This window comes from Borostomias antarcticus (genome assembly GCF_949987555.1).
Source record: "Borostomias antarcticus genome assembly, chromosome: 11".
Taxonomy (NCBI): Eukaryota; Metazoa; Chordata; class Actinopteri; order Stomiiformes; family Stomiidae; genus Borostomias; species Borostomias antarcticus.
In genome coordinates, this window is record NC_140244.1 from 1,037,541 (window position 1) to 1,107,540 (window position 70,000).

Genomic DNA, 70,000 nt, shown 5'->3' on the forward strand with positions numbered 1-70,000 from the left:
TCGGCTCCGTTGAGGTCGGTGCGATGGTCCGTGTTGTTGAACTCGCATTCCAAGTCCCAGCGGGCAATGTCCAAAGCTACGGGAAGAAGAGAATGGATGAATGGATGAATGGATGAATGGATGAATGGATGAATGAATGAATGAATGGATGGATGGATGGATGGATGGATGGATGGATGGATGGATGAATGAATGAATGAATGAATGAATGAATGAATGAATGTCTTTATTGTCATTGTACATGGACAACAAGAGAGTGGTGAATTTAATGACGTTAGGGCTTCGGTTTAAAAAAGGGCCTTTAAAAAAAGATGGTCGCATGCGAAGAACCAAACTCCTAAGTGTGCCCTTGACCCTTGACCTCCCCCCCCCCCCCAGACACACACACACACACACACACACACACACACACACACACACACACACACACACAACCTAAATATATCTTTCCTAGCCCTTCCCAACTCTATTAACTCTATTGTTACATTACAATGTTTTCTTCTGTTTACTTCTGTAGGACTTGTCTGGGACGCATGTTTTTATGTTATTCAACTCCTAGACTCTGAGCTACTATACTGTCCGCTTGATTCATAAAATCTATTTAACGTGTTACTTGTGGAACCACATCACAGTGAATGTAAGAGTAAAACCTAGCCATGTACAGCATACAGTATCACTGGAGCGTGTGAGCAAACGACTGGCCATGCACAATAACTTTGCTTGCGACAAACCCGTGGTAAATATGCCACAACGTTGCAGGATGGATCCTGAAAACCGGTAACAGAGCTGCTTTGGATCTATTTGCAAGTTGTGGCTTTATCTCTGCCAAAGAAGGACATTCACCACTACGGATGATGCGTTTGCTTTTGAATTATCTTTCCTATAAGTAGAAATAGAACCTTTGAATGTTAACTGGAATATAATGACATATCACAACAAAAGTGTGACAGAAAATACAACACACTGCATCATCGTCATCATCATCGTCATCATCAGGTCATCCACAGACAGGCCTCCCATCTTTGTCTCCACACACACACACGCGCACACACACACACACACACACACACACGCATACTGAAAATGTTAATATATGAGCATATACAGCGTACGGGCGTGAGTAACATCACATCTTGAGACACAGACCCAAACTCATTCATTCATTCATGAATAGATTTCACAAGAAGTTGTGTTTAGTCACTCCTGTAGTACAGTACAGGACTCAGCGTACAGTTCTACGCTCTGATTTCCTGTTTCTTCTGAAAAACTAGTCACTCTACTTCCTTAAGAGAGGTCCTCGAATTTCCAGGAAGGTCAAACATCTCGGTCAAACCTTGTGGGGAAGAGGCAGACCTGAGGTGTCAAGTGTTAAGGCAGGTGTAGCGCTGGCGGACCGATGCAAATGTGTTGTTTAAATGTTTTCCGGTATAATTGTGCGTATTAATAAAGCGTGCGTTTGAACCCTGGCCTACGGGGGATGGAGATCCAACATGCTTGGTCGCTTTGTATTTTGCAGCAACATCAACTCTGAGTTTCAACCTGCATGTCTACCTCTGATGTCACAGCCCAGATAGCAAGCGGATGTGTAATGATTCTGGGCCATATATGGGCCGGAACTAAGCCACAAGGGCCAGATCTGGCCTGTATATGGCCCAGATCCGCCTGCTACATGTGACAGCCTATAAGGCATTTCAATTAAGATTGTGATGTGAACCAGGTAGCCTATCTAGACTCTCTCTCTCTCCATGGCTGAAAACGTTCGGTGTAATGTCAAGGTTCTGCTGTGGACTGATGTCCAGTTTCTGTTACAGTATGTACAGTGATAGTGTGTGTTGCTCAACAGCCATGGGGTTTTACGGACCACAAAGGTCTTCTGTGCAACCATCTGGACAATACATCCTTTGCACTGAGAAACTAAACTAGTCAGTTGTGTATACGCTTGGCCTCTTCCCTCTGACAAGAGGTGGCTTTTAAATGAGCTTTGGGGAGACTGGTGCATTATCTTTCGGAAGGGAGAAATAATTTGGCAGAAGGAACATTTTAGTGAGCCATTAAGCTGCATGGGAGCTTTTGTTCTTGCACATCTTCAGGCAACAAAGCTATAAAATCGATCTTTCAGTGTCAGAGTCTGGAGACCATTAGGCAGGCTGGAAGAATATGAGGCAGTGAACCAAAACCTTTCAACAAGCAAGGCCAAGCAACCCAAGTTAAAGCTCAAAATATATACCTTTAAAAGTGTATTTCTAGTAATTGCTGTGATGACATTGCATACTTTGGTATCGAATAAAATGTACTTTAATTTGATTTCACATGTGGAGGTAGGTTAGTTCTGTGTGGTCTGAGGTAATTGGAAGTTTGTAGTTTAGGTGTTATATCTGTGTTTTATTATCATACAGTGGAATGGCATCAAAATGATCAAAGGTACTTTTTACTTTTTACCCAGCAAACACGCAACGTCAGGGAGACGTTCAGATCATGTCTTAATAACGTCCGTCGGTCCTGAACCCCGTGTTCGTCTGCTGGACCCCTCAATATTCACACGTCTGGCTCGGACCCCTCTAAGACGTCTGTGGACGTGCAGAACGGGTTCAATATCTGAACGTCTAAAAAAACTTTCATTCTGGCTCCTAATTGGATGTCTTTGGACGCCTGAAAAAGACGAAAAATACATCTAAAATACGTCTTTTAGACGTGTCTTTGCTCAGTGGGACCAAACGAGATTTTGAGTGCTGAGTCTCCTAATGGCACCTGTCCCTCTACCATCTCCATACTTGATATATCAGTCCAACAACCTTGACTTACACCACATCGTTTCTGGGTACAGCAAGATTGAAGATTTTAGATTCCTTTTATACGGTATAGTCACAGTGAAATGTTGCTGCAGGCTCCAAGATTATGCTACAGATAAACTCTAATACAATTACAAATTTACAATTTACAAAAATTACAGTTTTACAAATTAGCACAAAAGAAAGCCAGAATATTACCCAATAAAATCTCCTTTCCAAGTTGGAAAGAACCAGGTAATACCTAATAAACCCTCGGGACATGAGATATTTTCTAAGTTAGCACGCAAGCAAACTTCAAGGAAGCCACATGACTTCTCTCTATCTATTTCAGATCAGACAATTCATTGTCACATGTTTGCAATGTGCTATTTTGTTATTCCACTGCCTTCAGCTTGCTTGAGGAGGGTATAGTGCGTGTGTGTGGAGGGTATAGTGCGTGTGTGTGGAGGGTATAGTGCGTGTGTGTGGAGGGTGGAGACGCATGGTAAACAGCTTGGAAGCATTCCTCTGGGTCTTTTAAGGCTCAATAGTTGGAGCCTGTAAGAGCCACAATGTGTACATTTAAGAACACATTATATTTTGGGCAAGAGATACATTTGTTTGTTTTTTGACTAGTGCTTAGTTATATACTATATTGATTAGTGCTTAGTTATATCCTATATTGATTAGTGCTTAGTTATATCCTATATTGATTCGTGCTTATTTGTTAACCTGAAGCTCCCATTTTAGTTCAACCTTTAATTAGTATGACGTCACGCATAGCAGAGTTCAGTTCAGATAGGCATGGGAGCATATATTTTTTCTACCGTGTGACTATGTAATAAATCAAAACTTTTCAACTAAAGCTTTTGAAACGGATTACAGTATTCGCGTCAGAGTGAAGTCAATATGCCTACAGCTCATTTATGGTATGATTTGAACATTAACGGATGCCATTACTGAGCCTATGAACAAGATCAGAGCCTTGACTTTTCAACATTACTTTTCAAGTAACATAACACAACAGTCCATTGACTGCCGGAGGCTGTGTAGCCTATTACTCCAAAATGTGTTCGATTAGCAATTAATACTTACAAAACTATTACACGGATAACTGCAAAGTATGTTCCCAGGTCTCCTGGAATTGCTGCCTTGATATTTCTGGACTGTCACACATGTATTTACACAGATAGATCAAACACCACAATAACATTAACCTAACATGAACCTAGGAGAGATGTAGCCTATGTTTAGATAAACATAGTCGGCATCTTGTGTACACATGAAAAGAGCTCAGAGGGGAATTTTAATTGTAAAACTCATGTCAATGACACTCCAAGTGCGCCACGGTGACTGGGTGCAGCTCCAGCTGCTCTTGATGGCTAATAAAAGCAGAAAGGTCCCAAAGCAACAATCAAATCCCCTCAAACATTCCCCTCAAACATGCGGGTTAAAAGTGTCAGAGGCAGTGAGGGTATTGGTATGAGCTGAGCAGCGCTATGAGAATGGCCAGCTTGTCAAAATTGAGGTGCTCATTTAATTTGCTGCTACTTGTACAGCATGTTTATTGTCTGAATATGCCCGGTGTCTTCCCCGCTAAACACTTGGTGGTAAATGTTTCAAACGAATGAGCAACTATTTGCTCAGATCATGCGGTGAACCCTGAGTGGATCCAGTTCAAACTTTTAGGTCCGTTTAAAGAGTTAAATCAACTACTTCCTTTTAAGGTAATGCTAGACTATAAAACAATTATTGCCAATAAACGACATAACTTGTCAGCATATTTGACAACTAGCCTACTTCAAGTCCAAGCAAAGACAAACTAGCAATTTCTAAATTAGGCATCAAACAAACTGACTGCAATCAATGAAATAGCATCAATTGCAACTAGATTGTTAGTATGTTAAATGTATAGCGTCTTAAAACCATTGATATGCTACATCAGTTCTTACCTTGAGCCATGATACCAGTCGGTTTGCAGCCGGAAAATTAACTTTGGTTGTGTTTTGTCCAGCAATCTTTTTCAGTAGCTCTGACTCTTGACTATTAACTGTGGGTATGTGTAGCGGTTACAGCCCAGTTACCCATATCCCGTTTGAAGACTACTGTAGGAGAGTGGGCGTGTCGGTTTTTTCCTACCACCCGCAGATAAACACACACGCGCGCACACACACACACACACACACACACACACACATACACACGCACGCACGCGCACACACACACACACACACACACACACACACAGCTTTGGGCAAGTTATACGCACACACACACAGCTTTGGGCAAGTTCTTTTTTGTGAGTTCAAGTTCAAGGCTTTTATTGTGATATTATAAAATACAATGAAATGCACTTTATAATAATACACATGACAATAAAAGCCTTGAACTTGAACTTGAACTTACGAAAAATATGTTGGGGTTCAGTGCCTCCAAAAATACAGTTAATATATTCCACTAATCTTTCCTCATAACTGGCATACACATAAAAACAGAAGACGGAATCAACCATGTCAATAAATGCCTAACAGCTTTTACAGGCACTAGTTAAATCCATACAAAGACAAAACATTCACATCAACAATGCAAGCCATGTGTTTTCAAGTCCACAGGGCAAGAGGGAGAGAGTTTTGCATTAAGGCCTCGTCTCTGAGTAGACACATGACATCAGGAGGCAGAATTGTGATTCATGAGGTCGATATAACCACAGCCAGAGGTGCGTATAACCACAGAGCTGCAGTAGGCAGACCTGCTATTCCTTCCTGGCTACTCAGAAAGTGGCCCATCTACCCTGAGTGATTGAATGGAAACAGCTTATGAGGAAATGTTTATTGTTGTTTAGTTACTTTGGGATCAACTACATTTCAAGGTCTTTGTAGGTCAGACTGCCTGGTAGCTTCTCTGCGATTTTGATCCAAATCCAATACAAAACAGAACTCTTTCTAACCACATTATACAAAGGAAGAAAATGTGTCGATCAAATATTCAGTGGATTGTGGACAAAAACGTGCCTCTTTGAAATCAGTATTGTGTGTCCTAGGGGCATGGAAATAAACTATTGCAGTGTCCAGTTGTGTAACAGTGTATTACATGCAATATGATGTGGACGACTATGTATGGGAAGGGTTTTGGGTAAGGGCTCAAATCAAACTTAATTTGTATAGCACATTTCATACATAGAGGCAACACAACGCGCTTTACAGAGAGCAATGGGAGGGTGGGCATAGGTCCCACCCTACATATTACAGAGGCATGCCAGAAAAGTGAGCTGTAAAAATGCTTCCCTGACTTCTCTCAACGAGAAGATCGAGCAAGCTCCTGGGGGATGTTTGTCTATTGGCTAAGAACACATACAGAGCAGTAAACATGGGCTAGATACTTCATAAGAGAGACATGACTAACAGGACAGTGCACAAATAGTTACAGAGAAGTTGCCTACATGGTCGGCCATTATGTGTTAGCTATCCCTGTAGTCTCTAATATGATATTTAAAGAGCTAGACTTAATCTGCCTACAGTACATGCAGATACTCAGTATGTGGTAGAAAGGGTACCATTCAAAACGTGTGTAGGCCAAAGCAGTTTATGTGAACCAGTTCTGCAAATGTTGACACTAGGCATGCTAAAGACTTTCTCATACAGACATATCCAAACAAACAAAACAACAAACATCTTTATTGTCATGTGGTGAGACACACGCACATCACTCTGTGTAGGTGGCGAAACACAACACACAAAATGTCTGGAGCATCCACCGATGAAACGTATCTCTGCTCTTAACCCATCCCAACGTCCTTCCCCCAAGGGCAGCCAGGGGACGCGCCCGGTGGCAAACCAAGCGCTCCTGTCCGTCTTCACCAGGGACGGACTGCAGTGTTAGTGATCTGTTCCTCTGCATGTTTTTCGGTCTTTATGGGGGAAACTGTTGAGAACATGGGGAGAACGTGCAAACTCTGCATAGAAAGGCCCGGAGACCTTGTTGTGAGCTGACTGTGCCGCACGTTTGGGGTTCAGTGTCTTGCTCAAGGACACTTCGGCACACTCCGGAAGCTGGGATCGAATTGGGGACCTTGCGATCCCCAGCCGGCTACGTGCCTATCTATGCCTACGTGCCTATGTTATCTGAACAAAGGGGTTCACGCTGCCTACCATGTGTGATGGTGGATAAGAAGGTTTACCTGCCATACAGTAGGCCTGCTCAACAGTCACGACAAATGAGTCAGCTTTAAAATGGAGTCTGAAATCATGAACATCTCACACATTTATTTTTCAGATGCTGAGACAACTTCCCCAAAAAAATTATTAAGCATTAAAGGTGCTATAGATAACATTTCCTTAAGCATTAAAGGTGCTCTAGGTAACATTTTTATCTGCTATAGATAACAAATCATTGAAACAAAAACATCCACAGAGCTTTTAGAAAGGTACGGAATAAAAGTAGCCGATTGCCCCCCCGCCATCAACGTATTTTAAATGAATTAAGAATAAGTTGACGGGTCCGAAATAAATGTTGTGTTTATCTCTGTCTGCAATGTCTGAAGTTTGGTTCCCACCTTTAACAAGGCTTGTGAGCCAGTAGTATTATGAGGTTGGTACCACGCAGTATCTCTCTCGATCAGGAGTCGTAATACTATATGGCGAATGAGTGTTTTTTCTTTTGTATGATTCGTCTGCATAACATTTTTATCTATAACACTTTGAACGGGGGTGGGGGGGAGGGTGGGGGCACCTGGCACCAGGTTACTGGAATTGTAAGACATAATGGGAAGGGTATTTCCAGTAACCTGGTTACTGGAATTGGTTGAGACTAATTAGTTGAGCATGACATCAGCTTACTGGAATTGTAGTAACTTGGTGTCATGCTAAACCAATCAGATCCAATCAATATCATCTAGAGATATATTTTGGTGTCATATTGTCATAGCAAAGAGAGACAAAAGAACACACAAACTTAACACACTAGATACATTGATACCTTTACCAGTACCTTTGATTACATATAAAACTAGGGGAACAATGTGGTGACTCAGGTGGGATGAGTTTTGCGTAACAAGATATCTGCATTGATGTCTGAATAAACTCAATTCAAAAAGGATACAAACTCACTTCAACAATGGTTAAAAGTCCATATTTCCTCGTTATATTATATTGTAGACAATGTGGACATATTCATATCAGTACATTATGAGTAAATATGTGAATTACAGTACATACAGGCACATTTCCCATTCTGCCATTTTAGTGGTAAGATAAAAACATAATAGCAGAAGTGGCTTAGAGTCACTATCAGTTATAACAACATATTCAAACCCACATTACTGTCCTCTTTATACAGAAACACAAGGTACAAGGCTCCGCAAGGCCTTTTCACTGGATAGGCCGAAATCTGTGAGGAGAGAGATTAAATAAGACATGTTAAGGTACAGTAATTAATCATCTGTAGAAAATATTATATCATGCATTTTATACAATGTATAATTCAATATTAGACATTTCTCTTAAAGTGATAATACAGTGGTTGAAAGTGACACATGCCAGTTATCTTTAGGTGAGATCAGAGGCCTATCAGCAGAAGCACGTTGGTGGGGCGAGAGTTGGAAAGAGCAACGCCGGACAAGAAAGACATAGCTTACGTTTGGTAGCAAAGAGCCCAAAACGTGTTTTTAAACCATTTCGAGTTTTGATTGATTTTGGTACGCTACTATCAGCCTCTAGTTTATTGTGGTACAAAATAGATTTTTATAAAACCGAATAGGTTTTCAAGAGTTCATGGATGTATGGATGATGAATGGTTTTCAAGAGTTTATGGATGTAGCCAGAACGAGAATGAAACCTACTTGTCAGAATGTGAAAGTGAAACCTAAACTTGGGCAAACTGACACAGTCACACGCCATGATAAAATAACCCCACACATGATTAAATCTTTAACAAATAGTCAGCTAGCGAGCTTAACAATCTAGCAACAATCTACAAGTAGCAGAAGGAAAAAAGTTTAACAATAAGGGACTGGCACATTGCTCTGCTTGTCACCGGTAGATATAGACTATGCTATGCCCCCACCTAGGGATTGAGAACGAATACTATTCGCTATTTGCTCGTTCCCACCAAAAAGTACTCGAAGCCTGTAAAATGGTATTCAGGACAGCCCTAGAACACACATAGTTTGATGGTGTTCACACAATACCCCTATGTACTCAAATCATACAAAACACCAGAAAGTAAGATTTTCACTGTATTATCCCTTTAAAGTAGATATCCTTTTAGAAGAGGTAAAGACAATTTTGTTCTGACATCATTAAAAGCACACTTACCAACCAACGGTCAAACCTCCGTTGATTTTCCTATCAGAGCGTTCTGAACCTGTGGCAGATAAAACCCACACATCAATTCATGAGAAATAGCTCATCAGATCCTAACATCACGACGACCGATTCTGTGAAAAACATGAGTCGTTATGAGTCTAAGCCCACACCTTGCCACAGGGCGGAACCTTGGTGAAGGACCGTGGTTTTGGTGCGACCGGTGGCGGCGTTTTCTCCACAGGCCTGGTGGGACTTGTGGGTTGGAGGGGGTCGGTTTGATCGGCCATCTTCTCCTTCATGGTAATGGTGGAGGCGCATACAGAGGAAGTGTCGTCCATTTCTCCTCCAATGGCTGACTGGCAGCTAAGACCAGAGCTGCTCAATCCACTGACACTCTCTCCCGATGATTCAGAGCTGTCCACTAGAACACAATAGAATACAGAATAGAAGTAAAGAATTTTCAAAGAATTTCATCTTCGTAGATTTGCTCTGCATAAAGGCATTCTCAGTTTAGTCCATGGGCCAAGACCCAGAATTTAACATTTCGGTACAATCTGAGTGGGCAAATTCGAGTTGTGATTTTTTATTTCTTACACATCCCTAGATTGTTTTGATAGGATAGCCATTTCTAACGGGTATCTTATTAGTGAGTATGGACTGCTGACATTCAAAACCAGGAAAGGGCCTTCTGTGGAAATTACATTTCAATTATACCCCCTCCCTGTGTCTGCACTACAGTAACAGTAGTATTACATGTAGAAACCTGTTCCACAGTCGTGTCTAGATAGACAGTACTAGTGTCTACTAAATTGGCACATCCCTCTGTCAAAAATAGTTTTATTTGTGTTCATGTGAAGATACAGTAGATAAACAGACAGATAGACAGATATAGATAGATAGACAGATATATAGATAGACAGACAGACAGACAGACAGACAGACAGATAGACAGATAGATAGATAGATAGATAGATAGATAGATAGATAGATAGATAGATAGATAGATAGATAGATAGATAGATAGATAGATATTTGAACAGCTGCAGGAAAGGTTGGTTATAGCCATTAATTACAACAATGACAACAAAGACACAATCATACACACAAACACAACAATACCCACAAATACAACCATACACACACTAGCCTGGGAGTCATGCTGAACTAGAATTGAAGGCCAGGGAGAAAAAGTGAGTCTTCAACAAAGATTTAAAAACATTGACGGTCTGGGCGGATCTGATGTGGAGGGGTGAGCTGTTCCAGAGCCGAGGGGCAGCCGCCGCAAAGGCTCGGTCACCTCTGGTCTTTAGCCTGGTCTTGGGCATGTCCAGTAGCAGCTGGTCAGCCGACCTTAAGGCTCTGGCTGGAGTGTGGCGATGCAAGAGTTCAGCCAGGTAGAGGGGAGCCAGACCATTTAGAGCTTTAACAGCAAAAAGCAGAAGCTTAAAATCAATATGGAAGCAGACAGGGACCTGGTGGAGTGAGGCCAATACTGGGGTGATGTGGTCACGCTTTTTTTTTGCCAGTGAGAAGGCAAGCAGCTGTGTTTTAGACAAGCTGCAGGCGTCTGAGTGAGGACTGGTCAATACCCACGTACGGGGAGTTGCAGTAGTCAAGACGTGAGGTAATAAAAGCATGAATTACCCTTTCCAGATCTTTTGGGGAGAGATATGCCTTTGTCTTGGCTGAAAGTCTAAGCTGGAAAAAGCTGGAAAAAACAAAGTAGTGGAGCGCATCTGGTGTACCAGGTCAAAAAACGAGGTGCTCATTGGAACAGGGGCAAATAGTAGAACGAAAAAAGGTGATCCAAGGCACTCTAGTTATAAAGATTAAAAAGCCTTTATTAGATGGCTAATGCATGGCAAAACTATTAAAAAACATACCTACATGTTGCGGCAGCTTGTGCCTTCATCAGGGTGACTATCAGAACAATGGTACAAGACACCCTATTTCTAGGGGACAGGAAATGACATGGTTTTAACTACAGAGCTGACCTGGTTAAAGGTTAAAGTCCCAATGATTGTCACACACCTGAGTGTGTGAAATGTGTTCTTTATCAAATTAAAAAGTGCCACGAAAAACACTCCAAGGTTCTTAACGGAGGAGTGGATGTTGGAGCTTAGAGAGCCCAGGATACCGGCAGGGAAGGCTTGTCCAAAAAGACAATCTCAGTCCTGCTCTCGTTGAGGTTGAGAAAGTTTAAACCCATCCAGGATGACAGTCTTATTATGCTAATTACTCAAATTGTTCAACATGCAACTCCTAGCAACCAAGCTTAATGTCATCTGCTAAGCGTATAGATGACATTTGAATCATAAAAGTTCATAGGAAACAACATTGCTGGCATTCATATAGGCCATACTGAGGGGTTTCTAATAGGCAGAGATGGAATCTGGGAAAACTGGACATAAACACACAAAAAAGTGTTCATTATTTCAACAGTGCAGTCGGCTTCTCTAAGAGGCTATTGTATATTTTCAATTACATCATTAATTAGAAATAATTTATATTGGGGTGGAGGGGGACAACTTCATATTTTTTCAGAAATTGCAAAAGTCCTCGGCGCCAGTCGGGGAAAATAACAAAATGCCCAATAAATATGAAAAGCTGCTCCTGTGGAAAGTCTATCATATTAATTTACTTATATTGACCCTATAAACAATTTAGTTTAGGTAAAGTTTTTTCCACTCAGATGGCACCGATATCTGGCCTGGCCCATGAACTAGTAGCCAGACGTCTAAAAGGCCAAATAAACAGAACATTGGCCGGGTTTCCCGATAAAGAACCTTCTTAAGGAACCCTTCTTAAGCAACCCTTTGCATGGGAGTTAAGAAGTACTTTGGAGTCAAGTGCCTCTTAACTCAGTTAAGTGCTTCTTAACTCTTTCGGGAAACCCGGCCATTGTCATTAGAACATGCTTTGATTGGTCTGTTATTGTACACTGTACATTCTCATAAGCCAGTGATCTCAAATGACAGAACTGCATTGAATCAAATCCGGTGGTGCCTTGAAACAGATTTGGTTTACATTGTTTACATTGTTAGTCAAAGATGAACTCCCTAGACTTTCAATGCGTCAGAGGTCAAAACCAGAGGTCAGAGGTCCAAACCACCCTTCCAATCTACTCACTCAGTAGGTTCTGGATACCACTCTCCTGGTCCAGGTCATCTTCCTCCAGGACCCCAGGGGGCGCTGAGTATCCTCCTTGCCCCCCCGCGCCCCCACGTTTGAGTCCGCTTAGATACCCCCCAGGGGACAGGGACCCCCGCCCGGAGGAGGAAGAGGAGTGGCTGGCGGAGGATGACATGCTGCTTCCTGAGCCTATGGAGTTTGGCCGCTGGACAGGAAACCCGCCCTGAGAGCTGGACCCAGTCCCGGAGGAGGCCAACACCTTGCATTCTGGGAGGACCAGAAGAGATCAAGTTGCTGGAGACCGAATGAGACAACCAGAGAAACGCCAAAGAAGGAAGCTACCAGAACTGTTGGAAATCTTTGATATTATCTGTGAAGGTCGTTGTTTGTGCCGCGGCCGCCTTTCTTACAGTATAGCGACACATTTTGTCATAATTCTGATTTATATTAAAATAAGCCCACTTAAGTTACACTCATCATTCAGTCAACACTGGCCATACCTACATGCAGACCCAGGACTATAAATTTACATTTTTAATACAAATATGTACAAGTGTGGAGCACACACCCAAGAATTATGAAAACAATGAAAAGTATAGTATGTCTTATGAATCAGAATCACCTTTTCTCTGATGATCTGAGGAAGCACCTACAGTAAGGGCTTATTGTAATATGGTACATACATGTAGCCTACAGTACAAACAGGCAATGCCAAATCCAATTATAAGATAGTTTTTCACGTTACATTAAAATAAACTCCAATAGCTTGCACACATACTGTAGTTACTAAAGAGAAGAATTGATTCGCTCTTCAACTCAAACCACAGGAATGCGTTTTCACACTTTGCTTTATACAGTGATGCTGGCTAACGAAGCCTTTATTCTTGGGCTATATAATATATATATATAATATAATATATATATATATAAAAATGCCTACATGTTTCGGCCAAAAGGCCTTCGTCAGGATCTGTACAGGATCTGTAGGCATTTTTATATGTTCATCATGAACTAGCCCAAGAATAAAGGCTTTTTCATTTTGTACCAGAAGAGCTGCCTTAGCTTTTTCTTTTCCATGGTATTATGACTCCCTGCTAAAGAGCACCTTCTTGGTTCACCTACCTCAACCCACTTGAGCACCCAGTCTGCTGTTTTGTTAGCATTCCTACCTTTCTGGGATTGTAAATTAGCATTCCTACCTGTCTGGGATTGTAAAGTAGCATTCCTACCTTTCTGGGATTGTAAAGTAGCATTCCTACCTTTCTGGGATTGTAAAGTAGCATTCCTACCTTTCTGGGATTGTAAAGTAGCATCCCTACCTTTCTGGGATTGTAAAGTAGCATTCCTACCTGTCTGGGATTGTAAAGTAGCATTCCTACCTTTCTGGGATTGTAAAGTAGCATTCCTACCTTTCTGGGATTGTAAAGTAGCATTCTTACCTCTCCCCATCAGAGCACAGTTGACGGCTCTGTCGCTGATGGCTGCATCGCTGGGCTGGATGTCCATAAACGGTTTACACCCGATACCCATAAACACTCTCTCCTGCATTCGGACCTCTGGAAACATAAACATAAAATGGCGCACGTAAACAAAAACCTGAATCATCACACGGGGGAGAAAAACCAGACCCGCGTCAAATAGGCTCTGTGAGTGGGGTTTGTGCTTGAGGACCCATTTAATTGGTCATTTAATAAGTCAAAGTTCACAGTTTGTCACTTCCTCATAAATGTGGAGGAATCCGATTGGCTGTTTGGTTGACTCATCCAATGAGCTCTGACCTCTGTTGTGTACAGCCTGCTCCCAGAGGATTCGTTCGAGGTCCTTGGCCCAGGCCTCCTTCACCTCCCTGCTGCTGGCCTGGAGCGTGTAGGTGTCCTGGGTCTTCCTCCTCCGGAACCAGATCTCAAAACACAGACCGCTGTCCCCAGAGTTATGGGTCATTCCTATGTCAGAGGTCTGTCCGAAAAAAAATCACACCCAGGTGGTGAAGTAAGCAGTGGATTGGATTGGATTGAATGTTGTTGCAGCAAGAGGCTACTGCATAGGCTATTCCTGATTGGTCTAAATGTCATGCTACGAGGAGACACACGGACAGACACACACATACAGGTTAAGAGGTCACATACAGGTTAAGAGGTCACATACAGGTTAAGAGAGGGCAAGGAACTTTTAACAAATATACAAGATACAAGTATTGCAGCATCTTCTTGAACAGGGAAAAAAATCACAACTTCCCTATTCACAACTTCCCCAATCATAAGTTCAACATTTCAACTGGTATTATGACCACTGCAATACCCACAACATTGTGTAAAACTATTTTAATGCCAACAAGGAAGCTTAAAACAGCCCAAGACACAGTCATACAAGCATGTACTAAATACAGACATGAGTAGAGTACAATACATACAGAATCAGAACACTGTTTCAGCCCCAAGGAGGCAAAAACATTTTTGAGGGGGTAATATTTGGAGTGAACCATCTGTTTCAATGACAGGTTTCATTCGTCTGTGTACCTTGAAGGACTGTTTGTATATGTACGTGTCATTTCCCACGTCCGTCCTCTTGGTCTTACTGAAGAGAACAAGGTCCTGGAACAGGAAGATGTGTCGGAAGCATTTCCTTTTCCTGAAGGAGACCAGGAACTCGTCCTGGCGAATCAACTGTCCCTGCTCCTTCAGGTTGACCTATCGGAAACGAGATGAGATCCAACAAAGATTAAGGTTTGCGGGACCCTGGCTCCCCAGATAGCAAGCGGATCTGGGCCATATACAGGCCAGATCTGGCCCTTGTGGCTTAGTTCCGGCCCATATATGACCCAGAATCATTACACATCCGCTTGCTATCTGGGTCAGGATTTAATATAACGTAACATCACACTAGGGGGGATTCACACACAGAAGTTGTCACATCAATTGAACAACTGGATTACCAGAAAGCAGAAAAGCAGACATACTGTACTGCGTAGTACATTTTCTCAGGAGTGACTCTTTGCACGAATTACCTTTTAAATATTTGCTATTTTTACTATATTAGTTCTAAAATGTATTTTTATATTATTATTAATGTCTTTTACCAGGCTTTAACATCTAGCCCAGGGACTGCAGCTGAACATTATCAACCCTACTAATGCTGGCATATTTACAGTTTTCAAATCAATCAATCAAAGCTTTATTTGTGTAGCGCATTTCATACCCAGAGGCAACACAATGCGCTTTACAGAGAACAAGGGAGGTGGGCAGACGTCCCACCCCTACATATTCCAGAGGGAAGCAAAAAAACAGTATCACCCAGGGGCCAGATAAGTGAGCTGTAAAAATTCTTCCCTGACCCCACACAACAAGGCGATCGAGCAAGATCCTGGAGTACAGTATGTTTGTCTACCGGCTAAGAACATTTATAAAGCAATAAATAACATTAAATTACATTTTCAGAGTAAGAGAGGCTAATAACATCATAGGAGAGACATGGCAAACATTGGTGTATGTCTGTGTGTGCGTGAATGTGCCTGGGCCCAGATAGAGGCAGGGGTCAGGGGTAGGGTCGGGGTAGGAAAAGGATACGGACCCGGGTTAGGGTTTTATTCATGTTTACATGTCCATCACTGTGGATTGGTACACTATGCACTGTCCCTGCTCAAATAAACTCAATAAAGTCAAGTTTATTCACTCACGTCGCAGTCCTGGATGTCGTCCATGGCCAGCAGGTTGTTGCCGTGCCGGAGCTGGAACTGGATGACCTCTAGGGCGGCCTGGACCTCGGCCATCTCCCGCCCGCGCTGCGCCCCGCACTCCCGGACCATGTCCTGCAGCAGCAGGCTGTACTTGCTGATCCGCTGAACCGGCTTCAGGAGGTACGAGGACAGGTCCATCTTGTCACCCAGCTGCAGCTGCTTTTGCTGGGGGCGAGAATTCAAACGGGAAAAAAATAAATGTTATCGTCTGCATATGCGCATGTGCCAGAAATGTTCAATTCACGAAACACGGGATGAAACATTAAGACCCTAAAACACCATTATTATCCTCATCCTCCTCTTAGTAATAATAATAATAATAATAATAATAATAATAATAAACACTTTATATAGCAATTTTGCTATTTATTTATATAACACTTCATTTATATAGCACTAAATGTTACAAAGTGCTTCACAATCATAAAATGCTGTAAACAACACAAAACATTGTACTATAAGAGAAAAAATAAGAAGCACTAACGACACCATAAAATGTAATAAAAAGGGAAGAAAATAATGTGAATAAAATAAAGTAAAAAATACATAAATATTATGACACAAATAATATTATAAAATAAAAAAATAAAAATGTGTTTTGAGAAGAGTTTTAGCTTGTCTGAGACTCTCAGACAGGGAGTTCCACATCTGAGGGGCCCGTACAGCTAAATCCCGCTCCTCTTTTGTGAAAAGGCCTGTTTTTGGGATAACCAGGAGACCCCTACCCAAGTATCTCAAGCTACGCGCAGGGTCATAGGGGTCTAGAGGTCAGGTCAGGTCAACCAAACACAAAACTATTTATAAAGTCATGGAATTAGCATAATCATAGTTTTTCACATATTCCAACGTAGTATTCAACAGTATTCAATAGGGAATTATATACTACTGTATATTCTCCTGAACAAGCCAAGGTGTTGTGTTCATTGGATATGCCTAGAGCATTACTGTACACTGGGATATTTCTCTTTAACCACCTCCGCATGCCTGGAACCTGCTTTCATCCTTCATTAACGAAACAGCTGTGATTGAGTCCAGATGTGGTTTCCGCTAAGATGGAACTAGGTAGTTAGGCAAAGCTAGTTGAGCCCAGAAATCCTCTCCACGGCTGCACCCCCAACGCCCATCCCACTGCAACACAGCCTCTCACCAAGGACGTGAACCGCCTGTTCAAAAGACAGAGCCCCCGGGGCGCCCCTGTAGCTCACCGGGTAAGGCGCGCACCATATGAAGGCTAGTCCTTCGCGCGGCGGACCAGGGTTCGATTCCCGGCTCGGGTCCTGTGCCCCATGTCCTCCCCTCTCTCTCTCCCACATTTCCTGTCTCTCTCAACTGTCCTATAACATTAAAGCTGAAAATCCCTAAAAAATATCTTTAAAAAAAAAGACAGAGCCCCCGGAAAGAGGCCGGACCTCCCTCTGCCTCATCTGCTCTCCCAGATGAGCGTGCACGACCCCACCTGCAGGTGGATCACAGACTTCCTGTCTGACAGGAAGCAGTATGTGAAGCTGGGTAAACACGTCTCTGACTCCAGGACCATCAGCACAGGCTCCTCCCCCCAAGGCTGTGTTCTTTCCCCTCTACTCTTCTCCCTGAACACGGACAGCTGCACCTCCAGCCACCAGTCTGTCAAGATCCTGGAGTTTATGGACGACACCACTCTCATCGGACTCATCTCTGAGGGCGATGAGTCCATCTACCAACCGACCAGCTGCTGTCCTGGTGCGGCCAAAACAACCTGGAGCTCAACGCTCTCAAGACAGTGGAGATGATTGTAGAAAGAAACCAGCCCCCCCTCCCCATCACACTGAATGACATCCCAGTGACCACTGTTGTCAAGAAAGAAAGAAAGAAAGAAAGAAAGAAAGACAGACAGAAAGATTGTGGCCAACCGCTCCCATCCCGGTCTCTTTGACACGCTCCCCTCTGGCAGGACACTGAGGGCCATCCGGACAGGGTCGACACGCCACAAAAACAGCTTCTTTCCCACGGCCATCACACTCATTAACAAGGCTTGTGTCCCCCCACCACCATCTCCCACCCCCGTTTTGTATTTGCACTGTTTTTTTGTACTATTTTGCACTGTCATGTCTTTGCACTGTGCTGTCCTGTCCTGCACCTTGTCCTATGTCGTCTGCAACAGCGTAACCTTAACCCTAGTCACATTCCTAGTACGTATGAACCATATACTGTACATGGCTAATAAACAGATCTTGAATCTTGAATCATACAGTACACACAAACACACGCACGCACACACACACACACACACACACACATACACACTGTACTGTACATTGTATTATGTGTAGCTATACTGTTGATGCTACTATGTTTTTTGCTCGACTAGCACCCCACCCTCCACCCGTTCTGTACTGTGCTGCCCTGCATGTCTGGGGATTGTAATTACTTACTTAGTTACTTAATGACTTACTCCCTGCCTTTATTACTGCTGTGTAAGCGCATGCCTTGAGCAGAACCATAGCGCCAAGACAAAATGTATGACTGTTCATTGTAGTTTACTAAATGGTCAGATAAGTTAGTGAGTGTCCCTGGATGACCTGTGTTAAACATCAGAAATGCTCTTTCAGTTCCTCACAGTTCTGGGTATTAGAACTTGGGAAACAGAGGAAATTGACACAACAGACGGACAGACAGATGGATGAACGACCAGATAGATCTGACTGATAGTGTAGAGAGAGCGAGAGAGAGAGAGAGAGAGAGAGAGAGAGGGAGAGAAAGAGAGAGAGAAGGGCCGAGTTTCCCAGAGGCATCGTAGCGCTACGTTCATCGTAAGCCACGGCGTTCATCGTAGCGCTACGATGCCTCTGGGAAACGCAGCCCAGGACTGTTAGACAGAGAGAGGAAGGTTCCTCACCTTGAAGAAGTCATGGCCGTGGTTGATGAGGAGGCTGTCGGACTGGGGTTTGTTCTTACTGTAGAGAGCATACAGGCCGAAACTCTCCCTCTAGATGGGGAGCAACATGTACAGCGTTAGGCATCATCTGGTCTCTTTACCAGCACTGGTTGTTAAGGAACACATACAGTACAGTATATTAAATATGCAGCCTCATTTTCTTGCCAGAGTCTAAGCCCAATAAACCAGGGATGACATCTATGTTTATAACCGATCAACATGAAAATCATGAATTTTCCACAGTGCCCAAGACAGCAAAGCTTACTTAAAGCCAAGCTACAGTAATACACCAGATAGCAAGCGGATGTGTAAGGATTCTGGGCCATATATGGGCCGGAACTAAGCCACAAGGGCCAGATATATATATATGTATATGGCCCAGATCCGCTTGCTATCTGGGACTGATTTGCAATTCTGACACATCTCTGAACAATGTAGATTGTACTTTGTGTCAGCGTACTGCTGTTTTCTAACGGCAGTGGACTCCCCACTGTTGGGAACACAGAAGTTTAGTCTACACTTCTTAAGAAAGGCTTAGGATCCGATGAGGACCTCATGCACTTCACATGTCAATGGCTGCTATACTACCCAGGTGCAGTCGAGCAGAGGACACTAATCATAACATAACAACGAATAAAATTCAAAATGAAGCAGAAGCCAAGGCAATCGGCCAGTATATCGTTAAAATGCATATATTAAGAAGCCATGTTCAAAATAGAATAATTAAAAAGCTTAGACGCGTTTTGGCAACATAGCCTTCGTCTGGGAAAGGCATTTTAACGATGTACTGGCTGAGTTCCTTGGCTTGTATCGTTTTGATTTTTGATTTATTCTCCCCTACCGAAGATAATCCCCGAAATACAGTTTTTGAGAATGTTTTTGCGGTTTCCAGGCAATACTCCTTTGTCCACTTTTGTGTCTTAATGAATAAAACCAATGTGATTCATACATGTTGAAATGAAATAAGTGTTAAGATTCTGCCCTCGTATTCAAACTCTAGAACTGGATATTTGGAATTAACATGTAAATGATTTTGCTAAACGGCAGTTGGAAGTCACTGAGCATTTGGGGTAACAAAATGGAGGACGATTCGGCACATTTCTACGGAAGTAAAAGCACCACAGGGGACCCACGTGGCGGAAGAAGCAGCGGCCCACGCGGAAGGGCTCGGTCAGACAGCCCTCCAGCTCCTTCAGGAAGTGGTGCCGGTGGAAGTCGTGGAGTTTCTCCAGGTTTCCGAAGATGCTCCCTCTCTGGCCCCTGAGGTCCTGGGGAACATCGGGGCGCTCCATCTCGGGGAAGTAGTGCTCTCGGACGTAGCCCAGCGCTCGCACGTACTCCCTCTCCGTCATCAGGAGCTCCTCCATGATCCGCTGCAACTTCCTGTCCCGACAGGAAATTATGCGGAAAAAAATGTTTGACGGGAGTTATCAGGCGATTAGTAGTCTGGCTCGGCGGATGTGTGTTTTTTAGAGAAGCTTCTCACTCTAGTCGAAGTGTGGAGAAAGGTCTGGTTATGCGAGACTAGGTGATTCATCACTTTTGTGTGTGTTTTTATTAGTAGATAAGCATTTAAATGATATAAAATGCTTTGGTGGCACATTTGACTGATTAATGGGTTTGTGACAAATGGGTTTGTAACTCCCTGCAACAAAAAACACATTCTAGCTACAGATAAACATAAAACATAAAGTTCAGAAATGTGTGTTTGGTAGATGATCACTCTGTTATAACAATGTTTCTTGGCAATAGCAGCACAGCTGAGTATGAAAGGTCCCCCATGAAAAAGGTGGCACATCTTCTCTGCCAATGCCAAACAGCTTATTCTGCTGTTGCTATTGACTCTTGTTTGGTGGGTTGGATGATTGAAGTCTATCAGTAACAAGGAAGAAACAAGACATATTGGCAATTTTACATTTTATTCATTGAACATACAGTGAGGAGCCTTAGAGTGTGGAAGAACTATACGAAGCCTTAACAGCCTGGCACCCCCCAATCTTGCTGGTCACCAGTCTGGCTCCTCCTCCTCATGCTGGTCATCAGCCTGGCTCCTGCTCCTCGTCTTGCTGGTCATCAGCCTGGCACCTCCTCCTCATGCTGGTCACCAGCCTGGCTCCTCCTCCTAATGCTGGTCATCAGCCTGGCACCTCCTCCTCATGCTGGTCATCAGCCTGGCTCCTCCTCCTCATGCTGGTCACCACCCTGGCTCCTCCTCCTCATGCTGGTCACCAGCTTGGCTCCTCCTCCTCACGCTGGTCACCAGCCTGGCTCCTCCTCCTAATGCTGGTCACCACCCTGGCTCCTCCTCCTCATGCTGGTCACCAACCTGGCTCCTCCTCCTCATGCTGGTCACCAGCTTGGCTCCTCCTCCTCACGCTGGTCACCAGCCTGGCTCCTCCTCCTAATGCTGGTCACCAGCCTGGCTCCTCCTCCTAATGCTAATCATCAGCCTGGCTCCTCCTCCTCATGCTGGTCACCAGCCTGGCTCCTCCTTCTCATGCTGGTCATCAGCCTGGCCCCTCCTCCTCATGCTGGACACCAGCCTGGCTCCTCCTCCTAATGCTGGTCATCAGCCTGGCTCCTCCTCCTCATGCTGGTCACCAGCCTGGCCCCTCCTCGTCTTGCTGGTCACCAGCGTGGTCACATGTCATCCAATTCCTCAACCAGGATTGGTCGCAGGTTAACCATTGTGGTTGTGTTGGTCACTCTAGCACGAACAGCACACCCAAGCTGATCCCACAAGTGTTCAATTGGGTTGAGGCCAGGAATGTTGGCGGGCCATTCCATTCTCTCTACTCCCACATTCCTGGAGCAGACACCAACTGACCACTGTAGCAGGGCCCAGGCTCACAGCTGCAGCCAATCAGGTGCCAATCAGGCACCTAGGAGTACCGTAAGATCAACACAAGAGTCAATAGCAACAGCAGATTAAAGTCGCACTGAAATGAAAAAAGCATTCTGTCCCATTTTGGTTCACATAATTGGTCATAGTGTTCACCTATTCAACGATCTATGCCAAAACATTTACAAAATTCTACTTTTGTTGTAATCTTATATCAAAGTATATAATTTCTTACTTCCTGGAAAACGGTAGGTCACGTGCAATGACGACAACAGGTACCTTAGATTTTAGGCCAGTAATCTCACGGCATCCACCTGTCAATCAACGCTATCCTTCTATCGAATCTGTCTAAAGTTCTTAAAACCCGTCCACTTGTCAATGTTCCAATCAAATTCCTTTAAACATATGTCCCGCCCTCATAGCTTGTTTGCGTCGGAAATACGTCAAACTACGGAAGTTAGATGATCTCAAACGTCCGTTTCAGTGCGACTTTAAAGCCTTGGATACACTAGACTTTCACAATCTTAACAGATTATGAAATGACTGGGAGTATACACTAGACGACTGGCTTCTGATGATTTTTGTATGACAACTGAAAAACTGCGTATCACACATTTAACGACTGGACGAGTTTACACTACACGATTGCGTCCAGAATCTGCTAAAAAATATCAAACATGTTTGATATACTCCGACTCGCTCCGACTCGGATCGGGAGAAGTCTGTTCTCATCGTACACTTGCCGATTTAAATCTGTACCCCTCATACACTTACAGATTTCTCTGCCAAATTGCCACTCCGACTACCCCCAACTAGTGCAGACTGCTGCCGACTAGGACAGACTCGGCAGGATTGTGAATCGTGTATAAAATCAGGCATAATATCTTGTAGTGTATCCTCAGCTTAAGCTGTTTGGCATTGGCAGATCAGATTTGTCATTTTCATGGGCGTAACCCACATACTCAGCTGTGCTGCTCATCCCACCAATGCATGTTCCTTACCAATGGGGAACCATTTAATAGGGAAATAAACAAGCTTTCCTACAGGATACAATGTATTGCCAAGAAGCATTGTTACAACAGAGTAATCACCTTCCAAATACACATTTCCAAACTTTTTGTTTTATGTTTATCTGTTATTTTGGGGATAATATCGGTCACACTTTACAATAATGGTCACAAAAAACATTAGTTAACTGTTAACTAATGCTTATTTAGGGTTAGGTTAGGTTACTAATGTTAATGAATACCTTAGTTAAGGTTAGGGTTAGGTAATAAATAAATAACATTAGTAAATGGTTAATTGAGACATTAGTTAACTGTTACTTAATGATTAATAATGCATTAACTAATGCTTATTAATGTACCCTTATTGTAAAGTGTTACCATAATATCTCTGATAACAGTGCCCAGATAGCAAGCGGATCAGGGCCATATCTAGGCCAGATCTGGCCCTTGTGGCTTAGTTCCGGCCCATATATGGCCCAGAATCATTACACATCCGCTTGCTATCTGGGTGGAGAGGGGCTTTTACTTACAGCTCATTGCTGGCAGTTTCCTCTGTGTGTGCTTCAGTGGTGGGTGATGCCAACTGGGCGTGGTCCCCAGTGGGGTCAGAGGTCGATACTAAAGACCCTTGTTCAGAACCACCTGGCCCCTCCCTGTCCTCTCCACCCTCGGCCGGTCTGTAGCCCGAGACCCCCGAGCAGCAGCTCCCGTGGGGGGATGTGTGGGTGTGTCGGGGCGAGTATGATCCATGGCGGTGTGCTTTGAGTGGACAGCGCCCGTGTCTTGTCGACAGCGGGGGGAGGCCGGACGCAGAGGAGGACAGCGGCGAGCTCAGGCAAGACCCCTCGCTCAGGGACCGCCCCGAGGCTTGGCGCCATGGAAACGGATCCACCCGTCTCAGATCCCCCTCACTGTGGTGCTCTCTAATTGGCACTTTCCATTTTGCTCCCGGGCATCCGGCGCCATTTTGTGGCGACCCTGGCGCCGGTTTCCCCTCATAGACTGGGGATTCAGGCAACTGGGGCGCTTTGGCTCCCTTGCTCCCTTTGGAGTCCGATTTAAAATGGAGATTAAAGCAAGTAACGCCGGCGCCGTTCCTCGCGCCGCCTCTCCCCTCCTCCGCAACCTGCGCTGAGTTATCGACCGGCGGTTTGACAGCTCCGCGCGCCTTCTCCTCCTCTCTCCTCTCTTCCCTCTTCTCCTTCGCCAACACCCTCCCCTTCCCCTGAGAATGGCCAGCTGGGGGCTGCTGGTTCATATCACCATCACTCCTCTCCAGTCTCTCCCCCAGACGCTGCCTGGCTTCTTGGCACAGGGTCCAGGCTGCGTTCCACACCCCGATCCCCCTCCACCCCCCGGGACCGCCCGCTTTGGCTCTCGCCGCCTGGAAGTGTCGGACGGAGAACTCGCCACCCAGTCGCTCCTCGTAGCTCTTCAGCGCCCTTAGATGGGCTTTAGAAGGGCAACGCCCCGTCTCTGTCTGGACCAGATATGCCCTGCATTCCAGGGCCAGGGCACAGGCCTAGAGAGAGAGAGAGAGAGAGAGAGAGAGAGAGAGAGAGAGAGAGAGAGAGAGAGAGAGAGAGAGAGAGAGAGAGGGAGAGGGAGAGAGGGAGAGAGAGAGAGAGAGAGAGAGAGAGGGAGAGGGAGAGAGAGAGAGGAGACAGGAGAGAGAGAGAGAGAGGGAGGGAGGGAGAGAGAGAGAGAGAGGGAGAGGGAGAGAGAGAGAGAGAGAGAGAGAGAGAGAGGGAGAGAGAGAGAGAGAGAGAGAGAGAGAGAGGAGACAGGAGAGAGATATGGGGAGAGAGAAATAAACAGATAGAGAGAGAGAGAGAGAGAGAGAGAGAGAGAGAGAGAGAGAGGGAGAGAGAGAGAGAGAGAGAGAGAGAGAGAGAGAGAGGGAGCGGAGACAGGGGAGAGAGAGAGATATGGGGAGAGAGAAATAAACAGATAGATAGAGAGATGTTGGGAGAGAGGAATAAACAGAGAGAGAGAGAGAGAAAGAGAGAGAGAGAGAGAGAGAGAGAGAGAGAGAGAGAGAGAGAGAGCAGGTAACGGAGAACGGGAGAGGAGAGAGAGAGAGCATGAGAAAGAGAGGAAGAGATTTCGTTTAGCATTCTTGAAGTCATGATGTGTGTGTACTGTACTGTATATTGGCTAGCGAGTGAAGGTGCTTAAAGATGGATGGACTGATGACGGTTCGGTACAGTAGGGAGCAGGGCGGGGCCCTGGGCTCAGGGTCAGGGGTCAGGGGTCATACTGTCCATTACATCACTCAGGAGTTCATTTGAAATTTCCGATCCAATACTTCACAACAGTTTTTATTCCACCATTAAAATGAATGAAAATCGCCCCGAACCCTTCAGTTCAGTACACTCCTGCAGGGCTGAGGTTCACGGGCAGCTTCATACGATGAGGAAGAGGAAATGGAAGAAAAGAGGTAAAGAGGCTGGAAGGAAAGAAGAAAGGAAGGAAAGAAATGTAGAATGGAGGAAGGAAGGGAGGAAGAAGGAGGGAAGGAAGGAAGGAAGGAAGGAAGGAAGGAAGGAAGGAAGGAAGGAAGGAAGGAAGGAAGGAAGGAAGGAAGGAAGGAAGGAAGGAAGGAAGGAAGGAAGGAAGGAAGGAAGGAAGGAGGAGGTAAGGAAGGATGAGGTGGAGGAATGATGCAACACAGTATTCTAGATCTCTAGAGCTGTGTTCGGAATCGCTCCCTATTCACTATATAGTGCACTATATAGGGTGTCAGCCATTTTGTTTGTAGTGTCCGAATTCTCCACAGAATTTTCGTTCCCTATATAGTCCACTATTTATTACCCACAATTCACCTTGATTTCCAGGGAACAGTGCATGTACCCGACATTTTCTCCGTTCCCTAGGTAGTTCACTACATGGTGAACCCTATCTAGGGAATAGGGAGTGAGGGAACGAGGGAGCGACTCCCAACACAGCCAGGGTCTCTCTTTAGTCACCTGCTCACAGAAGCGGTGGAGTTGTACCATATTGTCCAATTCTGCATGTTTCTGCTCTGCTCGCAACAGGAAGTTGGCCATGTTGGATTTGAAAGTGTTAATCACTGTCTGGAAAACATCCGTCTCAGGGCTAGAGTCAGCAGTACCCATGATCCTCTCTGCCTCTGCCACAAGTGTCAAGGCGTGCTTTTTTTTCTCCTGTGATAAATGACAACAAAAAAAAGTTTTAACAAGGTTAAAATCTTCCTCCCAAACCATCTGTGAATCTGTGAAAGAATGTGTTAAAACGTTCTTGTGCAACCGAGGTGAGTCACCGTTCCCTCTGAGACGGAACAGAGTCTCGATAAAGCTGTCAAATTAGACAGAAATTCAAGTCGATAATGTTCTCCGGTGAGATGTAAACAAATTGGTGAACAAAAATATCAAACTGTGTTACTTTAATACAGGCAGTAATAGTTTTCCCATATTATTATTTGATCTACTGTATCTTAATCCAGGTTGATTTCATCTATGTTGTTAAACTGTTGCATGTTGGATTCTTTCCTTGTACCTTGGCCTCTGTGAGGAGGGATTCGGCCCTTTGAAGGGCCCGGTTCTCACTCTCCACGTTCTCCTCTGGGGAGTTACAGTCCTTCAACCGGTTCTCCCCCTCTGAGTGGAACCACGCCTTGGCCTGCGTGGAACACAGATGACAAGAACACAGATAAGAGCCTCCTCTCACAACACCTCATTTCTGTCTAAATATAAGAGGGCAAGTATGGAAAAATGTACATTTACCAAAATGCTCTACATACTACAGTCCCTAAATACTATACTGTACATAGTACAGTACCTAATTGATTATTGAATCGACACGCCTTGGCATGTTTTGAACATTAACCATGCGAAGGAATCTACCTACTTTTATACACTTTGTTTATTTGCAGTCTTTTATATTTGGATTTCTTGTAGAGTATATTTGGAATCTATTGTAAATTAGTATCAAGACCAGCTTACACCTAACGACTGTGATCACGGGAGCGCGCAGCAACTCCAGCAAGACTCTCAAGATTTTATTACCACTTTGGAATTTTGTCTGAGACTTTGAAATCGGGGGGAAAGTCGGTTGGTGTACTTTAAATGTTCAACCTCCCAAATGGGAACACCACGTGATCACTCAGAGAGGAGTTCTTACGAAGTCCTTCATCCCAAGTGCCATTAGCACCCTCAACTCCACTAAGGGACCAACAAGATAAAACCAGGGACTGAACTTCTTTAATATCTAACTTACCTTGTCTGTCTGTTTATATATTTTGTCTTATTAACGGCCTTTTGGCTTCTTATGTTGTTGTTTTTTCTGTATGGTGAGCCAAAGACAATTTTCCACCTCGGTGGACAATAAAGTTCTATTCTATTCTATTCTGAACGCACCGTGTTCAGTCTGCCGTCAACGTCCCTGAGTCTGAAGAGCAGGTCCAGGTGCTGCAGTGACTGGTTGGACCTCATCACCAGCGTGTGGACCCTCTCTTCCACCTGGTTGTACAACGACGTCGCCGACTCCATAGCATTCCTGTGGTCAGAGGGGGAACATTAGCGTCTTAGCGTTAAAGGACCATACCGGTCTAAATATGATTTGATCTCCTAAAACTACTCACCCAACGTTTATCACATTACCACAATCCATTTTCCGAAGTAAAACTCGCGCTAAAATATATATTTGCATTTTCACGTTTTACTTACATTTCAAAAGTTGAAAAGTTGAAAAGCTTCAAAACTTATTTTTAAATTGTTCCCTTGTTGTGCTGACAAACTCGCCCAGGTTAGTTTTAAATAGTTTTCAGTAGTTCTTATTTTCTTTTTAACCCTCGTTGCACAGCCTGCGCCAACGGTCTGTCTTCTTCCTGTTTACATGGCAGCCGTTGCTAGGAGCGCTGGGTAGAGAATCTAGTGTAGGTGGATTAGAGAATACAGCACAGGAGTTCAACGAATTCAAACAAAAATAATATGTTACTGAAACATGAAACATGAAAACTACTGAAAATTATTTGAAACTAACTGGGATGAGTTTGTCAGCGCAACGAGGGAACAATTTAAAAACACGTTTTAAAGCCATCATGTTCAACTTGTTGAAATGTAAGTAAAACACGAAAATGCAAACATCTTTTAACATGAGCTTGACTTCGGAAAATGGATTGCAGTAATGTGATATACGTTGGGTGACTAGTTTAAGGAGATCATATCCTATTTAGAGCGGTATGGTCCTTTAACCGTGCGATCAGAGCAGCAGGTTGTACTTCTCTCCTTAACGAGAGCGTAGCTCGGGCTTGTGAGGCTGCCAGGTGATTCATGCGCTGTTTTCCCTCCTCTGAGGCCCTCTCTACCTCCCTCCAATATAAAGAAGATAATTCACTCTCATCTCTTGACTGTGCCAGCTAACGTGGTGTGAGGTAATGTCTGTCTGCTGCTTGTGTTCACCAGGTGGGTGCTACACCTCGACACTCACTGGGGTGCGTTCTCCAACTGCTGAATGAACCCCTCTCGTAGTGTGTGACAATGACAATATTTTAGAACAACAATACACTACTACAGGCATTTTTCACATATTACAGGACGTGCACCATATGTTTGAAGTACACCAATCAAGGTAACTGTACTTTAGATTGCTATTGTTGCACTATATGCCTTCAGCACTAGATTATGCTCTTAGTCACTTGTTTTAGAAAGAAGATGCGCTTGTGAGTTCTGGCAAGTAGTAGTACATTGGCTCTTCCTACGTTAAATGCAATTATTGTTAGTCGCTTTGGATAAAAGCGTCTGCTAAATGACTGTAATGTAATTTAATGTAATAATAATAATAATATAATAAAGTACCTATAGTCTTCAGACTGGGGGAATCGGAACTCCTCCCTCCTCATTCTGGCCAGCATAGCCCCGCCCTCTCTCTGTAAAGTAACCAATCGGGCGTCCTCCAGAACCTCTTTCATTGAGGTCTTCTGATCCTGTATACACAGCTGCACGTCCTGAAAAAAAAAATAAAAATCATTAGCAACCTCATTTAGCACTGCTACATAGTACGCAATAATTCCTGTTTTAAATTCTCTACCAGGGCGGTGTCCATCTTTTTGCTGTTATCAATTTTCTTGATGGCTTTCTGGAGTAAAACGGAGGCGCCCAGCAAGTCTGACATGAAGGAAACCAGTTTCTGAAAGGCAAGAATGTAGAGTTCAGCTTTCGAATTGAGCAGCGAGTAGGAATTTACACGACTACTTAATACAGGGGTACCGGTATGCAAGGCCTAACTCAACACCTACTCTGACCTTTCACCTCTTGGTGAAAACCCCTCATGTACAGTATCTAAGAGAACGAGAGGCCTAGGCTCTTCCTACAAGCAGCGCTGTGTGGGTTGCTGTACGGACACCTGGTGACCCTTCACCCCAAACATGTTGCTCGTGTAACTGATGCAGTCTGGGTCATTTCCAAACGGAGTAAATCACATGAGGGCGGGTGAACTCCCCAACGTCAACATCGTAGATCTCATCCAGTATTAACAGTACTCTGTCTACACTTCCTATTTGGTTACGTTAGCCAGTGATAAATGTCACCAGAACAGTTCCTGTCATGGAGAGGGTGTGACTGTATTCAGCGTTGATGCCAGATTAACGTACGCACCACATGAGTAATGAAATATGTACATGTCTCTTCCTGGAAGAAGAGTAATCGCTAGTGAGTGTATTGTTACCACATAGGGGTGATTATCACATACAGTATGGGTTTGAGGTAATACAGTTGTTGTAAACGCCTTTGAGAAACTCATGTGGATGTTTTTTTTTCCTCTTCCATGGTAATTCATAACACAAACCATTGTTTCGTAAAGTTACACACGCTGGTGAAATAACTGTGGTTTATGGCATAAAAAAGCCACTGTTGGCAATTCAAAATGTGGGTACTGCAGCATTTCATAAACATATTTCACTTGTATTCTACGTACAAACATACCAACTGGAAAACTACAGGAAACAATGAAACTAGGGTCCTGAATATTCAGTACCTGATGAAACTGCAGCCAATCCGTGTGGCTGTAGGGGAAGGTCCCGCCCAGGTCAGAGGTCAACTGCTGGGCCTCCACGGTCTTGTGCAGGGCCTTCAGAGAGGTCACCACATCCATCTGGGAGGACAGAAGCATGATGGGAACTAGAAATGGCGCTTGGAGAACACAGACCTCCGCCCATGAATGGATTACGTGTCTCTGTGAGCGCGCACGTGCGTGCGAACAGGACATGTTTGGTATTGTTGCGTTCGTTAGGCTGAGAGCTTTATGCCCGTCCAAACCTCGTTTCTCTGTGACCTTCCCATGTAACAATATGGCCGTTTCAATTCCCCCCATTGACAGTGAATGAGGGGGATTCACTAAGTTAAAAAAAAAAAAAAAGAATGGTGAATGGCCGCCCAGATAGCAAGCGGAATGATTCTGGGCCATATATGGGCCAGATCTGGCCTGTATTTGGCCCTGATCCACTTGCTATCTGGGCAGCCAAGTTTGGGCACATGGACTCGTGCTTTGGCCAAGTTTGGGCTTGTGGACCCGCCTCGTGATTCGGATCAACTCTTCTAAGTTGGCCCATGCTACATCCCTCCACTGAGTTTCGTCAAAATCGGTCCGGTACTTTTTGGGTAATCCTACTACCAAACAAACCAACCAGGAAATGGTAGTACTATAAAACGGGGCGAGTTGTACGTTTTAAGCCCATGGGCCTCGTGACCGGCTCGTTCATCCTGGAATCTTCCGGCCTGACGCTTGGACTCATTTACCCTTCGTCCAGTATTCCCAGTGCTTAACCCTGCATTGCTGCTTGCAGCTGTATGTATTCTTATCCTTGGTTTAATCCTATATCATCCTTTCGTTCTTATCTAACCCTTCCACCCTCCCTTCATGAGCGGAAGGGACAGGGGTATGACCTCTGACCTGTAGTCCAGGCTGTCTCTCAGGCCGAGCGGAGGTGTCTTTGTCCACCAGCATCAGGACGCTGTGGACCGCATGCAGGGCTTGCTCCTGGAGGATCGACCAATGGGACAAGCAAACATATCAGGGTCCGTCAACACCCAGGGAACAGGATCAATCAAATGAGTAACCTTCTGCATTGGGGATGCATGCAGTACCTGCTACCCTACGGGTAACTATTAATAATAATAATAATAATAATAAAATAATAATAATAATAATAATAATAATAATAATAATAATAATAATACAATCTGTAATCCTGCATTTACCACAGGACTAGTAATGACAGCAGTGTACTAAAGCAAATGTTGTGTTCTAAGGGAGACAACACAAAATACCTTATACCCCACCTATTAAAACTGACTGAAATCTAAACTCAATACCTCCCTCTTGTGGATTCATACAGCAATTACGATTCAAAAACATGGATAAACTGCTTGAGCTATTGCGTCTACTTAAATTTCCAGAAACCAAAACACCTCGTTGACTCATGTAAAAACACCTCATGAACTCATGTGAACTCAATCCCGTTGTCTCAGACAAATTGTGTCAAGATGTGGGATTGAGATAAAGGGTTGAGATTAGGGATTGAGCGATGAGGGACTGAGGTAAAGGTCTGACCCGTATCTCACCACAGTATTGTTAGAGAGTTGACACGGTTGACTTAAGCCTAATTTATACTTCATAAAACAGCTCGTGGCTCATGGCTCTTGGTTGTCATGGAATGGAATGCCTGGGCGTTGTCTTTAGCTTCCATTCCATGGCAACCAAGAGCCATGTGACATGAGCCATGAGCCGTTTTATGAAGTATAAATGAGGCTTAAGTGTGTGAGTGCTGTTGATCTAACCTGGGCCAATAGCAGAGCTTTGTAGAGCAGGGGGGGAGGGGCCTTCTTCCTGGCGTCGATCACCAGAGTCATTCCCAGGTCGCGGACTTCCTTCCTGTAAACACACACAGGGGGCCGTGTCTCATTTAGATGTGTCCCCGTCATCCTGTAAACACACACAGGGGACCGTGTCTCATTTAGATGTGTCCCCGTCATCCTGTGAACACACACAGGGGATCGTGTCTCATTTAGATGTGTCCCCGTCATCCTGTAAAAACACACAGGGGATCGTGTCTCATTTAGATGTGTCCCCGTCATCCTGTAAACACACACAGGGGATCGTGTCTCATTTAGATGTGTCCCCGTCATCCTGTAAACACACACAGGGGACCGTGTCTCATTTAGATGTGTCCCCGTCATCCTGTAAACACACACAGGGGACCGTGTCTCATTTAGATGTGTCCCCGTCATCCTGTAAACACACACAGGGGATCGTGTCTCATTTAGATGTGTCCCCGTCATCCTGTAAACACACACAGGGGATCGTGTCTCATTTAGATGTGTCCCCGTCATCCAGGCGCTCTCTTTCTGACGGACGGCTTGTTTACAGGAAGTGCTTTTAGACGCAGTCACCTTGAAATCTCCGTGGGGGTGAGATGAGTTCACCTACCGTATGTAGATAAGAGAACAACAAGACATGATACATGTGTGGGTGCACACTCACATACTCACACACTCACACTCACATACTCACACTCACATACTCACACTCATAAACTCACACTCATATACTCACACTCACATACTCACACTCACATACTCACACTCATATACTCACACTCACATACTCACACTCACATACTCACACTCATATACTCACACTCACATACTCACACTCACATACTCACACTCACATACTCACACTCACATACTCACACTCATATACTCACATACTCACTCTCACATACTCACACTCACATACTCACACTCACATACTCACACTCACATACTCACATACTCACTCTCACATACTCACACTCATATACTCACACTCACATACTCACACTCACATACTCACACTCATATACTCACACTCACATACTCACACTCATATACTCACACTCACATACTCACACTCATATACTCACATACTCACTCTCACATACTCACACTCACATACTCACTCTCATATACTCACTCTCACATACTCACACTCACATACTCACACTCACATACTCACACTCACATACTCACACTCATATACTCACTCTCACATACTCACACTCACATACTCACACTCATATACTCACACTCACATACTCACACTCACATACTCACACTTATATACTCACACTCACATACTCACACTCACATACTCACACTCACATACTCACACTCACATACTCACACTCACATACTCACTCTCACATACTCACACTCACATACTCACACTCACATACTCACACTCATATACTCACACTCACATACTCACACTCATATACTCACACTCACATACTCACACTCGCATACTCACACTCGCATACTCACTCTCACATACTCACACTCACATACTCACACTCACATACTCACACTCATATACTCACACTCACATACTCACACTCGCATACTCACACTCACATACTCACACTCACATACTCACACTCACATACTCACTCTCACATACTCACACTCACATACTCACACTCACATACTCACACTCATATACTCACACTCACATACTCACACTCACATACTCACACTCACATACTCACTCTCACATACTCACACTCATATACTCACTCATATACTCACACTCACATACTCACACTCATATACTCACTCACATACTCACACTCACATACTCACACTCCCATACTCACACTCACATACTCACACTCACATACTCACACTCATATACTCACTCATATACTCACACTCACATACTCACTCTCACATACTCACACTCACATACTCACACTCATATACTCACACTCACATACTCACACTCATATACTCACACTCACATACTCACACTCATATACTCACATACTCACTCTCACATACTCACACTCACATACTCACTCTCATATACTCACTCTCACATACTCACACTCACATACTCACACTCACATACTCACACTCACATACTCACACTCATATACTCACTCTCACATACTCACACTCACATACTCACACTCATATACTCACACTCACATACTCACACTCACATACTCACACTTATATACTCACACTCACATACTCACACTCACATACTCACACTCACATACTCACACTCATATACTCACACTCATATACTCACATACTCACTCTCACATACTCACACTCACATACTCACACTCACATACTCACACTCACATACTCACACTCACATACTCACACTCACATACTCACACTCACATACTCACACTCATATACTCACACTCACATACTCACACTCATATACTCACACTCCCATACTCACACTCACATACTCACACTCATATACTCACACTCACATACTCACACTCGCATACTCACACTCGCATACTCACACTCACATACTCACACTCACATACTCACACTCACATACTCACTCTCACATACTCACACTCACATACTCACACTCACATACTCACACTCATATACTCACTCTCACATACTCACACTCACATACTCACTCTCACATACTCACACTCACATTATCACACTCACATACTCACACTCATATACTCACACACTCACACTCACATACTCACTCTCACATACTCACACTCACATACTCACACTCATATACTCACACTCACATACTCACACTCACATACTCACACTCACATACTCACACTCATATACTCACATACTCACTCTCACATACTCACACTCATATACTCACACTCATATACTCACACTCACATACTCACACTCATATACTCACACTCATATACTCACACTCACATACTCACACTCACATACTCACACTCACATACTCACACTCACATACTCACACTCACATACTCACTCACATACTCACACTCATATACTCACACACTCACACTCACATACTCACACTCACATACTCACACTCACATACTCACACTCACATACTCACATACTCACTCTCACATACTCACACTCACATACTCTCACTCATATACTCACACTCACATACTCACACTCACATACTCACACTCACATACTCACACTCACATACTCACACTCATATACTCACACTCACATACTCACACTCACATACTCACTCATATACTCACACTCATATACTCACACTCACATACTCACACATATACTCACATACTCACACTCACATACTCACACTCATATACTCACACTCATATACTCACACTCACATACTCACACTCACATACTCACACTCATATACTCACACTCATATACTCACTCATATACTCACACCCATATACTCACACTCACATACTCACACTCACATACTCACACTCACATACTCACACTCATATACTCACTCACATACTCACACTCATATACTCACACTCATATACTCACACTCACATACTCACTCTCACATACTCACACTCACATACTCACACTCATATACTCACTCTCACATACTCACTCATATACTCACACTCACATACTCACACATATACTCACACTCACATACTCACACTCACATACTCACACTCACATACTCACACTCACATACTCACACTCATATACTCACACTCATATACTCACACTCACATACTCACACTCACATACTCACACTCACATACTCACACTTACATACTCACACTCACATACTCACACTCATATACTCACTCTCACATACTCACTCATATACTCACACTCACATACTCACACTCACATACTCACACTCATATACTCACACTCATATACTCACACTCACATACTCACTCTCACATACTCACTCTCACATACTCACACTCACATACTCACACTCACATACTCACACTCACATACTCACACTCACATACTCACATACTCATATACTCACTCACATACTCACTCTCATATACTCACACTCATATACTCACACTCATATACTCACATACTCACACTCACATACTCACACTCATATACTCACTCTCATATACTCACACTCATATACTCACACTCATATACTCACACTCACATACTCTCACTCACATACTCACACTCACATACTCACACTCACATACTCACACTCACATACTCACACTCACATACTCACACTCATATACTCACACTCACATACTCACACTCATATACTCACACTCATATACTCACACTCATATACTCACTCATATACTCACACTCACATACTCACACTCCCATACTCACACTCACATACCCACACTCACATACTCACTCTCACATACTCACACTCACATACTCACACTCACATACTCACTCACATACTCACACTCATATACTCACACACATACTCACACTCATATACTCACACTCACATACTCACACTCATATACTCACACTCACATACTCACACTCATATACTCACACTCACATACTCACACTCACATACTCACACTCACATACTCACACTCATATACTCACACTCACATACTCACACTCACATACTCACACTCATATACTCACACTCACATACTCACACTCATATACTCACACTCACATACTCACACTCATATACTCACACTCACATACTCACACTCATATACTCACACTCACATACTCACACTCACATACTCACACTCATATACTCACACTCACATACTCACACTCACATACTCACACTCATATACTCACACTCACATACTCACACTCATATACTCACACTCACATACTCACACTCATATACTCACACTCATATACTCACTCATATACTCACACTCATATACTCACACTCATATACTCACTCATATACTCACACTCATATACTCACACTCATATACTCACACTCACATACTCACACTCATATACTCACACTCACATACTCACTCTCACATATTCACACTCACATACTCACACTCACATACTCACACTCACATACTCACACTCACATACTCACACTCACATACTCACACTCACATACTCACACTCACATACTCACACTCATATACTCACACTCACATACTCACTCTCACATATTCACACTCACATACTCACACTCACATACTCACACTCACATACTCACACTCACATACTCACACTCACATACTCACACTCATATACTCACTCTCACATACTCACACTCACATACTCACATGGACACACGCACGCACACACACAAACACGGACGCACACACACACACAAACAGACAGCACACACCCACACGCGCACACACACAACACACGCACGCACATACACACTCACACACACAAACACAACACACACACGCACACACACACGCGCACACACACACACACACACACACACACACACACACACACACACACACACACACATACTATGCCTTCCCAACACACTCTCCTTCCTCTATCCTCTCCCCACGCCACACCTCTAATAGCTGTGTGTGTGCATGTGTGTGTGTGTGTGTGTGAGTATGTGTGTGTGAGTATGTGTGTGTGAGTATGGGTGTCATGCTTCCATGGCCTGACAGTTCTATAAAAGCCAGCCCTACATTCCAGGCCTTCAGCCTGACTGCAGCTCGTTGTCGTTATGGTCAGAATTCTTCTTAACCAGAGAAGGAAAGGGATGATTTGTTTAACGAGCCAGCTGTCTCCTTGAATTCAAAGCTCGTCCATTAAATGATGTGTTAACAGACTGGACTGTAAAAGTGTACGGGTCTGTAAAAGTGTCCGGCGGTGTATCTAAGTGACATGTGGTGGTGGTCGGGAGACAGTGGTGTGTTTTGAATTAGGTCAAAGGACCGACTGCACCTGTTAAAAGACATAAATACTGTATCTGTTTGTGATTTGGTTTTATTATAATCGATGTCAAAGTCTGGAAATACTCGGTTGTTCTTTTAAAGTCAACTGTATAAAATTATGTATCTGTAGGCTAAAGTTCCTGGATAGTCTACAAGTTGAGGTGAACTGTGGCGATAGACTGATATTTCATCGCCCCCTTGTGGTAAAAAGATGGAACTGAGCATCAACTCTTTTGCATAGTGCTGACATGAGCAAATAACTTGCATACAGAATTGTACTGTACTGAGCATGTAATTAAATTGTACACTCACAATACATCAAGTTTTACACACTGAATATCCTAAGTTCTCGCAAATGAATACATGCATAATGCATGCATAACTGCGGCCACTGAACATGTGTGTGTGTGTGTGTTGGGTGTGTGTGTGTGTGTGTGTGTGTGTGTGTGTGTGTGTGCGTGCGTGTGTGTTTGTGTGTGTGTGTGTGTCTGTGTTGTGTCTGTGTGTGTGTGTGTTGTGTGTGTGTGTGTGTGTGTGCGTGTGTGTGTGTGTTGTGCGTGCGTGTGTGTTGTGTTGTGTGTGCCGTGTCGCTGCTCATTCATGTGTTTGTGGCTAAATAAGCCCTTGAGGTTCAGTAATTATGATGATGATGATGATGATTATTATTATTATTAATATTATTATAATAACCACCACAAGGTGTACACAATATGTCAATGTTGCTTACATCCAGTACACGGCTGCTTTAGAACGCTGTATAACATGACTAAGCATTAACTTCTCCCATTTTGGCGTGCGTCTAACGACGGCTCATTCAAAACATCCCGCTCTTCTAACCTGGGTATGGCGTGAAGGTAGAGGAGGAGTTTGCAGACTTCCGGAGCCGACGTCACGGGGGACATCCAGCCCTCCCTGTCCCCGTGGACCTCCACCACCGCGCGGCCCGCTTTGTCCCTGCTCCCTGGAGGGGTGGAGGGACACGATTCGACACTCAAACACCAGGATACCGAACCGTCAGCCGCTCAGAATGGGCCCCGGTGAAGTTCATAATCAAAAAAACATCAAATCTGATCAGGATGTTGTGATTTTTTTTTGGGGGGGTGGATTTCCAGCACCTCAACTAAGAGGAAAACACAGTGGAGTTCATGTTATCATTTTTAACAGACAAAGGGCTAAAGAGCTGTGCGCACATCCAACCTAAGTAGGCCAGGTGCTGGATCTTGGAGTACATACATGAGAAGACACACACTGATTTCTCCCGGTCCACTTTATTAAGAATATCGCAACGTTTCGACCCTTAGGTCTTCATCAGGCAAGTTGCCTGAAGTTGCTTGATGAAGACCTAAGGGTCGAAACGTTGCGATATTCTCAATAAAGTGGACCGGGAGAAATCAGTGTGCGGATCTTTCCTCCTCTTCTCATCATTTTTAACAGACACATGCCATGACAGCACCTGGTAGGCTGGTGATGCCCAGGTGAAGCAGCCCACTGATGCTTCTGAAGTTGGACTCCAGGGAGGGTGGAGGTGGTGGACCTCCAGCGCCGGGAGAGGGGGGTTGAACCGAGGGTGCAGAGGGCTTGTCGGTCTTTGGGCCCTGGAGCTTTGTTCCTATGCCGTTGGCAGTTGGAGGTGTCCGTGTCTCTGCTTTACCAGGCTGGGAGTCTAGAGGGGCAAGGAAATATGGAAAATGGAAACTCTCTTTGGAAGACGGACCCGTCGTCACAAAATGTACCTTCCCTCCTAATCAACATGAGAATGTATTGTTTAAAGGTTACACTAACGTACACCAACATTGCCTGAGTGAATGCAAAAAGAACGAAAGAATTCTTTCTTTTTACTGATTTTATAGGATGATATATCGTTCCTGTGCTGAATTTGTCTGGGTGGTGGTGTGTGGTATTTTCAAGCTGTTGGACATTCTTGAGAGAGAACACCCAGACATAAAGTAAAATACAGCAAATTATGCATCGTATCAAATATCTTTCTATCATGATGTGTCGTTCTATCTGCAATTATTGCAAGTCTCTGTGGATAAAAGCATCTGCTAAATGCCATATGTAATGATGTACTTCAATTTGTGTGAATCAACGTTTTCTCTATCGCTCATCATTCTGATCCTAAAGTCTCTTGGTTGAACAGTTTGCGTGGTCGAGTGGTTTTCACATCAAAAACGATCGCAGAAATGCAAGAGCCAGCATTCTCAAAGATTCTTTACTATAGCCAAACTGAATGCCAGATTGTATATCCTGTCCGGTACAGTGACCTATGACCTTTCAGTACTGTGAGCGGATCCGTGTGGGGGGAATCTTTCAGCCGTAACTCTCAATAGTTGCCTTTCATGCAAACATGGATCAAACCACCACAGCTGCAATGTGCACAGCTTTTAAACATTTGACACGCTCTCTGTAACAAAACACTTCGAGGTCTGTTAAGCCTTTCTTTGATTTCGAACATCCAAATTGGCCTCTCATTTTAAAGCCAACAAAGGCTTGTCTGTTTTCTCTCTCCATTCCAGCATAACAATCTGTGACAGGCATGTCTCCAGACAGCCCTCAGAGGGCCCTCATGAGGGCGCGAGGGTGCATGGGGAGGGCATAGAGAGACACAGTCGTCTCCTTCCTCCCTAGTACCCTGTCTCCTTACATTACAGGAATGTTCTGATTCCCCCCGCTAGCTCAAAGACGTACCCTTTGGTCTCCTCTCACATTGAGGCGCTCCGTACTATTTCCATCCTCCCTCTTCGGAATTGGGAGTGACGTAAATGCTGGCGTTGCGTGTAGGAGCCCAGACACAGGATGAGGACTCGCCCCAAAGGAGCCTCATATTTAGACCTGACCTATGACCCATGAGCCCTAATTCTAAAGAGCTCAAAGTAAACTTTGACCTTTGGCGGTGCATGCTTCCATCAGCAAGAGGAGTCACGGTCAAGTTTAGATCTGTCTGTTTATACAGAGTTGGGCTCAGTGTCCCTTTGAAAAAGTAATAACATACACCAGAAATCAGGGGAGTTGTCTGGACAGGAATAACAACCACACAGAATGTCCATGACACTGTGGGTATGGGAGTTACTAAAGACATGCCCATGACACTGTGTAAGAGTTAGTGAAGACATGTCCATGACACTGTGTGTATGGGAGTTAGTAAAAACATGTCCATGACACTGTGTAGGAGTTAGTAAAGACGTCCATGACAATGTGTGTATGGGAGTTAGTAAAGACATGTCCATGACACTGTGTATGGGAGTTAGTAAAGACATGTCCATGACACTGTGTAAGAGTTAGTAAAGACATTCCCATGACACTGTGTAGGAGTTAGTAAAGACATGTCCATGACACTGGGTATGAGTTAGTGAAGACATGTCCATGACACTGTGTAGGAGTTAGTAAAGACATTCCCATGACACTGTGTAGGAGTTAGTAAAGACATTCCCATGACACTGTGTAGGAGTTAGTGAAGACATGTCCATGACACTGTGTAGGAGTTAGTAAAGACATTCCCATGACACTGTGTAGGAGTTAGTAAAGACATGTCCATGACACTGGGTATGAGTTAGTGAAGACATGTCCATGACACTGTGTAGGAGTTAGTAAAGACATTCCCATGACACTGTGTAGGAGTTAGTAAAGACATTCCCATGACACTGTGTAGGAGTTAGTGAAGACATGTCCATGACACTGTGTAGGAGTTAGTAAAGACATTCCCATGACACTGTGTAGGAGTTAGTAAAGACATGTCCATGACACTGTGTAGGAGTTAGTAAAGACATGCCCATGACACTGTGTGTATGGGAGTTAGTAAAGACATTCCCATGACACTGTGTGGGGGAGTTAGACAAACTGTACAGACAAACTTATAAAGGCATTCAGCATCTGCTGCAAATGCAATTTTCACTCGATACCGGGCTGGTTGTAGAAGCTATAATCTCTAAATTTTAGACAATTTATTATACAAGCTAATAGAATCTCTAATCTATTGACAATGTAGACCTCTTTTCTTGCCCCGTAAAACTAGGCCAAACTAGAAAACAGTTTCACAGTCAGATTATATACAGTAGTAATTGTATTACCTTTTTTAGGTGACTGTCGTCTCTCCAGCTTTGGGGACACCAGGCTGAAGGTTGTCCCTTTCTTACACTGCACCACATGGATGCTAGGGATCAACTCGGGACAAATGTCACTGTGGCTCCTGTTGTTGAGTTTGTGGACCAGAGGACTCCCTTTGGGCGTTTCTGACACAGTAGAAAGCGACCTTAGCTTGGCTTTGTGTTTACCTGTGGGCTTCACCACTTCCATGCCCCATGGTTTTGAGCCCATGCCACAAGCATCTACAGCTGGTTGAAGAGTACTTACAGGGGGTAACTTCGCGTCAGGCTCTGCTTGGTGCGATGCGTGGTTTGTCTGAAATTCCTGATCGTGGTGTTCCTCAAGGTTTAGTTTAGGGTCCAATAGAGATTCCTTCATACATTTTCCTGGTTTGTGACTTATGGCTGGTGTCTTTTGGTGAAGACCACTATTTCCTTGAGAATCCCTACCAAAATATCCGTGTTGCTGTGGCTCTTGGACTGGTGTAGGATCTTTACAGTGGTTATAAAACTCACCCAGCTCCTGAACTCCCCCTCCGGAATGTCCCTTGAAATCTCCTTCCTCCCCATCACAGGGACCCATCTCCTCCAAAGCAGCCAATAAGTCCACACTCCCCCTCTCAAAGGTGACAGGATTGCGCAAAGCCGCAAGGTAAGAGTCCCTGTACCTGCATTTCAGCTCTTGGCCACTAGGTTCTTGCCCCAACTTCCGCTGGGTGCATGGCGTGCAAGGCTCCTCTGAAAACTTTAGAGTTCGTCCACAGGGGGCACTGTGCCCTACTGGTATAGGGGGAGGAGGCCTGACTGGTTTGAACAAAGGGGGAGTAGAAGGCTTTGGAGTCCTGTCAAGTCTTGAAAGACCCTCTTTCTCCTTAGCAAAATCTATCAGATCTACATAATCACCCTCAATCTCCCGGTAGTTCCTGCTGTCCCAGGTATTGGGCGATACCCACCCCACGGGCTTGACTAGCGGTCTAGAACGTGGCCTGGGACTGGGCCTGTCATGGTCCACTTTGACAAACTTGGAGGAACCCTGAGAAAGTCGCAGGGACGCCGAGATCCCCTCCCTAGCGGGGAGAGCCATGGTCTGAGCGGACGGGTCGGAGCAATCGGAAGACGACTTCTCCGCCTTGAGAGGAACTTCTCCAATGACAGGCGGCGTAGTCAGCGCGGTCTTGGGCTTGTCCAGAAACTCCGGGATTGCTACGTGTGCCCACGGTACCTTCATCACTCCCTGCTCCGTGGAGAGCAGACAGAGAGACAACGGGGTGCCGTGCCGGCCATAGTTGACCTCCCTCAGCCAGTCCTCGGTGAAGATGCAGGGGTAGGATGTCTCAGCGATGGGCGTCTCCTCCACCTCGCGACACCCTTCCTCCAGGAGACTCTTTAGAACGATGCGGGCAGCCTGGTCCCCGAACGGCTCCACCTGTAGGTAGAAGTCCCCCGGCCGCAGAAGTAGAGGGTTGAAGGGGGCTAGTTGGATCACCGTCCTGTCCCGGAGACACAGTGGCCAGCCTTCACAGCGGAACAGCACATCAGAATAGGCAGCCTGAGAAGATGGAGGGGTTAAAGGTTACTGCTCTGAAGTGTAAGATACCGTTGTTTAAGTTAAACCTCTATTTAAGATGTTTACTATAAACGGGTGTGCCATGACAAGAAAATACCTTACTGTTTATAAATCAAGGACATTGTGAATTTTAATTATGTCACTTGATCTCATTGTTTGTGTTAAGAGTGCAACAAAAGTATGTTCTCTTGAAATTAAATATGTCTGAGAAATCATAGGCTTACTATATGTTTTAAAAATGTAAATTGTTCAAATCAACTCAAAGGAGGTATACAGTATGTAATCAATCTCTTAGATGTTTAGTTGTGTAGTTTAATGTAGGTTTGGTATCCAAAAGTCTATCTAAGTGCTTTTGACAGGTCAGAATGTAACGAGATAGATGTCAGATCCACTTTTACCTCAGCTCTGTCGAGCTGCTATAATGAAAAACTCAAGTCAGTTGAGCCCCATTGTTAAAGCAAAATCCTGGAATTTGAGACACTGCCTTTTTCTTTCTGTTCACGGTTTAAAGATATAAAATGAAGACGTCCTCTGCTAAGCCTATGCCAGCTTACAGCTTGGCTCCACTGGGTGCATTAGCGTCAGTGTCAACCATCGGCTATCAGACGCTAAGGAAATGAATCCATTGTAATTAATGACAGTGGCTCCACTGCAGCTGTTGCATTATGGTCGAGGCCTGCGTCTCTCGTTAGAGAATTTCCGAGGCTCATTTCTTGATTTTTGACGGTAGAATGTCGACGCCGACGGTTGATGCTGGCGGTTAACGCCGACAGCTACAGTGGACTGTATTTGCGTGTTTGCGTGTCTGGCCAAAATGGAATTAACAATTATTCCTTCATCCATTCTGTGATCGGTAAGAATTTGAAAAAAAAAGACTTCATAAAGAGTTTAAAAATGACTGACCCACTAAAAGTGTAGCACATAGTTAGCCACATAGTTAGTTAGCCTTTTTCTTTTGCTGCAAGAATGGCTTTGGATTAATATAATCAATGATAACATTGTAAGACTTAAATAAACGGCACATCTATCTCATTATGCAGTTTGCCTACAATGTTTTTGAGGCCAGAGAAATGTGGCGTCTTGCTTTTGTCATTTGTGCTGCAGTGTAGATTGTATCTGTCTCAAGTGCATATTGTTCATATGTGTGGTGTTACAATGCTGCTCTGCACATTATGCTGTTCTGCACATTAGCACCTAATGTGCTAAATGGTGATAAATATGCTTTCATTTTACAATGTTGTGAGTGTCTGTGTGTGTTTATACCTAATGCAGTATATGTCTGTGTTTTGTGTGTGAGAGTGAGCAGATCGTGTGTGTGTGTGTGTGTGTGTGTGTGAGAGAGAGTGTGTCTGTGTGTGTTTATACCTAATGCAGTATATGTCTAATGTCTATATGTCTATGTCTAATGCAGTAATTGCTGTCTGTGTTTTGTGTGTGTGAGAGAGTGAGCAGAGCGTTTGTGCGCGTGTGTGTGTGTATATGTGTGTGTGTGTGTGTGTGTGTGTGCGTGCGTGTGTGTGTGCACGTGCATGTGTGTGTGTGTGTGTGTGTGCGTGCATATGTGTGTGTGTGTGTGCGAGTACACTCACGCATGCCGCCTGCTGCACGCTCTCGAGGACGTGCTTGGCCGGGATGAGGAAGTCCAGCAGGCACTGCAGCGCATCGCCCTGGTAACGCTCCTCGATGGTGCGGAACAGCTGGCTGAGCACCGTGGGCGCGGTCCTCTCGAAGGGCGGGTACAACGCCGACAGGGCGCTCTGGATGGACGCGTCCAGGGACTCGGGGTTCTGGACGAAGACATGAAGAGGGGAGTCAAGAGGGGCGGGTACAACGCCGACAGGGCGCTCTGGATGGACGCGTCCAGGGACTCGGGGTTCTGGACGAAGACATGAAGAGGGGAGTCAAGAGACGTATTGTTTTGTTTATTAGGATCTCTTTTAGCCATCGGCTAGTCTTCCAAGAGTCCTCAACTAAAACATACAGTACAAAACAATAATGCAGAAAATACTACAATTTATAAATAGAATTCAAGAAAAAATAAGAAAAGAAAGAAACATGTAGAAGATGTAGAAGTATTCGAGTAAAAGACCATTCTCTCTTCATTAGAAGGTTATATTGGAGGTGGAAAATCAAATCTATTTGTTATGCATTGTTATATTGGTTTGCTGGAGCTGCTGCCTCCGCGACCCGACCCCGGAGAAGCGGATGAAGATGGATGGATATTTGTTTGCTGCAGTATAACTTTATTGTTCATACATTTCTCTGTATTGTGACACAAAGTATGAGTGATAATTCCAGCTTTTGGAATGCCCTATTGTGCCCATACAGTCTCAGATATAGTGTGTGTGTGTGTGTGTGTGTGTGTGTGTGTGTGCGTGTGTACAGTACGTATGTGTGTGTGTGCTTGTGTGTGTGTGTCCGTGTGTGTGTGTGCGTGTGTGTGTGTGTGTACAGTATGTCTGTGCGTGTGTGTCCATGTGTGTGCGTGTGTGTACAGTATGTGTGTGCGTGTGTGTACTGTATGTGTGTGTGCTTGTGTGTGTGTGTGTGTGTGTGTGTGAGTGAACAGAGCGTTCCAGAGGTGTTTATTTTATTGAGTGTCACTGGTGTTGACAACACCGCTTTATTTGAATGTCCACAGATCCAGGGAGCGTCCAGAAAGATAAATACTCTGCAAATGTGAAACTTAGGAAAGATATTTTTCTTGGCCTTAACCCCTAAACCCCTCCATTGGAATGCCTCAAAGCAATATCCCTTTAATGTCTTCATCCTACCACCCCCCAAAAATGTGGAACAGAAATTAACTTTGAAGTAGGACGAGGGTAATTTTAGGCCATTGTAGCCTCAAGACTAATATATTCATATGTCCAACATTATGAATGAAAGCCACCCAAAAAAAACTTCACAAATCCAAACATGCCTCTTTCTCATAAAACTATTTCAACTAAACACATAAATCTCTCCAACATCAGTGCCAGTGGCGAAAATTTAAAAAAGCTTTTAGAAGATGAAGCATTCTATTTGATGATCAACCCCAGATGGGGGTCTGGTCTGGTTCTGATGAACGCAAGTCTTCTCCATGTCAAGTGTTCGTTTCATGCGCGTCCAAGATATACCTAATCTGAGCCGCTGCAGCGGGCCGAGGGTCAGGTTCTGATCCGATTCAAACGGACAAGTATGTGCAGGAGAACAAAGACGCGTATGGTCCCCATCTCAAGTCCCCGTAGAGAAGGACCCCTTGTAAGAGGACCCCGCTGTGCCCCAGCGGTACTGGTACTGTTTACTGCGCATACATGTCTGTTTCAGATCGCTGGTGCTGGAAGAACTACAGGAGGTTCTAGCCGTCGTGCCCCACTCCGCTCTTCGGACCAGCTGTGCCACAGAGAGCACGGAGACTGACTAAAGACCTCCTTTGTGTAGTCTTCAAATGAGGACCATTGCATGTTTAGAACTGGGGGAGAAATATGGGAGTCATTTGTAAAATGTGGATATTGTTGACATTGACACAAACTCCTATTCACACACCCACAAAAATCACATCTCAATCATTATTTCCATCATGGCACATGGTAGTGGACCTATTATTTTTCCATGCCTGGTTTGGTGTGTGACGTATTTGGTGTACGCTGCTTGACGTGCACCTTTATTCAAATACCGTAGTAGCGTTTATGTATTGTCTTTCATAATGGAAAATAACTATGACAGTTTACAGCAGTCAGACAGTTAGCAGCTGGCTCTAGTGAGGGCCTCACACTCGTACTGTGTACGTTGGACCGGGAGAGCTCTTTACACCGGGATGCAGAAGAATGCTAAGTCACACTGTTGGTTCGCAGCTCCCTGTGGTGTTGACCTCTGACCCTTCGAGCGACTGTGTTTTTAGAGTATTCCAGACTTAGCTCTTCTGGCTTCACTGAGGCAAGGTCAAAGACTAGTCCTGTGTAAACAACTCACCAGCAGACTCAAAGATCTCACGCCGAGAGCCATGCTAACCTATGTTTTGCTATCCTGTGCTAACGAAACCCACTGTGTGGTCTGTGTAACTAGACTCTAGACTGGGTCGTATACTGGGCTTAAGATACAACATTCGCTGCTGTTGACACCTCACACCTGACACCTCAGACGCCAGGCAAAGGAATTCCTATCATGTGAGGGTTATTCTCAGGATGAACCAGGCAACATTAATGATTATTATAGGTTCATCCGCCTCTAACTTGGCCTTAAAAGCATAGTTTTCCAGGCCATTTCAAGGTCATTAGCCTTTACTGTACAAAATGCTTATGTGGATTTCCCATGGCTTTTGCTAAAATGTATGCATGATTAATCACTGCCCCCCCCCCAAAAAAAAAAAACTAGGCTATGTCAACAGGATGTGGATGCAAAAAAAAAAACTGCTGTCGATACATGACAAATTATACCATATCAATGTGTCTGCTAGATTGATTGCATGCCTTCAGCAGTAGAGAATGCTTCCTTTTGCTAATTGTGTACATCTGTCTCAATAGATTAGGACTTAGGAAACAGAAAGCCCCTGAGCTTGGTCTTCACATGCTAATGCATCCCAGCTGTGAGTGAGTAAGCACTCATCAGAAGGCCGGGCTCTACTGTATTTGATTTGAGTTACGGTAGACTTAAGGCCATATTCGATAAAAATAACACAGTTGAGATTGTTAAAAGGCTGATGCGATGTATTTTCCCTGGCTGCGAGGTTTATGTGAATCCATGCGCAGATGGATGTCTGTGTTTTACAGACATGGGATCATTTCATCCATCACGGTAAAATAATTCCAGAAGGTTGACGACGGTAGTGCCAGATTGCTTCACTTTTTTTTCTTTGCATACCACAGAAAACATCCGGAAAACGTCTCTGATTGATCGGAAGAACCTTCAGATCGGAACTTCACGGTCGTTTGAAAAAAATATACTAACGCAGCACCTGGCTAGAGTCGTCCTTTTCCGTCACCACGGTTAAACTCGCGGTCCTTCCCTCCCAAGCCTGGCCCTTCCTCATGGGTGGCTCGGTCGGCGTCCGTCTCATGAGTAAGAGATCTCCTTGAGTTGAGAAACATTAAACATCTCTCCACAGCTGGACCCGGTTCAGACCGTCTCGCCGGCCAAGTGGAGTGAGTGGTCTGGAACGGAGACGGGAGTTGTGAGTTCTTTTATATCCCATTACCTTTGACGTGCTGCCAGGCGGCGTTGCCGAGCGCGCCGGGGGCCACGCGCAGTTCATCGCGACGTCTTCCCGAGGAAAGAATAAAAAAAACACGTTTGTGTTTGATGGCGGTTGGGTTGGGGTCATCTCTATATTCCCGGGGAACATAGGACCCTTTTTCTGGGGGAACATAGGACCCGGGGAGCATAGAACCTGGGGAACATAGGACCCGGGGAACATAGGACACGGGGAACATAGAACCTGGGGAACATAGAATCCGGGGAACATAGAACCCGGGGAACATAGAACCCTTTTTGGGGGGGAACATAGGACCCGGGGAACATAGACAAGGTCCCGTTGGGTTGGGTGTTTTGCCACCGAGAAGCTGTGTCTGATGGGTTCTGATAGTGGCCCGTTTGGCCTCCGACCACACGCTACACGCTTAAAACAGCTTTGGCCAGCCTCAGTTTGCTATCTGTCTGCCTCTTAATCTAATATTTGATCTATTTTAATGAAATAGAGCGAAGAGAGATGGATAGAGAAACAAGGGAGAGAAAAGTAAAATAATCCTTCTTGGCCTCGAAGACACACAGGCAAAATTGTTCTGGGAATTTATTAGCTGTTTTCATTGTTATTGGTCAACTCCCATTTTAATCTAAGAAAATTTACTTGGCTACATCCCAGTAACAACACATTACAGTATTAAACAATATAAATAAACCTGGCCCTCATTTCCCTGTGTTGAAAAGAGGAATGGTGTTAATTCCCCATCGCCTTAGTGCCTTTAGATTCACCTAGAAACCCAGAGAAGGTCCAATCAAGCATGAATCCAGAAGCATTATCTTGGCCTAGGGAAACAGTAGGACTATGGCTGAAGTCCAGCTGACAATTACATTCCACTACCGCCCACTCTGCCCACTCAAGTAAGCCTGCTGGGAGTGTGACCAGGGGGTTTCCCCGGGCTCAGAGAGCCAGTGTCCCGGAGACAGAGGTTTAATCCTATTCAACAAAGAGCAGGGCTTCAGAAACCCTTCAGTCCCTAACAAAGGTTATTGATTGACATGGAGGTGACCAGTCACATCTGTCATGAAAGTTGGTCTTTGTCCCGTCTACCCCAGGATGTGCCTTGGGCATTTTCGCTGTGGTAAGCACTAAGTTTTTTGTTTTGTTTTTGTTTTAGACCTTTATTTAACCAGGTAAGCTCATTGAGATAAAGAATCTCTTTTTCAAAAGCGACCTGGCCAAGAGGCAGCAAATTACAATACAAAAGGTTACAATATAAATAGCATACATACAATAAATAAAATAAGCTCAAGTTAGAGGTATAACAACTTATTTAAAAGCAGTGACAAACCCCAGTGCTTTCAAGTTCTCTACCGTATTTATAGTCCTTTCTGTCATTGTCTATGGGTTCTATTTTGCCCCACATGCTGGTCAACAAAGGCATGATTTCTGTGGTGTTAAAACACCGTATAAACAGGCTGTTAAGGTCCATGTCCCGCTGCATGTGGAGTGGACCGCCATTTTCAAAACCGACCGCAGCAGCATAGACAACAGCTTAAAGGCGTAGGACACTCGCAAATGTGATTATCATAGGATTACCAAAAACTTACTGACCCCTTTCTCTTTGTGAAGCTAACATACCATAGGCTTGGCTGATTTCTCTTTCAGAACTAATCATTGTTTTGTTTTCTTTAGCTCCTCCTGTTGTTGAAGGATGGAAGGTCAGTACTTCCTTTGAGCTGAAGACGAGAAACGACGAGAAAATAAACCCTTTTTTCCAGGTATTTCAATTGAGATGAGAAGATGTGACAGTTTGTGGTAGATAGAGAGAGAGAGAGAGAGAGAGAGAGAGAGGGAGAGAGAGGGGGGAGATAGAGAGAGAGGGAGAGAGAGAAAGAGAAAGAGAGAGAGAGAGGGAGAGAGAGAGAAAGAGAGAGAGAGGGGGGGAGATAGAGAGAGAGGGAGAGAGAGAAAGAGAGAGAAAGAGAGAGAGAGAGGGAGAGAGAGAAAGAGAGAGAAAGAAAGAGAGAGAGAGAGAAAGAGAGAAAAGGAGAGAGAGAGAGAGAGAGAGAGAAAGAGAGAGAGAGAGAGAGAAAAAGAGAGAAAAGGAGAGAGAGAGAGGGAGAAAGAGAGAGGGAGAGAAAGCGAGAGAGGGGGAGAGGGAGAGACAGAGAGATAGAGAGAGATAGAGAGAGATGGAGACAGTGAGAGAGACAGAGAGAGCTGACCTGGCAGTAAACCTCGGTGACTGACTCATGTTTGTCCGACCAAGCAGAAAGATAAAAGCGTTCTACAGCAGAAGACCAAACCATAACACTACATCATTATGTCTGTGTAGACACAGGGTGGTGTTGACAATAAGCGCTCTCCTCAAACAAACCGTGACTCAAATAATTGGCCCACATTCATTCAGCGTATGTCATTTCAGCATTTGGAGAAAAAAAAAAGCTAATGGCAGCTTTTTTTTATGGACATAACATCTAAGAGATTTGTTTTAGGAAATGTATTTAGAATACCTCAAACTGGCATCCAAGGATGTATGGTAGCACTCACCACTTGCACAAGGAAAAAAGCAGGGACAAATCCTCAATTTCACCAGTTTATTGCCGGCCGTCAATTCACATGACAACGTTTGGGCCTCTCGGCCTTCATCAGAACATGAGAAACAGATAGTGATCAGATGGTATATCCTTGGCATATATATACTTGGCAATCGTCCAAACATCCTTGGATGCCAGTTTGAAGTACATATTTGTTTTTTTGGGGGGTTGAGCACCACAAGTACACCTCATTGTCTGGGATAGCGCATCCATCCTTCCTTTGTAGTATTTAGAACACCATTTACATTTTTGAAAGACGGAGACAATTGATCTGATTGAACAAGGTCTGTTTCCATCTTCCTAGTAGTAAAATAACCCCATTCCCTGTTCCCAGAGTTTCACCTCCTCCACTCCTCTCTGCTCCTCCTCCTCTTTCTTAAGGAGTGGGTGCTCCTATTGCATGATGGGACAGTGCTGTCTTTGTCTGCGGAACCTTGTAATACTCTGCTTAGGGTTTTGGCTAAGGGGCACACAATTGAACTAAGCTATCTTAAACCCTTTTAACACTGCCCGCCCAATGATAAATCAAAAAACGAGCCCCAGAATGAAAAAGCACCTACATCCATTCATTAAGTTCTTCCCATTGGTTTACTCTAATGCTGTGGACTTGGCTGCAAAGTGGATTTGACAGAACCGAGGTGCCGTTGGTTTTAACGGGCCTGTAGAACTCAGAGCATGCAAGTGCAGTTAAGAAGTCATGTAAACAGTGTGTCGGGTTTCTGGTGTTGCGTTGCCTTTGTTCAAATAAAGTCGGGAACAAAAGCGAGGTCTGTACGGGGGAGCTGCGATGCCGGTTTAAAAACAAAGACTAGGTTTGAAGAGATGTGGAATTCCTTATCTAATTAGAACTCAGTTTCATGAATGGGGAAGTGGAGCATGTGTCGTGCCAGTATAATACTGTAGCAGTACACTAGGATCACATTTACAGGATTTCAGATCTGAAGCTGTATAGGAATGAGCAACATTCCGAAGGAAAGATGCACTGCTCACTTTTGTGATGCCGAAAATATGTGAGTTCTTTGTGGCGCCCCTCTGCGGACGATGCGTTGAGGCTAATCAAATGTCACCATAAACCACTGCTGTCACATCGCTAGACATAAATAATCCACTCATGGTTGCCTTTCGCAAGACGGTATGCAGATGAACTGTGCCAAGGACCAGTGGTTGAGGCTTGAAGGCCAAACAAAGTCTTGCCCAGTTTAATACTTTGAATACATCTGCCTGCTGTACATCATGGCTTCCGCAGTCCCTTGAGATGACCATGGATGGGTGAAGGAAGTGCAGAACAATCCTTGCTTTTATACACCCAATCATGTCAGATCTGTGATTCTCTGAAGACAGGAAGGAAGGAAGAAGGAAGGAAGGAAGGAAGGAAGGAAGGAAGGAAGGAAGGAAGGAAGGAAGGAAGGAAGGAAGGAAGGAAGGAAGGAAGGAAGGAAGGAAGGAAGGAAGGAAGGAAGGAAGGAAGGAAGGAAAATGAAAACATTAGAAATGGACCTCTATCTTCTTCCTAAAAAGTGTGCCCAAAAATATGCATTAGCCCAACCTGAAATGGACCTCAGAAGTATAGGAGAGATATGATTTGTCCTGGTGGAGTTTTCTGAAAACAAAGCACATCAACCCCAAGAGAAAGAATCTGCTATATTATATTGGTTATGTCATCCACCGATTCTAATATGGTCTACTGAGCTTCTCATTCAAATTAAAATGTGAGATACTTTATCTCAAGGCCAATTTCAAGCAACTGATTACAGATGTATGAGACGCTGTGAAACAAGTGACCATCTCTGACCCCGTGCCATCAGCGCAGCCAGACAACGCTGAGGCGTTTAGCCGTCTGTGCTCTCTGCATTTAAAGATGAAATGACTCTGCCGAGGAGATGCGTTGGGTGGATAACTCTGATTCCTTTTGGAAAAGACCCGCTCTGTTTACCTGGGGTAGAATGCATCCAGATCGAAAGGCTCAAGGATGCATCCAAGGTTGAAGACAGCCATCTTCAAACATTGACTCGTTGCTCGGGACCCACTTTAATGTTTCACTTTAATGTGTTTAATGTTTCAGGAATACTCACCCAATCCTGTGTAAGAAGGGGGACAGGAATGAGCCTGTGTTTGTTTTTTTATGGTAAATGGTAAATGGACTACACTTATATAACGCTTTTCCACCTTAGCGGCACTCAAAGCACTTTACAATGGCCTCTCATTCACCCATTCACACCAATGGCGGTAGCTGCCATGCAAGGTGCTAACCTGCTCATTGGGAGCAATTTGGGGTTAGGTGTCTTGCTCAAGGACACTTCGACATGTGGACAGTCGGAGCTGGGATTCGAACCACTGACCCTTCGATCACTGAACGACCCGCTCTACCAACTGAGCTACAGCCACCCCTTTAACTGGGGTTGATACTGTTATACTTGCCCAAGTCCACATAAGAGCCCAAATAGTGTAAATGTCTTCAAAAAAGTAATACAATGGAAAATCCAAAACTGCTACATTGCCTTTAACTCTATCACAGTAATGTATTTACACTGAGCAAATGTGGGCCTAGTACTAGTAGCAATCACAGTAATCTGTAAACGCCTTGATCCATATAAAGTTAGACATCAATGTCAATCCTTGAGAACCAATGACACTAGTATGTTGCAGGGACTTACCCCCAATTCTACCCTTGATGCTGACTCGGCCGGGGATTGAACCCCCAACCTCCCAATCTAACCACAAGACCACGTCGCTGGTAGCTTCAGTAGGCTAACGTGTTTCAACAAGGACACGTTTCAATAAGTGTTACACTCTTAAGCCTGGTTTTCCCAATAAACATAAAATTGCATTGCAATTGCATTTTTATGTTTATTGTGGAAACCTATCTTAATAGTGATGGCACTGCAACACTTGTTGAAACTTGTCCTTGTTGAAACCCGTTAGCCTACTGAAGCTACCCATGGACTGGATAATATGCTTAGCCTGGTTGTGTCCCAAGGAATACGCATCAATAACGTTTCAGTGCCTGACATTACTGCTTCTGATCACTACTGTGTTCTTTGATGCTCTGTTGAATGCGTAATACGTGTGGTGAACGATCATTTACAGTTCAGAAGCAGTGCTTAGAGGTCACAGCAGAACAAAGGTTTGCAAACCGCCTTGATCCATGCAATGTACATTGTTTGATAAATGAAATGGCAATAAATGTGAGGTGCGCGAGGCAGCAGAGGTAGGACTCAAATGCAGACGGAGTCAGGCGAAGAAGGTGATTGGTGGAACTGAGGTTTAAGCCAATCCTAACAGAGAACAAAGAGACTGAGGCAAAATACTGTATATAGACAGTCTAATGAGGTGCAGCTGGTACAAATCAACAAGACAGGTGCAGACAATCACACAGGAGGGAAGACAGCGAAGGGTTAACTGAACGAGCACGACACAGCACAGAGAAACCAATAGGGGGCACACAAGGAGAGGGAACACACAAAACATGGGTGCATGAGAGAAAAGTGACTAGGAAACAGGAGAAAAGTGACTAGGAAACAGGAGAAAAGTGACTAGGAAACAGGAGAAAAGTCACTAGGAAACAGGAGAAAAGTCACTAGGAAACAGGAGAAAAGTCACTAGGAAACAGGAGAAAAGTCACTAGGAAACCGGAGAAAAGTCACTAGGACACCGGAGAAAAGTGACTAGGAAACAGGAGAAAAGTGACTAGGAAACAGGAGAAAAGTCACTAGGACACTGGAGAAAAGTCACTAGGACACAGGAAAAAGTCACTAGGAAACAGGAGAAAAGTCACTAGGAAACAGGAGAAAAGTCACTAGGACACCGGAGAAAAGTGACTAGGACACAGGAGAAAAGTCACTAGGAAACATGAGAAAAGTCACTAGGAAACAGGAGAAAAGTCACTAGGAAACAGGAGAAAAGTCACTAGGAAACAGGAGAAAAGTCACTAGGAAACAGGAGAAAAGTCACTAGGAAACAGCGCAGGACGTGACACACATTGGACAGCGTTGCGCCAGTTAAGATTAAAGACCAAGAAAACCTAGAAGGAGGCTGTTTTAAAGATATATCCGCACGAGAGAAGAGCCCACTTTTCAACAATCATTACATAAGTTTGCAGCAACTCTTAGGATGGTTACGGTTCTCAACTATTGACCGGTTATCGAATCCCTCGCCATCCTCTGACATTCTCAGCATGGCTTCTGCCTCAACATTCTTTAACAACAAAATAACTACTATTAGAGATGGTATTGTAAGAAAATCTAGAATCCCATACGATCTGTACAGTAACGAGCCAGAAATGAAGAGGAACTTTAGTAGCATCTCTGAGGCAGAACTCCCTATGATTGTGAGACAGAGTACCTTCAACTGGTTGTCTTGACCCTGTCAATATGTTTTTAATACTGTCTCCACATCTGTTTTAAAAGTACTGAACACATCTCTTGAGACTGGAATATTCCCTAATACATTAGGGAATATTCAACTTCTGTTGTGAAACCACTGTTGAAGAAACCAAACCTTAGAACATATAGTATTGTTCTAGAACATATAGTAGTGTTCTAGAACATGTAGTAGTGTTCTAGAACATATAGTAGTGTTCTTACCCTTCATGAGAAAGATACTTGATTTGTTTTTTTTGCAGACAAGGTCTCAGTTCTTATTCTCTTAGTATTAAATGTGCTATACAAATAATGTACATTATTATTATTATTGTTGTTGTTGTTATTTTAAAAAGCATTCTTTAGGCTAATTCATTAATTTACTAAGCCTATCTAAAAGCATGCGCAGATGTGTGTAGTGACTGAACTTGGCGTGCCTTGCTCAGAAATAGCATTGCCTCAAAGTTCCCCTTTTCAATCTTGGCCCTTTTTCCATCAGGAAAGGAACGTCTGTCACTGGCACACATTTGATTGGGCTATTATACTTGTGGGCTCGGGTTTTCATCAGAAAAATACTTCAGAGATGTTTGAAGGTACCTTCTGTCACCTCCTCCCACATTGGGAGAGCAAGTAATATAGATATGCACGCGAGGCCGGTTCTAGACCTTTGGAAGCCATAGGCAAATTTTTCTGTGGGTGCGAGATAAATCCAAGCAATAAGACTGAGGCACCTTCATCCCATTGTAACGGCTATCAGCAGCAATGACGCACTTGAACATGACCTGAGTATCACGTTCGGTTGGGACCCCAGCCAATCATATCAACCTACTGCTGGGGGAGTGGGGGCATCCCCGAAATCTGTGATTGTGATTGCTTTTTGATTGGCGCCTACTGTGTCCAATGAGAGCATTGTTACTTTTTAGACAAAAGAGTAAAAAAAAAAAAGAGACAAGTCAGCAACGGGGGGATATTTTTGGACAAATGAGATGTACCCAAAGAGTCAGCTTCATCACCAATGCCAGGTGGGACTGCATACCTGCAGACCAAGGTCACATGTGGCACTGAGTTTGGCAGGAAATGGGTCAGGATTTGCACGGGGCTCGCCACAGATTTGACATGCAAACACCACTCCTCCAAACCTGGCAACCATTGCTCAGACAAAGACTTTCCTGTGAGAGCAACAACAGGCAGATTCTTGAAAGATGTTTTCTTTTCAACGAGTATATTTCTCTCTCTTTTTCTTCATTGGAACGTCTCCAAAAGCCAACCGCTGCAGTCTTACTAAGCATGACAAAACAATTAGTCCTTTTCTCTTGACTCTCTTCCCACAAGTTGCTTCCTGGCAGAACGTCAGGAAAATATTTCTAAATACTTGTTTGTGTTTTGGGAGCAGTTAGTTAATGACTCCCGGTGCCCTGCTCAACAGGTTAAACAGGCCAGGAAGTCAGACACGATGCCAGTAAGGGTGGTCACTGACGATAAAGATTCCATTTAATCTTGGCACTTGGAATATCACGTGGGCGATTTTAACGAGCGTCTGTAGGGGTGAATGACAAGGGCAGTTGCTGGGCTCCCTTCGCAAACTGCGCAAAGCTCTTTCCGAGGCCAAACCAGTGTGCGGCTCTGAACAGTGGGTGTGTGGAGTTGGTGTGAACAGCTGAGGCATCGCAATCACATGAATGGTGCTTTCGAAGAATGTGGCCTTCGGGAACTTTTATTGAGATGTTTTTTTTGTTTTGTTCCGGTGTTCAATCTGATATGCAATGCAACAAACCAGTGTGAACGTAATGTCTTTCTGTACTCTGAAGATGTTTTAGAGGAGACTATTGACACATTTGCGGTGCATATACATTTACAGTAGAGTTAGAGTTCAGAACGCACAAGGATTCACTGATTGAATATGACTGACGACTCTTCACCTGGAGGGACACTGCGATGCATTTGAAATGCTTAACTGAGAGTCAAGACCATGACCTTATTTCACTCTGCTGCAAACTGCAAAGTTGTAAAAGACCCCACAGAACTACTCTCGTTCTCTCTCTCGTAGAAATGTGAGACCAAAGACATCTATCTATCTATCCATCCATATATATAATATCTATCTATCTATAGTATCTAAAGTATCTATCTATCTATCTATCTATCTATCCATCCATCCATCCATCCATCCATCCATCCATCCATCCATCCATCCATCCATCCATCCATATATATATAGTATCTATCTATCTATCTATCTATCAATCTATCCATCTATAGTATATATCTATCTATCTATATATATAGGCCTAGTATCTATCTATCTATAGTATATATCTATCTATCTATATATAGTATCTATCTATCTATCTATCTATCTATCTATAGTATCTATCTATCTATCTATCTATAGTATCTATCTATCTATCTATCTATCGATCTATATATATAGTATCTATCTATCTATCTATATATATAGTATCTATCTATCTATCTATCTATCTATAGTATCTATCTATCTATCTATCTATCGATCTATATATATAGTATCTATCTATCTATCTATAGTATCTATCTATCTATCTATCGATCTATATATATAGTATCTATCTATCTATCTATATATATAGTATCTATCTATCTATCTATCTATCTCTGTAGGTCGTCCTCAGACAAGCACTCCAGCGGCGTGTCTCGTTCTCTTGATCCTCCATGCACCTTCTACAGTAGCTCAGCAGTCCTCTCCACTCCTGCGTCTTTCTCTAGTACATCCACACGCCGGCGTGGGACGCCCGGGTGATCGACTGCTTCCAGAGCAGTACATCCACACGCCGGCGTGGGACGCCCGGGTGATCGACTGCTTCCAGAGCAGTGCCTCCTGTTGTCTTTAGAGATAGACGGTCTGGGAGGATGCACTGTACGTGATAACCTTGGTTTTCTGGGCGCTCAGCCTAAGACTAACGTTGGCATGCTGGTCTCCACTCTGGTCAAGAGCTCCTGTGCCTTGTCCACATGGTCAGATAGCAGGCTGATGTTATCTGCATCGTCTACTGGAGGTCCATTAGACTACAGCAGGAAGTCATCTAAAGACAGCTAAAGACTTTGTTAGATGGTAATTGGAATTAACGAACTCTGGTATTGTTATTGTATTGTTTTATTTTTTATGTACAACTTATGGAGTGGGTATATATGATGTTTTACTATGTTCATTTGAATGCATTTTTATAATGTATTCTATAATGTATTTTGTGATTTGAATGTGTTATGTATTTTGTATGTGTATTCTTGTGTTTTAATTGACTGTTGGAAGAATAGCCATTGGCTAAGAGAGTTCCAAATAAAAATCTAAAAATCCAATCTAGATCTCCTGTTATAGTAAATGGTAAATGGACTGCACTTATATAGCGCTTTTCCACCTTAGCGGCACTCAAAGCACTTTACAATGGCCTCTCATTCACCCATTCACACACACACATTCACACACCAATGGCGGTAGCTGCCATGCAAGGAGCTAACCTGCTCATTGGGAGCAATTTGGGGTTAGGTGTCTTGCTCAAGGACACTTCGACATGTAGACAGTTGGAGCTGGGATTCGAACCGCTGAGCCTTCGATCGTTGAACGACCCGCTCTACCAACTGAGCTACAGCCGCCATAGTATAGGTGTTATAGTTCCTGCTCCCCTTCACTGATTCCCCTCTTCAGAGCGCAGGAAAAATACATTGATACCAACTCTAAAAGTTGGTCTGTGGAGAAAATCAACGATTCTAGCCCTGGAAGGTCTTCACAATAAAAACCCATTCCTAGAAAAGCCCAAAACTGAAAGGCACTTCCCCTTAAACGTTTACGGCAATAATTCTCTCTTTGAAAATACACACAGAACCCCTCTCGTAAGTTTGACCCACTTTTGTGAACCAGATTAAACTGAAAATGCTCCTCTGCTCAGCAGCAGTTAAAGTTCTCCCTCCAGTCCAACGTCTTAGTCATCTAAAAAGGTTGCCAGTGGAAAGTATCTCCATCTGTAGATGTCTGCAGTCATAGTCAGGATTACGGAAATCACACCCGCATGTAAAATAGGAGCGTTTATACTGCGAACAAAGTGAAAACGTGCGTTCTATTAACTCGCAGAAGGCAGCAGTGGGTTCATATACAGTATCCTGCAGCCAATGGGAAAACAGACGACCATATTGTTGAGATGTGATGGTTTGCTGTGACTGGTTGGCCAGGAAGATGTGCGTGGCTGATTAGCGAATCAGAGCTGTGAGATCCAGCGATACAAGGTTGATTGACACGTTTGCTGGCCAATCATCGAGTCTCAACCCAGAGTGTGTCTGCTAACATGATCCGGGACTACGAGATTTGGACGCAATCTATTTGATTGGATCCGGCACCTCGTTTGTAATTATCAAAATATCAATATAAATTGAGTGTAACATTGAATATTATCTTTTCTTTTATTCTCGTGTCCCATCGAAGTTACTCGTTAAACACTTGCTTGCCTATTTATGACAGACGTCAATCACTCAGGTCACTGCTGACTCTGTGTGGGAGTTTTGTGAAGGCGTGGGAGTTTTGAGCAGGCGTGGGAGTTTTGAGCAGGCGTGGGAGTTTTGTGCAGGCGTGGGAGTTTTGTGCAGGCGTGGGAATTTTGTGCAGGCGTGGGAGTTTTGTGCAGGCGTGGGAGTTTTGTGCAGGCGTGGGAGTTTTGTGCAGGCGTGGGAGTTTTGTGCAGGCGTGGGAGTTTTGTGCAGGCGTGGGAGTTTTGAGTGGGCTATGTCATGGTAAAATGTCAAAACTAGAAATGGTGCTCAGAGAGCATAGACCTCCGCCCCTGAATGCATGGTGTGGCTCAGTGCATGCCCAAATTGAATGACCTGACAGGGGGTAGTGCGGTGCCCTCCAGGCTCACCCCCCCCCCCCCCCCCCCCGCACACCCTAGTCCAAATCCCTGTGTCCCTAGCACCCCCACACAGGGAGCTGGCTTCGTTACGCTCTAAGTTTTGTTTTGATTTGTGTATCCGGCCCTTGGTTCGGATCTGGTCCAAAATGTAATGGTTTCTAAGTTGACCCATGATGCACCACTTCACCGAGTTTCATAAAAATCAGTCAGGTATATTTTTTGTGTAATCCTGCTACTGTAACAAATGCACACACACACACACACACACACACACGTGCACACACACACACACACACACACACGCACACACACGTGCACACACACACGCCACCGAAAACATTACCTTGCGCCCTGCGCTGTCACTGGGGTGGAGGTAAAGACAGTCAAATGTATTTAATTTCTTCTAACAGTTGGAACCTAGCGGAGCACTAAAGCAGGCGAAAGTCATTTTGGCGGAACAGCGGATAGCAAAAGCATTGCCAGCATGGACTAAAAAAAACCTTCTAGGAAGGAGAAGAGGAATATGACGAGGAGAACGTGAAATTGGAGAGAGAGAGGACAGTGGAGATGAGAATGCGACTAGGCTATGGAGTTGGTGAGGAGACTTTTAGATTTATGCTGGCCAATGGTTCAAAGCTTTATGGTGTCATTTTGGCATAATGATTCCATTACTGTACGCCCCACCGCTAAGCAAGTGGGCGTCTGTGCTGTGAAATGGTGAAATGATGAGTGGCTATTATGAAAACTTGTAAGTCCCATTGTTGTGGGCATGATTCGCGCTTCGCAGAGTTTTCACGCTCCAAATAAATTGTGCACATATACAGGCTGTGTTCTGGGACGTCCTGATTTACAAATTAAGCACCGCAAATAATCACTGAATAGATTCAGATTGGTATTTATTATGCCGAATGGCATATAATAAAATCACGTTACTTTATTGCGCAGTGAGGAATAATATATATCATACTGTAGACACTGTATCCTCACCTACCTGATTTATCAAAGATATTGTTGGCGCCTACTAACTTCTACTGTGCATCTGCTGTCAATCAGTCTACCACAAGACAGCATGGTGAGCAGTTCACAACAAAACAAGATCACTGCTATCTTTTCTACGTAAACTCCACGAGTCTTGCTTTTCCTTTGGGTAATTTCAGGCTATCATTTAGGATAAAAGGAGAGACACTCTTCCAAGTGGAGGCTATATATAAAACATAAACACATCCTGTCCCCGTGGGGAACACTTTAGAAAGCCGAGGTCAGTAATTTGCATCAACTTTGAATACAGTTTAACTCCTCTAACTCACACAGACGCTCACAAATCAGATACGTTTTGCCTCAGACCACCATGTTGTCTTTGACCAAAATGCATGCTTTGCAGTCTTAAGCTCAACCATTCTTCTCATTTGCTGGTAAATCAGTGACTTGACTCTGTTGTGTACAGTGTTTGCTTTCCATATAAGAACATAACTCAACCAGTAAGTAAATGTTGTCTGGAAGCATAGAGGTTTTTTGCTGAAAATTGAAAAATAGGTTACACACAGTACAGTAATCTAATAATTAAGACTGATAGGCTAACTGATTTAAATCAGGGGGGGTGGTCTTCCAAGATAATGTCAGTCATACTTCAAGAACAAAGCAGCTATAGTACAGCATTCTGGGTAATGGTTTGGGCAGTAACACCTCAGGTGCTGAACAGTAGAGATGAACCGTCAACAAACCGTCAGCAAAAGCCAAGCCCAAACCTTCCTTCTTGGAGCTCGCATGCTTGGGAAGACTTTATGTGGCTGTCTGGCCTCCCATTAAGCCAGAAGAGCAGCAAATAAGGCTGATAAAACGAAACCCAGATAGCAAGCGGATGTGTAATGATTCTGGGCCATATATGGGCCGGAACTAAGCCACAAGGGCCAGATCTGGCCTGTATATGGCCCAGATCCGCTTGCTATCTGGGAAGAATCTTGCACTACATACTGTAAATGTAGGCTATGTGCATCGCAGATGTGTCATCCTCTAAAACATCTTCAGAGTACAGAAAGACATTACGTTCACAAAGACTCCTGGTTTTCTGCATTGCATATCAGATTGAACACCGAAACAAAACAATAAAAAAACATCTCAATAAAAGTTCCCAAAGGCCACATCCTCCGAAGACACCATTCATGCCTCAGCTGTGGAAGACATGGTCTACTTCATGTGGTTCAACCGTGGTCGTTAATTGGCCTCCATTGTGACCGGGATTAGTCTTCCAGATAGAAAGAACTCTGTGGGTTTGCGGGTTGAACTTTCGAGAGCAGCTCACTGAGCAGTAGATTCACATTATGCCGCAATGCCAAGCACTCAGCTGATGTATACTGTGAAATACCCCCTCTCGACCAAGTATGCGTGCAATCCACGTCAATTAAATTCTAATTAAAGGGCTTAAGTGTTGCCTTCGCAACAAAACAAAAGACAAGTGCTGCAGCTCCTTGCTCTTTAATTGCGTTGAGGACTAGTGGATGGGATGTTGTGTTCAGCTCTCTACACAAAAGAAGAGTCCCGAACAACAGATGTGCTATTCTGTATATGGACACCCACAATTAGCATAGAACTTGTTGAAACAACCTAAACTGTCAAATAAAACATACCAGGTGGAGAAATTCAACTGTAAACCTCCGAGATACATTTTCACAAACCATACACAAGTTTCTTTATGTGTAGGCTACTGCTGCCGAATAAAGTTGGCATCTTGCGAGGAATATCTGATATAGCCTACTGTACTGTACATTTCAAAGTTTACATGCATTCTGCTTTGAACACTATAAACACACGTTTGGGACCCGCTTCAGAGACAGAGAGACACTTGTCAAACCCAGCGGTCCCCTCGGTCACTGGGTCAGTGGGTCACCCCAACTCACAAACCACAGGTAGACATGTCATCCGACCCACCGCGACACAAACACAGAAGATTACACTGAGAGTGAAGTTACCATCTTTCCGGGTGGATGGATTCTATCCTGTCGCGGGTTTGCTCATGTTAATCCATGTGATACTCTCCGGAGAAACGACGGAAACGTTTTCTTCACATGTTGTCTGCGTTAACATCCAAGTTCAGTGTCTGTACATCCATGTGACAGTGAGCTGCGTGGTAAGGGTAGTGAACATAGGGGCCATTCTTTATCGGACGGGGAGTCGAGGTGAGCGAGGATCTGGGAAAGTCAAGCTGCCTGTTGCTTCGCCTGCTTCTCGGGCTCACTGTGTTTTTGGAGCAAGTGGGAGTAGAGAGAGAGAGAGAGAGAGAGATAGAGAGAGAGAGAGAGAGAGAGAGAAGGAGTGAGAGAGTGTCTAGGAGGGGGGAGGAGAAAAGCTTTCCTTTTCAGAGGAAATCCCCCTCTAGGCTTTTCAGGATTTCTCTAGGAGGCAACAGCAGCCAAATCATACACTCGTGCACACAGACATAAACACACACACACATGCACGCGCACGGATGCACAGACGCACACACGCACACTGCCCATAGAAACACACAAACACACTTGAATAATGTAATATGTGGATGTGAAAAAAAAAAACAAGTACGACAGTCATTTGAAATTTGAATACTAAGTTAAATCTCTCTCTCTCTCTCTCTCTCTCTCTCACACACACACACACACACACACACACACACACACACAAATTCAATAACCCGCCTGTCATCCATCCATCAGAGGGAAGTGGAAATCCAACCGCACCTATACGGCTCCTTCCCTCCATCCATTTTAATCAGCGGGGCTTTGGGCCGGGTAAATCTCCTCCGACTCTCTCTCCTCCCCTCCTCTTCTCCCCTCCTCTCTCCTCCTCCCCTCCTCTCTCCCCTCCTCTCTCCTCCCCTCCTCTTCTCCCCTCCTCTCTCCTCCTCCCCTCCTCTCTCCCCTCCTCTCTTCTCCCCTCCTCTTCTCCCCTCTTCTCTCCTCCCCTCCTCTCTCCTCTCCTCCTCTCCCCTCCTTTCTCCCCTCCTCTCTCCTCTTCCCTCCTCTCCTCCCCCCCCTCTCTCCTCTCCTCCCCCCTCTCTCCTCTTCTTCCCCCCTCTCTCCTCTTCTCCCCCCCTCTCCTCTCCCCCCCTCTCTCCTCTTCTCCCCCCCTCTCTCCTCTCCTTCCCTCTTCTCTCAACTCCTCCCCCCCTCTCTCCTCTACTCCCCTCTTCTCCCCTCCTCTGCCCTCTCCTCCCCTCTTCTCTCCTCTCCTCCCCTCTTCTCCCCTCCTCTCCCCTCTTCTCTCCTCCCCTCTTCTCTCATCTCCTCCCCCCCTCTCTCCTCTCCTCCCCTCTTCACTCTTCTTCCCCCCTCCTCTCCTCCCCCCTCTCTCCTCTCCTCCCCTCCTCTCTCCTCCACCCCTTCCACTGTCCATTCCAGTCTTTCTCATTTCCCCCCTCATCTCTCTGGGGCTGTCCATGGTTCGGCACACTTCAAAGCCAGGGCAGGGGCCCCCGCATGAATCCCCCCCCCCCCCCAAAAAAAGGATCCTTCCACAATTCCTTCTTACCGGGGGATCATCTCTAACCTAACATGTTTAAAATGAAGCCGGTGCTTCTCCTCACAAAGCAGTCACTAATAAAGTCGTGGATCAGAAAGGGATTTCTCAGGGGATAAGGGAGAGGGGAAGGGTGTGTTTGTTTGAGTGTTGAGGCCGGGCCCAGGAGAAGCAGCTTCAGCAGAGGGCCGGGGCCAGCAGCGGTAGGCATGCGAAGGGTGTCGTGGCTTCGCAGCCGAGCGGAGGAATGCAGGGCTACACCCTCTCTCTCCTTCGAGAGCCCGGTTTACTTCTGAGGGGGGCTGCCGCAGGCGAATATGAAACTCAAGACCCGAAGTGTGTAGAGAGAGCTAGCGGGGTTCAACGGAACATTCCGCGAACGTTTTCATTAAGAAATAGAACGAGGAGTTAAGTGTTTATGTCTCCCGGCGGAACGTGGAAAGGAATGCGAGTGGCTTGTTGGCATGGGACATTTTTTTGATAGGCGCATAGGCTACGTCTCTGTCAATCGGCTTGTTGTCTTTCGTCTCAAAATCCAGCCCTTGCATTGAATTACGCACACGAACGTCGTCCTGGTGAGAGCGGTGGTGTGATGCCTAGTCTCAACTCTCTCAATGTGTTTGGCCTTCGAGATCGAGCCGCCACCAGATGCTTCCTCAACATTCCTCAAATGTTTTCATTCAGTGACAGAGAGCAAAAAAAACAACGTCGATGTCTCTTCTCTCAAAAACACGCAAACGTGAATGTATAGATAGGTACTTTATTCATCCCCGGGCGGAAATTTCTCTAAAGTATGTAGGTGAACTGCTGGAAATGTGGAATCTCTTCAGCTGTTTTCTCTCTCTGTATCTGTGTCTTGGCAGAGGGCAAGTGTATGCTTGCCCTAGGTTTTTTCCACTGATGTAGATGTGTGTCTCGGGGGGGGTGGGGGGGGGGGGTGTTTAAAACGGACAGATGTTTTCGGTAGGGGATTAGGATGACTAGCGAGCTACACCAACAGCAGGTACCATCACTTCTTTCATTCTTCCTCTCTTCTCCTCCCTCCCCTCCCTCCCTCCGTTTCGCGATATTTTGACGGCGTCCATCTGTCACGCGCTCTCTCTCCCCCTCCGTCTCGCGCTCTCTCTTTCTCACGCCCTCGCGTCTCTCTCTATTTTAAACACCCCTGCGTTCTCCTGGGTGGTAGGTCCGAAGACGCGCGCGGCATGGCGGACGAGACCCCGGTCTCGGCGCGGTTAACGATCAACAGATGCCGCTCTCGTGCTAAGGTCTTCTGAGAAACGCAGTGCGCCCGCGCTACGCATTCCGTGGCTATCTAGAACTTTCCGTATCATGCGCAACATCTACACCCCTGGTCTTTGAACGGGCCTGAGAGCAGCTGTATCGATACGCTTACAGAAGTGTTCAGTCATGGTCTAGGCCTGCCCCAGGTGACAGGCCTCAATGTGAACCATGCTCGTCTAGCGAGAGCCTATTGGATCAAAGAGGCCACAGAATTCATTCATACCCCCCCCCCCCATCTCTCTCTCTCTTCATGAAAACCAGATGTGGGGTCCGTCTCCGCCAACAGAGAACCCTGTTCAATGTGACATGAGTCATGTGGAGAAGGAGCCAGAGATGGGGTTGTCTTGAAAGGCACACACACAAACACACACACGCTCTCTCGCGCACACACACACACACAACCAGACATAACCAGACAGACCTTCACACAACCAGACAAGAGGTGAACAGAAACAGACATTGGAGATACAGAGACAAGCACCACATAAACATCCACCCCCCCACACACACGCACACACACACACACACACACACATCAGCGACCCCCCTTGGCCATTCCTTCTCACTGAGTGGGTGGGACACCCCTAAGAAGAGTGAGGGGGACGTTCCAGCCCCCCCCCCCCCGACGGCCCTCCCCACTTAGATCTAGTCAAACAAATCCCCCCATACACTATGATTTCTCATCCAGACACACACACACACACACACACACACAAACACATCGTCTCCCAGGCTTCATGGGTCTACACAGCTTGACTCACAGTGAGTGTAAATGAAAACCAGTCATCGGGGAATAGAGCCATGCTGGTCAATTTCACACTTGCACAGTTTCTCACGGATTGTTAATTTGAATCAAAAACACCACTTTCTATATTATTATTTTTTTTGTCTATGGCGTTTCGTTTCACTGGCCATACAGACACTCCACTCCCGTTTCTCTCCAGTATTGTTCTCAAAAAGCCGAAACATAATCTCAAAGTAACCGAAATTGTTCCTGTTGGATGTGGGCCAGATTACAGGAAGAAGCAGAGGGACAATGAAGTTATCGTCTTTTCTCTGGTCTCTCTCCCAGAGAGCATCTTATCTCCGTCTGGAGATCTCTCGCGACTAGACTATGACATCATTTCCTGCCCTGCCTAGCCTGTCCGATTTAGGTCGGGGGGGGGGGGGGGGGGGACTTAGGTCGAGGGGGGGGCTTTCCACATTCTTTCAACAGAGATAAAATAGTGTCTAAAATAGCCACGCCTAACCGCCTATCTGTCTTCACCACAGATGTGCTTTTGTGTGCGGTGTTCATGTGGGTCGTACGTCTTTTAGAAGAGTGGATTTAAGGCATGTTTTGACGGCTTGATGTGGGACTTTGTGTGGTGCTTAAAGAAAATGTGGGTCACACTGGGGTAAAGAGAGCTAAAGACTGCTGAAGAGTGCATTCCTGAAGATTGAGTCTGGCCTTGGGGGGAACGTGTGTGTGTGTGTGAGTGTGTGAGTGAGAGAGAGTGTGTGTGAAAGACCCCGTGTGTGTGTGTGTGTGTATGTCACATTGTTCACTCACACTGTAGTTAGAATGTCAACTATCTAAAGCACACTCACAGTATATTTCATAAAAGTACGTTTCCCAAATGTTTTCCTGTAACGGTAAATCCCTCAACCTGTCAAGTTCTACAAATCATGTTACATCTTTATAGCCAGTAAACGAGAGGATGGATAATTATCCAACTCTCTAAAGGTCTTTCCATCTGTCCCAGTTTAACAGCTCAATCTGCAATGAGGTTCAGTAACACCATTAAAGTTTTACCCACAATGCACTGACTTCTCCCTAATGGTCTGAATAGCCTTTGCAGTTAGCTAATAGACTATATTTTTTGCAATGTGTGCAGCGACAGTTTCACAAAATACTAATGTACTGTAGATAAGCTTATCGGATATCAACCCGTAGCTGTGTTCAAAATGGTTCACTCACTCCCTATTCCCTATGTAGTGTTCCTCCTATAGTCAGCTACATTTATTTACGATTAAATGGTTTTCGGACACTATGGAACGTCATTCCGTCGGATATTCATGGACGTAAGCAAGCAGACACGCCTAGTATCACGTAAACAAACCGAGCACTGATGGCAGCGGGTTGAAATGTACTCAGGTAGTATTCAGTTTATATGTTCAGTTTTGAATGTTAAATCCTGAATAAATTGTTCAAATTCTAATGATGTGCAAGTGCAAGTGTGGTTTTGTCAACTATGGTGCTTTCTGCTAATAGCAAGCTGTTAAGTTGCACAATAAGACCATTATAGCCAGTTAGCTCACAACAGCAGCTTCCATGACATTAACGGTAGCTGTTGGTGGCTAAAGCAGTTAGCTAACATTACAACGATGATTCCTGTAGCTATTTTGATGCTGTTGGTTCAACTTCTGTTTCTCAGGCAGGAACGGAGACAAACTCAAACTCGCATTTGCAGCAAAACAGCTACAGGAATCATCGTATCGTTAGCTAACTGCTTTAGCCACTGATGGTTACTAGTCTCGCGGGCCAGATGAGAAGACTTCCAGTCCGGATTGTCTACTACGTCTGGTATTCAGGCGCTGAAATTTTGTTGAAGGAAGTTGGGGAAAAAACGGGCGGATATCCCGTGGATGAGTTTACATCCAAGATAATAAACTCCACTTACATCCAAAATAACACATTTACATCCAAGATAATAAACTCCACTTCCATCCAAAATAACACATTTACATCCAAGATAATAAACTCCACTTCCATCCAAAATAACACATTTACATCCAAGATAATAAACTCCACTTAAATCCAAGATAACAGATTTACATCCAAGATAATAAACTCCACTTACATCCAAGATAATCATTTTTTAATGTCATGCACATCCTCAATCATGTTTTGAGCAAATCTTCATCTTAACGCTTTTCCAACACAATGTACAGTAGGAATTGCTATATGCCAAGAATTGCAACGGCCTGAATCTGCAAGGAATTAGCAGACAGGGCAAAAAGATGAATGGTCCATGCGTGCTATGCTGGTGAAGACTGATACATTGCAGACTTTCCCTTCAAACTGGAAACATCTTGCAACAGAGACTTTAAAAGTATGTTATACATGTTAGGTGCAGTGTGCCCCAAGAGAGGGTTTTCTGTGGTTCTGGCATCCAGTATCCAATCTGTTTTTGGTAATAGGGACTTGGTTGCAGGCATGACAAAGTGGTTCTTTTTTTAACATGTTTGGGGGGGGTAAATTGTAATAGATTTGAGTATATGGCATCAGTGCAGTATATTATGATGAAAGGATGTGTTTGTGTGTGTGTGTGTGTGTGTGTGTGTGTGTGTGTGTGTGTGTGTGTGTGTGTGTGTGTGTGTGTGTGTGTGTATAAGAAGGCCCTCAGGTCATATCCTATTTGGCATGCAGATGATCTCCAGACTACATTCAGTTTTCCCCTTAAAACTGACTTCTTCTTTTTTTTTTCAAAAAAGTTGAGAGAGGTTCCAACCCTTTGACAGCTGTGGAGTGGTCCAGTTTAAAAACAGGTGCTGGACACACCAGATCACTTTAAGAAGAGACAGACCAGTAAAAAAATACCACAAACTAAGAAGGGAATCCATAATATTGTTTTAGCCTGGCCTGGGAATATGACAAGGAGTATTAGATGACTGTCAACACTGATATCAGTAGGCTATTAGCTAGCTTTGAAGACAGCTAGCTCTGATCAAAGAAAATGTGCATACAGTATGGACTTGCATGAAGTCAAATTCTTTTTCAAATGTTCCAGCTTTACTCTTAAATGGAGTATGAGCTCTTAAATTGCGTACAGATTAGCCTATTGAAGTGCAAACAAGATACAGTCATTTTACACCTGTTTTACACTTGTTTATCAAAGTTACAAAAAAGTGACTTCGTAACTACAGTAAATGTCTACATCTGTAACAGATACTTACAAAGAATGAATTGACTCTAAAAAACCGTTCAACCATGATGTTAAAAGCACTTAAGGAGGGGCCTGTGTAAAACCATCTTTAACCCTAACCCAAACAACCCTAACCCTTTAACCCTAACCCAAACGAACCCTAACCCTAACATCCTATTGCATCAGCTACACCTCCATGCAACGGCTAATCTTACAACATTACGTTTTTTTAACGCAGTGTTAACCAGCTTCACACAATGACATGAATCCCTTTGGGAAGTCACTGAACTGAGGCAGCTGCAAGAACACCCAAGATGACTGGACTGTGAGAAGTTCGCTAGCAGC

At 44.4% G+C, this 70,000-nt stretch overlaps 2 protein-coding genes across 2 annotated transcripts in view; both read right to left on the bottom strand.

The window, feature by feature from the left end:
• Positions 1–86, bottom strand: part of tgm2b (transglutaminase 2b) — a gene marked incomplete at both ends in the record, with an annotated part of 14,577 nt that extends 14,491 nt beyond the window's left edge. Inside the window, one exon of the mRNA XM_084445510.1 lies at positions 1–86. This exon is cut by the window's left edge and continues 104 nt beyond it. Within this exon, the coding sequence (XP_084301636.1) occupies positions 1–86 (86 nt within the window).
• A 9,003-nt stretch (positions 87–9,089) lies between these two features.
• quob (quattro b) lies at positions 9,090–48,215 on the bottom strand (the record flags this gene model as incomplete). The annotated part of the gene is made up of 25 exons (XM_084445699.1): positions 9,090–9,128; positions 9,241–9,491; positions 12,200–12,425; positions 13,643–13,758; positions 13,981–14,158; positions 14,719–14,889; positions 15,876–16,100; positions 18,811–18,900; positions 19,983–20,232; positions 23,229–24,178; positions 25,668–25,865; positions 26,218–26,340; positions 27,078–27,216; positions 28,518–28,666; positions 28,750–28,848; positions 29,695–29,811; positions 30,610–30,696; positions 31,497–31,590; positions 38,174–38,297; positions 38,790–38,999; positions 41,404–41,667; positions 41,935–42,967; positions 44,575–44,861; positions 46,270–46,357; positions 48,159–48,215. 25 exons carry the CDS (start codon positions 48,213–48,215, stop codon positions 9,090–9,092), a joined length of 5,565 nt encoding a protein of 1,854 aa, XP_084301825.1.
• Between the last annotated feature and the right edge of the window lie 21,785 nt (positions 48,216–70,000).